Source organism: Thermobia domestica, chromosome 7 (assembly GCF_964235325.1).
Source record: "Thermobia domestica chromosome 7, izTheDome1.hap1.1, whole genome shotgun sequence".
Taxonomy (NCBI): Eukaryota; Metazoa; Arthropoda; class Insecta; order Zygentoma; family Lepismatidae; genus Thermobia; species Thermobia domestica.
In genome coordinates this window covers 144,265,732-144,337,820 of record NC_137460.1, presented here as the reverse complement: position 1 = coordinate 144,337,820, position 72,089 = coordinate 144,265,732, and the positions used below count along the sequence as shown (strand labels likewise).

Genomic DNA, 72,089 nt, shown 5'->3' with positions numbered 1-72,089 from the left:
GACGATGTACATTCATACAACACGTGACAAAGAATAACACATTCACAGCATACCAAAACTATGCGTGCACCAAAAGAAGTGTTCTTCCTATGTCCGCTAAGTTGTTTAATAAGCTCCCAACTTATTTGAAGGATAGCAAAAACATACGAAATTTCAAAAATGAACTATTTAATTTTTTGTGTAACAAAATGTATTATCATATTAATGAATACTTGGGTGATAGTTTGTAAAATAATGTAATATCAATTATATTGAAATGTCTTATTATTTGACAAGTCCTATGTACTGGTCTCTGACCAATAATGTACATGGATGAATAAAAGAATGAGTGAATGAATGAAAAGTTTTAAAACTTACACGTAAATTACTTTTATTCCTTTTTATGGTTTATGTATGAGAAGGAATAAGACAGTTTAGACTATTGAAAAATATGGAATGATAATGTGAAAGGAACCAAGGGAACTTTGGGGAAAAATTAACTAATACACTTTAAGAGAAACTTGTTTCGATATAATAATAAAAAGATTAGTTGGTAATAAGGTACTTTTGTTGAAAAAATGGTGAGATGGGAATGTTGGGGGAAACGGGTAGCTTTGGGAAAATCCACGGGGCATACTTAAGAGAATTTTGTCTTGATATAATAATTATTTACGGTTCGCTTGTACAAGCTATACGTTTGTGTAATATCGTTTTTTATTCCGGTTATCGAAGTTCAGGTTCATAAGGACAGCCAGAAATATACCACGTTTATTACCCATAAGAGGCTGCACTTCATCAAAAAATCGTGTTACGGTTTGGCTGGAATGCCAGCTACCCTTCTGAAATTAATGCAAATGATCCTTAAAGAATTATATTTTATTAACGTGATTGTTTTTTATGACCTGGTGTTTTCGGGGGTAGCCCAGAAGAATTATTGGATGTTTTAGATTTGATCTTGGAACGTATTCGGGAGGCAGGCCTAACTTTAAGTCCGGAAAAGTGTAAATTTTTTAAGACAGAAATAAAATTCTTGGGATTCCGTACTAATGGGTACGTGAGATGTACTGAAGAGAAATTGAGAATGGCGAATCAATTTCAACCTCCCAAAAATATGAGGGGACTTCAAAAGCTTTTAGGGTTCTTTATTTTTTTCGATTTAGAATTAGAGACATGTCTTCTATCATTATCCCTCTCACTAACCGTTTGAAAAAAGGAGTTAAATTTAAATGGGGAGAGGAAGAGAATAAAGATCTGGAGACTTAAAACTGTTTTAGCAGTGGACCCCGACTTGTTAGTTCCAAATTTACACGATTACTTCCACATATATATAGATGGATCGTCGTTAAGCTCGGGCTACGCTGTCAGAAAAACGAGGTAGGAGAGATGAGGGTTTTTTCATATGGGAGTAGGAAACTGAATAACGTTCAAAGGAAATGCTCTTCAAGCTACCTTGAATTGCTGGCGATACTTACATCTCTTGAAAAGTTCGAAGTGTATTTAGCATACACGAAGAGAGTTCACGTTTATTCAAATCATAGGGCAATTATGTATTATCTGTCAGGAAAGTAAATGTACACCTATTCTTCGAGTTTGGTTTTCCTGCGCTCCATCCATGGAGAGTATGAGAATTGAATCAATTAAATGTTTACTCAGGAGCAACAAGAAAAGCCTAATCTGAATAAGACATTCCAGAGGGGCACAAGCTGTGAATACGAATAGTGCATAGTAAATAAAGGACGACACCGAAAGAGAAAGCCAGAAACAGCTGCTAAACGGAGAAAAAAGAGTAAACATTGTCGGTGGGAACATAAAACACAAATAGAAGAAATACACCAACTCAACGTTCACCAAACCATGATCTTAGTGTAGTGGTTAAGGTGCTGGATTACAAATGCAAAGGACGTCAGTTCAAATCCCCGGCAAGAACATTTTTAATTGTTTTGTTAATAATACATACAGCTTATGAGAGATGGTAAAAGGGGTCGTATTTATCCTTTCGTAGCAATTATTGGTAATGTTTAGTACTGGTAATACTTTTTGTCTTTGCGTATTGCTTTTATTCTTGTCTTCATTTCGAAAGAGAATATCCGAACAAATGCCACCAAAATTCCTCTTTTTTGGAATGTAAACATTATATGCAATTAGTAAAGAATAAAAATTGAACGTTCCGACGTGGCTGCAAAAAGTAAAAAAAAAACACAAAAAACATGGAAGTGGAGGGGTTCGAAACCCATACTCATGGTTATTAAAAATACAATCACTATATGCTTGAAACCTCTCGACCATGTTTCAACGTTAACTACTAAAAGAGTTGTGTTTAGGTTAGGCTGGTCAATACATCTTCCAAAGACGTCCGGTTTAGCTTGTAACAACCCGTTTTACCGGTTGTTTACATTGGTGCTGATGATAATAATGGCCCCCGTATGGTGCTACTGTACCAGTCATGTTCTATTATTCTTGTCATCTATCATATTCTTTAGTAATTCTAATTCGTTTTCTTTGTTACTGGTATGGAGGCATGTCCGTAATAATGGCACAGATGCGATATATCTACTCAAGGTAATTTATATGAAACACGAAACATACACCAAAATTCTTAATCAAAAATATCGAATGTTTCTTTAAAGCTAGTTACTATAGATTTAGTTCAAGTTACGGCATGATGCGTAAGAATTTTTATTCTTATCATATACGATATTCTTAAAAACAAGCTTAATATCTAACTAAACCTAATTATTTAGAATTTACATTACCTTGTTGATAAACACACTCACTCATAAAACGTTGGAAATGAATACAGCTTCTGCTTCATATGTTACATTCATTTGTTGATTATAGAGTCGTAGTTCTTGCTATTACCGCAAGTGGGCGTTTGAATCGCTATTTGATGCAGACGTAATGCTAGTTTCGAAACATGGCGACCAAGAAATTGAGGAAACGTTTTGTTACGTTGGCAACCAGTTAACACGGACACGGAGTAAATAAGTGAGTTCTAAATTTTATATTATATGTTATTTTCAGTAATTTAAAATTTTAATATATATAATTAAGGTTTAGGCTGCTAGGTTCCTGGACTGCGGTATAATTGTTATAAAATCGTCTTAGTTCATAGTCAAGTATATGATACTGAAAACGCATTTATCGAGGCCTGGTTCCGAGAGAGGGAAGGCGCAGTTAATTGTTATGTACTAGTGTAGTCAGACGGTGGCCGTGTCAGTGCTCCAAAAACTTTCAGAAATTTCGTAACGAAAACGTTTATTTGGCATTATAACCTTGTTGAAATTGTTCTTTAGACCCAACCTAGTTAATTGTTTTGGCAAGATGAGAGGAGTCTGACTCAAAATTTGTATGTAACCTTCTTTTGGCAAAAGGCCACCGAATATCACCTCCGTCATTACTACAATTATAAAGTAATGAGGCGGGAGGTGTAGTCGTCGAAGTCTGTCGCTTCTGACTACGGGATCTGCCTTCTATAAATCGTAGAACGTCGAGCTGGTGGCCTGAAGAAAGGGAATTCGGTGTTTTAGTAAGCAGGTTGGACGAAACATAGCTTCTCCTGCATAACCCAAGATTGAGTCTGCATGATCCAAGATTGAGGGGCCAGTCTGTCTAAACTTCTAGCGAAAAGCGTTGGAGAACTGGTAGAATTGAACGGGTTTTCCTTTTTCAATTCTAGAGAGTATGGTAATATATGGAATGAAAATCTTCGAAACCAATATGTGCAGATAAGGGTGCGTCACGCGTGTTCGTAACTCACCATATTTTTGTCCACTCATAAATATATTTGATAAAATTGAAATGTGATCTAATTATTAAATTTGTTACTTTTAATACGTCCATTTGAAAATCGTCTTGGGAAAGTGTGTGTTTCTATTGTCATAGATTAGGCTGACCGGGTAGAATTTTACTTTGACCGTGCTTATAAACATGTTTTATCGCACTATAGTTTAGGTATAATTTTTCTTCGATCATGTCCCTAAATATGTTGTTTGTTACACTTTAGGTATAGTTTTAATTTGACCATGTTCGGCATAAACAATTTCTTCTGTGCTGCGAAACGTGTTGAATAGGGTATAACAAACTCCTATGCGGTATTGATTTTGATTCTTTGGTTACTCACGTCGTAAAATTTATCTTGATTGTATTAAACGCATATCTGTCTTGTCGTAGGTGAAAGTAGATTAATCGAATGTCACTCAACTTGCCACTCTTCGACTAAACTAGATAAAATGTTATTTGTCATGTGTATCCATCACTGTTAAAGACGAATGGTGAATTTGAAATGATAACAGTTTTGATAATGACGTTCTAGTATTATTGATGATATGTAGACCCTGTCATATAGATGTAGATGTAGATTTTTTTCATTGATCATTTGTAAATATTTCACTTTTCCGTTCCATTAATAGTAGTGCTTGTCATAATAGATGTGTTATTTAACCGATGCATAAGCCAAAGTATTGTAGTATATGCTACTTACTCACCTTTAAGTTGAAATGAAAGTATAATAGTAGTAATACGGGCTTATGACGGAGTTATAAGTAACGAACGTCCATATAATAATACTTTTGTAAAAAAAAGTAGAGAGGATAGATCACTAACATTTTTTCTTTTCTCTTTTCTTCTTTTGATTGATCATGATTTAATGTGTATTAATGAAGAGTGCTGAACTTTTGAGAATCTTGACAATGATCTTGTATTATACTAATGTAACAACATAGTTACATAAGATATATTTGAAATACTGCGACGTAGGCAAATATTTGAAATAACAATTTTTTTTAATATTTGTTATTGTGTAATTATTTAATGATTGGCGAGAATAAATAGTCAAGATAATCCGGCTTTATAGTTTCGAATACTGCTCATAGATTTAAGTTCATACAACTCTAAATATACATATGTAATATATTTTTTTAACCTAGTGTGAAATTGCAGTTGTAACAGCGTCAAAATTTCTTTCACTCTTGGTTTGCTGTTGAAACAAGAACTTGAAATCTTTTGATATCTTCCGTTGCGCATACGAATAGTTTAGATTAGCCTTAGTAAATACAATTTCATTTCTGATAAATATAAATGTATGATACATTTTATAGGTTAAGGATAGTTCAACAAGGACGCTGCCTCTCGCCAACACTATTTAATGTCTATCTAGAAGAGATAGTGAGAAAGAGTTTACATGATGATGGTATTTCGGTAGGAGGTAGAATGATTAGATGCATAAGATTTGCAGATGATATGGCGCTTGTTGCAGAATCTGAAAAGAAAATCAATAAAATGTTAGAAAAATGAGAAAGGGCTTTGAAGAATACGGGATGAAAATAAATGTTAGAAAGACAAAAGCCATGGTGATTGGAACGAAGGGGTCTGTGTCAAATATAAAAGTAGGAGGGGAGAAAATAGAACAAGTGAATAGTTTTCGATATCTGGGTAGTATTCTTAGTAATAACGTGAAGTGCGAACGTGAAATAAAAGCAAGGATAGGAATGGCGAAAGAAGCCTTTAGGAAGAAGAAAAGTATTTTGTGGGACCTTGAAGAAAGAGTTGAGAAAAAGACTCATAAAATGCTTCGTGTGGAGTGTTGTACTGTATGGGGCGGAAACGTGGACACTACGTAAAGGTGATGAAAATCGACTGCAAGCCTTCGAAATGTGGGTGTGGAGAAGAATGGAAAGAATTAGTTGGGTCGAGCGCAAAACGAATGAGAGAGTATTAGAAATAGTGGGTGAGAAAAGAACACTTTTAGATATTATTAGGAAGAGGAAGAGAAACTGGTTGGGACATTGCCTAAGAAGAGATTGTATCATGAGGGACGTCCTAGAGGGTATGGTGTCGGGAAAGAGAGGGAGGGGGCGAAGGAGACTACAATTAATGGATGATATAAAAACAGAAAGATCATACGCGAAGACGAAGAAGTTATCGGAGGACCGTGGAGCATGGAAGCTTCTCAGCTGCGGCAAGTGACCTGCCAATAAAGGCAGAATACCTATGATGATGATGAGGAGGATAGTTAGGAAAATCTAAAGCTAATACAACCTGACATTTTTTTACTATACTCTGAAATGGTATAGTTATAAGCTCTGATGCAACACATGTGCGAGAAGGGTGCAAGACACACTTTTTCTCTGTCCCTTTATGTGTCTATCTATCTATCTGTATACATATAACGCTATTTGTGAATGCCATAACCACCGTAATTTTCAGTGGATTGAGACGAAACTTGCCACAAGATTAAATGTTGAAATATCTTGACTGAGTTCGTTAACCAGAATAATCAGATGAAAATGTTCAAAATGGCGGCCCTTCAAGCTCTTAAAAAGTTCCAAGGGAACCAAATTTCTCCCATAAATGGGTATTCACAAAGTTTGATTAACTTTTCCTCTTTTACTGAAATATTTGTGTGCATGAACTTATCCTCTTTTATTGAAATATTGGACCCTATTAATCACTTAAAGAAGATTCACGACCTTTCGCTACGGTCAGGAATTTTCTTTTGCAGGGGGGATACTTTCCTATCGGAACAAGATGATTGTTAGTTAGGATATGAACTTACACATTGAAAGTGAAGTAACTTGTGAAATGTGTTATTTGAAAGAATAATATAATAAATGTGCTTTCCCCTAACACAGAGAACTGTAAATCATGTATTTCGAGTTCGGGAGCGTGAATGGCGAGGAGTGTTATTTGATTTGCTTTTTAGTAACACATTGCATTGCAAATAGTGGTAGGCAACATTACAATACAAACGTACAATTAGTTGCTAAGTAAAACAACAACAATAATAATAATAATAATAATAATAATAATAATAATAATAATAATAATAATAATAATAGGTGTTGTTTGTGGCAAGGCAATATCTTCCTCAATTCTTCTTCAAACGTAATGATTGTAACGTCATATCTCCCTTACAAAAAATATCAGAAATTTATATCGAGAGAACGGTAAATGGTAGTGATGGGAGCAACGTTGGACAGTATGCACTCATAGCACTCAGAAAAATTAGCGATTTCAATGCAAAAAGAACGAAGAGTCACTGTCATGGGGAGTCATAGGGCCACGGCAGAGCCCTCTTTAGGCAAAATGTTGATAACTTATATCGAGAGAACAGATGATAGTGGGATGGGACCAAAGTTGGACTGTGGACCCATAAGGCGCATCGAAAAAATTTGGGAGGGGACCCAGCCAGCCTTACTTATTTCCACATAATATAAAATTATATGGTGCGAAATACACAAACGAGTTAGCTAGTAATATTTCATATTATTATTATTATTATTATTATTATTATTATTATTATTATTAGTAGTAGTAGTAGTAGTAGTAGTAGTAGTAGTAGTACTAGTAGTGGTAGTAGTAGTAGTAGTATCAACAGCGTCTCTTCATTACCTGTGCATGTTTGACATGAAACCAAAGACAAGATCCATCATTCGTAGAAAGAATAAGAATAGCCAGTTACTTTAATTGTGAAGGACGGTGAAAAATACCAAAAGAGTGACTACCTGTAGCGAAAAGAAACAATACTTTTTTAACTGACTCACCGAACGTGTTTCAGTAACTCACTTATTGCTAATTTTACTTGCTTCACTCGTTTAACTTGCTTTTTCTAATAACTTATAACGACAGGGACACGAACGCAGAAACAACGAGGACAGTTAAAAATCATAAAGACTCTCCTGCCAGGAATCGAACACGGGACACCGTACAACAAAGGCGCACGTGCTAGCCACTAGCCCAGCGGGGAGGGCATCACTCACCCTCTGTGTCGTTAGGGATTACGACCACTGTATTACCAGCTATAACTTCTGTGGGTTGTATAGTATGATCACATGTTCCTTCTTCGCTGAAAGAGTTAAACCTATACATGAGGTATTTAGACCTACATGCTCTTCATATAATGTAATAAAAGTGTCATGCTGGGAATAAGAAAAAGAACATTCCTTGGACAAAACGGAAACTATTGGCATCAGAAATATTTATCTACGAGGCATGCGCAGTAATACAATTCAGAATAGTTAATGCTTAGTTCAGTAAACGAAGAAAGGGGTATAGAAACCAAAGATGTCGCGTCAACGAGATCGACTAGAGTTGACAGAGGCGGAAGCAGATGTTTAGTAACACAACAACTTGATTAAATTGACAATTTGTTCTATATCCTGTAGTAGATCGTATCACAACTTTACGGGAGAGCAGAGAAAGTCTTATTAACCCTATCATATAGAAAGCTTTACTAACCCGATCATATAGACACGAATGGATGTAACTGTGAATACTACAACTTGGATTTAATGAAAGCCGTTTACACATTCAGTGGTTTGCAGGGTTGTATAAGACAGAATACAATTCTTCATACCTCAACTTCCAGCAGCTAGATGTATTCAATTTCTGATTAGATACTGAAACTGCTGTCGTATTTCAATATATGACGTATTGCAAAATAAAAAATGCATTGCATTACTTCTTTGTTTGTAGACAACTATTATTTTAGTGTTCTGAAAGGTTGTGTAAACCAGGGATAGCCAATTCCGGAATTTTTACTTTCCGGACTTCCGAAAGTAAAACCGGACAAATTTCGGAATTCGAAAAAACCTGATTTTGGAAAAATTCCGGAATTCGGAAAAATCCGGAATTTAGGAATTACTGATTTCGTAAACATTCCGAAATTCGGGAATTTCGGAATTTTTTAAATTCCGGAATCTTTCCGAGTTCCGGAACTTTTCTGAATTCAGGAATTTTACCGAATTCCATAATTTTCCGAAATCCGGAAAGTTAAACTTCCGCTTCCGGAAAATGAATTTCTGTTGGTTAATCTGTAACGTGGCGGACATAAGTCTTTGACCAGGTATTGGCTACTGCTTTGAAACAAATGAAAAGTATGAGAATTAAATCTGTATCTGTAGTTTCGTGTGGAGAAAAAACAAACTTGTGAACCAAAGGTTTAAGAACAACTCAAGTTATTAATATGAAGTTTGGTGAAGATTATTCACAAAAATACGAAAGACGTTTCAAATCGAAGAAATATAACATACAACTTTGCAAGCGGAGACAAAGAAACCTAACGTAACCTGACTAAAGACGAATCGTTTACCGCGTAGCGATCGCGGTTCAGTGGTCAAGGTGCTTGTTCAAATTAGGGATGGCCAGAACCGGTTCCTGGTGGAACCGGTTTTCGGGTCTGAACGGATCCGGTTCTAGAAGATCCGGTTCCGGAACCGGTTTTTCGGATCCAGGTCTGGAACCGGTTCTTCGGATCCAGGTCTGGAACCGGTTCTTCGGATCCAGGTCTGGAACCGGTTCTTCGGATCCAGGTCTAGAACCGGTTCTTCGGATCCAGGTCTAGAACCGGTTCCGCTGGAACCGAAACTTTGTGAGCATCCCTACGCTAAACCCGAGCTGCTGGCAAGCTGTGAACAGTATGCTAGATGAAATGGTGGAAGCGACAGGCAGGCGCCCAGACGGCGGCAGCTTGTCTCATTTGGCTAAATAAACAGGCAAACTGGCAAACACATTGGTTAAACAGGCAAACTGGCCAACTCATTTGGCTAAACACCCACTGGTGAACCAAAATTTTTTTCTGGGGGCACAAACGGGTCTGGGCGGGGAAGGCACAAGCGCATGGTCCTCTTTGCATTATTTTTGAAGGTGAACTTTATGCCTCCTTTACGGGTCTTTGGGGGCTTTCGGATCCAGGTCTGGAACCGGTTCCTAAGATCCGGTTCTGGAACCGGGTTTTCAGAACCAGATGTGGAACCGGTTCCTAAGATCCGGTTCTGGAACCGGGTTTTCAGATCCAGATCTGGAACCGGTTCCGCCGGAACCGGAACTTTGTGGCCATCCCTAGTTCAAATCCACGTCCCACATTTTTTTACTTTACGATTTTTGATAGCGATTGATCGGCGATGACATGCGTTTTATTATATTTAGATATTTGAATACTCGGATGTTTCAATACTTGGACTATCAAATCTTCAGAAATAATAATAATAATAATAATAATAATAATAATAATAATAATAGTAATAACAAACTAATAATAATAATTATTATTTCGGAGATTAAAAGCTAGGAGCTAATTCGCGCTCAGGACATACCATTACAAGCAGAAACGTGCCATTTGGAAAGAATATTTTCGTTTGGTTCAATGTTGCCCACGAGAAGAGGAATTTCTCATGTCGTTTCCAAAACAAACAAAATGACATAAGAATTAACATTTTACATTCGAGACGGGACAAGGCTAACTCAAAATTTTCGTCTCGCTTTGGAGGTGAGAATCGAAAAGTATCGTAAACATTTCTCATCTTGTCTCGATTCTCGAAATAGTGTATGTCCATTCTTTAAGTAACAATTGCTGTGTAGACTGAATCTCAAGTTATTTCGTTACATTGTATTTCAGAGCTCATTGAATTATGGTCTATTTTTGTAGCAAAGCTTTTATATTTACCTCTGCATATCCTAAAAATTAGTCTATTATATGCCTTACTGTTGCGTGATATTCAGTTTTTTCCCTTAAAACAAAGTAGAATACTTTCTACATGAAACTTCAGTGGAACGCTCTAGTTTAAAATTCTGGTAGTTGTAGAGGTGTGTCTTGAAGGTACCTTCCCCGAAATCTCTACTTTTAAGTAAGTTTTGCCAAGTTTTAGGGCAAGTTATTATATTATTATTATTATTATTATTATTATTATTATTATTATTATTATTATTATTACCAACACCGTGTATAACCTTTAAAAGATATGCGTTTTGTATGTGAACAGTAAAAGCTAATTGACTGTCGATCTCGGTCGTCGAGAAGTCTTCAGGAGGCAAGGACATCGGTTACGTTCTGGGTTTGAGTTCCGAAGGTCAAGTATTCGGGCTCGAGCCAAAAATTGTTAAAAGTTATAGGCTTCAGCCAAACATGTTCAAAACAGCTGGGACCGGATTTAGGCTTCTCAACAGCTCGAGCGGCTTGGCTTACAGCTCAATCACTACCGAACCGAACCGAGAAGTGAGCCGAGCCAACAGCTCACCCAACCGAGCCGATTTGAGCCATCGGCATACTTGAGCTGAGTCGAACCGTGCCGATGGACTAGTTTCAACTTATCTGGCTTGAACCGGTTCACATGAGCCAAGTAGGTGACCCATCGCAACCGAGAAAGCTCGGACCATCGGCTCACAATGCAGTCGATGGCTCGTTCCATCTGAGCCGGCTCAGGTCATCGGCTCAATTGGGCCGAGCCGACGGCTCATCCCAACCGAGCCGACTCGAGCTGATCCCTCAGTTGATACGAGCCGAGCCGGTTGATATCACTACCCGGGTTGGACTTCTGCTTGGGCTCAAGAATTCGACCGTGCAGGTCTCACCCTTGATTTTAAGAACTACAGTATATACTTGTATTGGTGATTACGACATTTGAGGCTGTCTCGTAATAATAAAAAAAACTTTTCCTCTCGTTATCTAGACGAGACGAGATACACTAAAATTGCCCCACGAGATGCGCTAAAATTACGAGACGAGATGCACCCTGGTCGTGAGCGAAACTAAAAGTATTCGACATTACTGTTTACATTTCTCATGGCTTTCGCTTTCCAGTCTAATCAGGCCATTATTTCAAAACGAGTTAAAACGAGCTTAACGACCGAGCGAGCCATTATCAAACTCGACTCAACTCGAAACTCGACCTCGAAAACAGTGACTTGGCCCGGAACTCAAGAAAATTACCTTTGACTCGAGTCGAGTCGAATTTGGCTCGACTCGTGCTCATCCCTATTCGTATTTGGATTTTATGTTTCCACTTCAATAACTTCTACTCTTTTTCTCCGTTTACGTGCTGCTTCTGGATTTCTCTTTCGGTGTCGTCCTTTATTTATACCATGCACTATTCTTATTCCCAGCTTGTGACCGCTTGAATGTCTTATTCAGTTTAGGCTTTTCTCCTTACCTTGACTACACATGTGATTGATTTAATTCTTACTTTCCGTGCAGGACCGATGAAAAATTATTATTATTATTATTATTATTACGCTCTCTTTTACTACCTCTCACGTGCTCTATGCATTATTAAAAATCATTCTACTTGTAGTGGATTCGAACTTACATCCTTTGTATCTAAAATCTAGCATCTTAGCCACAAGATTCCTGCGCTCTAACAACCTAGAATATGAGAATTAAATCAATATAGAAAAAGCGGAGAAAAAGAAAGAAATTGTCGATGAGGGAAGATAAAATACAAATGCGAAGATATATTCCAACAACTAAACGTTTACCAAGCAACGATCTTCATGTAGTGGTTAAGGCGCTAGATTACAAATCCAAAGGACGGCAGTTCGATTTGCTCCAAGGAGTATATTTTCTTGCTTTTTAAAAATAATGTATAGAGCACATAAGAGGGGGTGAAAAAGAGCGTATTATCCGTTTAATACGTTAAGTGAAAAAGAGTTTAAATTTTCGGTGAAATTTATTAGAGAAGTGAAACAATGAAAACGAGGAAGCAGGTATATTTAATCAAGGGAATGTATCAGAGGGTGGTAATCTCACAAACGGCAAATTTTTGTACATGTGAGTCTCTACGATAGGCAAATTTCTTTAGAAATTTGCCTATTGCAGAGACCATCTTGCCAGAAATGCTGTAAAATCTCTATGCAATTTTGCCCTTTTTGTCTATCATCACCTCTGAAACGAGAGAGAGAGAGAGATGTTCCCGGAAATGAGAGTGAGGTGCTTCCATTCAAATCAATGAGTTCACAAATAGACGCTTACATAATGAGAATGCAGAATACAAACAACTATAAAACATCAAAGTGATAATTACAAGCTATATCACCTAAGGTTCCGGAACCGTGACGGTCAATGAAACATGATCCGATATCGGACGTCGAGAAATAATTTGATAGTGAAGTGAAAACTTTAGAAAAAAATTACTATGATGCACTAGACACAACATGATTGCCTGTTTCTTCTCCTCATGTTAAATTGTTTCATTTTAGCGATGCGAGACGAAGCCTGTGTTTCATCTTGTGGCTATCCCAGTGTCATCTCCTATTTCTGAAACGAGGCAAATTGTTATCTCGTCTCCTTTCGTCTAATTTTCTTTCGTAAACCTCATAATAATAAACCTTAAAGCGTCTGTCTCGTCTTGTTTTCCTAGACGAGACGTGGCAAATCCTTGTCTGGACTCGTCGCGTTTTAAATATCTTGTAAGCATTCCATCGGTGTCTCTTCTCCGATTATCAATTCTAACTTGTAAACTTCGTTACATTTCGAAGTCGCATGGATTCATTTTTTATTTCTATTATTATGAGGTTTACGAAAGAAAATTAGACGAAAGCAGACTAGATAACAATTTGTCTGTTTCGGAAACACGAGATGACACTGGGATAGCCACGAAACCAGTGGCGGATCTAGAAGGTAAAAACTGGGGGCTGCCTGAATTTAGACGATAAGTATATCATGACCTTACTATAAATTTTCAAAACTATACATGTAATAGCTTAAATAATTTTCCTTAATCTGAAACTGGGGAGTCTAGGCACACTGAAATGGACCTAGCCATTTTCTCCACTGCACAAGACGAAACACAGGCTTTTTCTCGCCTCTCTAGAACGAGACATTTTTACATGACGAGACGAAACAAGTAACCATGTCGTGTCTAGCGCATAACCATTCCTTTTATAAAATTCTGTTTTCATCTCATTATCAAGCTATTTCTCGAAATCCGACCTCGGATTATCTTTTCATTGACCGTCATTGTTTCCTTCACTAACTTGTGTCCATAATTGTATTTTTTTAAACCATTCTATTTTCTACGGTTTTCATTCCACGGTCAGTCTACTGTTTTCATTCTACCACTTGTGAAGTGGAATTAACATATAATAGCTTATAATGGTATTGTGAATGTTATGTGTCTAATTTTTTGAAACCAGTGTATATTTAGACAATCGATATTATTTGGGGTTAATTGCATTCATCTATTACTACTTCACTATCTATGAATGATATGTCTATAAGTGTAATGTTCTACGTTTCCCTACGTAGAACAAAGTTGTTTGAAGGCTCTGGTCACCACCCTCTGATACAACCCCTGATTAAATATACTTGTTTCCTCATTTTCATTGTCTCACTTCTCTAATAAATTTCACCGAAATGTTTAACTCGTTTTCACTTAACATATTAAACAGATAATACGCTCTCTTTTACCACCTTTCATGTGCTGTATGCATTATTTAAAACAAATAAAAAGACACTACTTGGAGAAGATTCGATCCGCTGTTCTTTCGATTTGTAATCTAGCTCCTTAATCACTACACCAAGACCGTTGCTTGGTAAACGCTTAGTTGTTGGCATATTTGTTGTAATTTTATTTTGTTCCCACTTCGACAATTTTAACTCTTTTTTCTCCGTTTAGCAGCTGCTTCTGGCTTTCTCTTTCGGTGTCGTTTCTTACACTATGCACTATTCGTATTCACCGGTTGTGCCCCTCTGCAATGTCCTATTCAGATTAGAATTTTCTTTTTGTTCCTCAGTAAACATTTGATTGATTTAATTCTCATACTCTCCAAGGATGGAGCGCAGGAATGCCAGACTCAAAAAACAGGTGTACATTTACTTTCCTGACAATACCTGTTGAAGGCTAAGAACTTGCCTGCTATGATTCACCGATGTGTCACCAGAATATCACGTTTTCCGGTGATTATTCATTTTATTCAAGGGAAGAAGCAAGCGGTTGATCTACTAACTAGGATAGATTCGAATCATACCGAAGGGGAGGACTTTTTCGGTTTAATAGGCTGAAAAAGCCGTCCCAATAAATGCTCCGGATACAGGATTTATTAAGATTGAGATGGGAGAAGACGGGTTGGTGGAGCTAAGTGAGCTTTCAAGTCATGACCTCATGTTAATAGATACTGTTAGTTCCAAAAGAATCAAGGAAGAAAAAAGGATGAAATTGAAACAAGAAACTTCTCTTGCCTCGGAAACAAAGGAAATTAAGATAAGTAAGGAAGAAAAGAAGAAATTGTTATCAAATCTACTTTCTGGGAGGAAATAAAAGAAAAGGAAGATGAGGAAACCAATCTGGCGGTAGAGATATCAAATCTGAGAAACCCAGAATTTTGGTTAAAAAGACAATTGGAAGATAGCTTTCTTAAAAAATTAATAGAATTTAAGGGCCAAAGGAAAAGAATTCCAAAAAAGAAAAGGATGAAATTAAAAAAATTAGACATTAAATTTCTTTTCCTCAGTTGGAATTCTGATGCGTAGAACTCGAGTTCAAGGCCAAGAAGAAAATGCCATATGGGTCCCAGATTCCAAGAAGGCAACCTTATGCTGCGCAGCTCATATCCCAGAACCGGGACATCCTTTCTTCGAAGAAACGTATGGGAAACTTCGTAGGGAGTACTATTGGCGCAACATGAGGAATGATACATATATGTTCACTAAGGCGTGTACTCCTTTTAGTATTTTTAAGGTGAACCTTAACTCAAAGATGGGACAAATGCAAAGTACAGTGTCCAGCCGGCCTAACGCAAAACTATATTGACAATTTAGGGCCTATTGCGACCAGTAAAACAGGAGGACAGATTTTGTTTGGTTATGGTATTTGGTCTAGGAATTAATTCGTGCGGGTGGACAAGAGATGGCGCAACGAACGGAGCGTCCCACAGTTCCGTGTATCCACACATGTGTTGCAAACCCCTGTCATCGCGTATCGTTCGTAGTATAGGGCAGTGGATTAAAGCGTCAACAACACCAGTTTGTAGTTAAGTGAACATGGCGCAATTTGTGCCTGATAAAGTGTTTTTGCGGGGTGTCCTGCTGCATTACTTTAACATGCAGAAAAGTGCGACTGAAAGTCATCGTATTTTGGTGGAAGTGTATGGTGACCATGCTCTAGCTGAGCGAACGTGTCAGAAGTGGTTTGCACGGTTTAGAAGTGGTGATTTCGGCTTGGCAGACCAAGAGCGAGCTGGACAGCCAAAAAAATTTCAAGACGAAGAATTGACAGCATTGCTCGAGCAGGATTCGTGTTAAACGCAGGAACAACTTGCAGCAGCATTAGGCGTTGATCAAACAACAGTCTCCAAACGCTTGAAAGCCATGGGAATGATTCAAAAGATGTCACATTGGGTTCCACATGAATTGAAAGACAGAGACGTTGAAAGACGAAAAACCATTTGCGAATTGCTGCTTCAACGACAGAGCAGAAAGGGGTTTCTGCATCGAATTATTACGGGTGATGAGAAGTGGATCCATTACGAGAACCCTAAACGAAAAAAGGCCTGGGTGAAACCAGGTGAACCAGGTCCATCACAACCAAAACGAGATATTCACTGTGCAAAGGTTATGCTGTGCATATGGTGGGATATGAAAGGTGTGTTGTACTATGAGCTGCTGCAACCGGGTGAAACTATGAATGGAGAACGTTATCGACGACAATTAATGCGTTTGAAGCAAGCTCTGGCCAGAACACGACCAGAATGGAAGAACAGACATGATAAACTTATTGTTCAACGTGATAACGCTCGCCCACATGTCGCAAAACCGGTCAAAAGCTATTTAGAAAATGTCGGATGGGAAGTTTTACCCCACCCGCCGTATTCACCAGACGTTGCTCCTTCGGACTACTACTTGTTCGATTGCATGAACAACGATTTGATTGGACAGCGGTTTACTTCTTCCGAAGATATCGAAACATGGGTCTCTGACTGGATCGCTTCCAAGGATGAGGACTTCTTTCGCCACGGAATCCGTACATTGCCTGACAGATGGGCGAAAGTGGTGGCTAGCGATGGACAATATTTTTCTTAAGGTATTTATGTATTTTGTGTTTGTACTACAGCTTCAATGTGTGCGTACCAACCGCACGAATTAATTCCTAGACCAAATAGATTCGTTCACTAGATATGTGAAACTATTTTGTCAGGAAACTAACCACAAATATCATGATTAAATGTTTACTTAGTTTTTTCTTTGAGTACGGTTTTTACTCGTATATTCTGAGTGATAATAATCGAATATTAACAAGCAAAATGTGGAAGGAAACGATGGAATTCCCTAAAGATCAAGTACGGTTACATTAGCGCTTACAGAGCGAAGGCAAATAAGAGCGAAAATGTCATAGAACATGTCAAACAATTGCGTGGAATGTATTCGAAGAGGCCTGAGGACTGGGCGGATAATGTAAAAATGATAGAATATGCCTTAAGCACCAGAAGATGTAATATGACGGGATATTCCGCGTATCACCTTTAATTCGGAAGACCGGAGGAGCATCCATTTTTGAAAAAATCGAGGAAGAGGAAGAAAGAGAAGAGGATGAGAAATTGTATTCCAATTACGTCGCAAAACTGGAGACAGAAATTGAGACGGTTTACAAAAGGGCGACGTCTCTTCAAGAGAAGAAACACATGGAATACAAGAAGCAATACGAGAGGGGAAGGAAGAGGAACCCGTTCTCAGAGAGAGATATGGTTTGGGTGCGAGCAGCTAGGATATCAACCCATCCCAGAGAATTTCGGCCTCTTTATTACCCAGATACCAGGGACCTTTTATTTTGGAGAGGAAATTGGCGGTAAACTCCTATCTGGACTGGGAAGATATTGAGGACAAATGCGGACATGTGGGTAGGTTCATGATCCTCTGGAATTCGCGAAGCACGTTCCTGAGCTCCGCTGAGTTCATTCAGGAAATAACAAGTAGAGAAAAGGGGGGAGATGAAAATAGACCCTTTGGAAAGAAAAATTTAAAACTAAGTTTTTGCATCAATTAGTTTGATTCTTGTGTTTTCATGCACTTATTTGAATTTATAAGTAAAACTTGAAGGTAACAAATATACCATTCCTTTATATATTATTTAACTGCTTTTGAAAATAACTTATCGGTTTCATTGTCACAGAATTTTAACCAGTATTGTTGATCAGAGAGAGACTTTTTTAACCTGTAGTCAATCTTCTGCAAACATAAAGTAAGTTAACTGATGTCTTTCTGTTTTACTTATATGATTAATATATAACTGAATTTTGAAAATAAGTAATTGAGCCTTTCTATATACATTTAACTGTAGTTTGAAAAATTTGACTGGTTTTGTTGTTACACTTAATATTTAACTGGTGCTTGAAAATAAGCGATTAGTTTTTTACATTAATAAAGTGTGCTTGATAACTCAAAAGCACTCTTCTCTGTTTTAGATAGATTTCTTCTACCCCACTGAAGAACTCAATATGATTGATGAGATATATCTTCAGGAAGTTGTTAGCGGTCTCAACGAGTATCCGAGTTTTTAGTGCCTGGAAAGCCATAATGGAACTTCAGCGTCTTGTGCATCGGGGTTTGGAGATGTGATGCACTACTACGCGCCCTTCGTGTCTTTGGACGTAATATTTTACTCTTGCAGCACTGTGTATGCAGTGCTAATGTATGGAGTTCCTTTTGGCCCACGAAGTACTCTTCCGGTTCCAACTGGCCCACAGCATGCATGGCCAAGCAAGAAATGCAGCAAGACTCGTTGAAAAATAGTGAAAGCATCAGGATTATTTGGAAAAGCGTTTAATACGCATAGAAAATATGATCTATTGCCTCCCCATGGCAATAGTTAATATTGGATTACCAAGCATACAGCAAGTAGGCAAAGTTTGTGTCAGTTAAAAATAAACAACGTATCATGGATTGTTAGAGCAGATCTCTGCGAGAAGACAGGAGTTAACATTAAAACGAAGGGAGGTTGTGGTTTTAAAGATGTGGATACTTTCCAATCATATTTGAAAGGGGAGTATCAAATTGTAATTTACGAGAAGCATGAAAAAATAACCGGGAATATATTCGCCTGGAGAAAATAACTTTTATCTATTATTACACAGTTAACACTGTTGGTCATTTTGAACCGATTCCTATCATTGAAGCTTTTCTTGGTAAACTGAAATATTTCTATTATTGTTTGGAAGCGTATAATGGGTTGTCATATAAACACAAGTGTGAAACTCGGTGTTCTCTTTGAACACAAACACGAACGAGATTATACCAATAACAAAATTAAATGTGATGCATGCAATAGAGAATTTGCTAAGGGTGTGATGCGTAATAAAGCGGCTAAAGCTGTGATAACGTTAAGGTCTGCATTGATTGTTGTTGTCATGTTTGATAACGCGTCGAAAATGTGTGTGCTGAACATTGTTGTTCATGTCGCATGCATGTTGATATAAACCACACATCTTTCGTACGGAGACATCAGCCTGTCCATACTAATAGGTTTATATACATTGCTTATGACGTAGAAACAATGTTAAAGGCAGCAAATGCACGCGGTGAATGGGAACACGAGGTAGTGCCCGTGTGTTGTAAGCATGTCACACCTGTATAACTAAAGGCATCGATGAACCCTGTAAGACGTGGTGATAATAATGGAAATCGCTCGTTTTCTTTTAAGACGATGACGGCTTTTATTATTCATGTATTAGTAGAGCGTCCCGTCTTTAGTGGTATAATTTGCATCAGTCACAACGCTACTACATACGGTGGTCTCTCAGAAATCTAATAGACGAGCAGCACATTATTCCTAGTCCTTATTCTCGGTCTGAAAATTTTTATTAACATTGGAAGTCGTAATTTTTTTATTCTCTTTTGTTTATCGGCTGCAAATTATCAAAACTACCCAAAACTTTAGGCTTTAGTGAAAATTTATAGAAGGAAGATTTCCCATATTTGCTCAATACAAAAGAAAATCAAAATTATATTGGTCCCTACCCCCCACTTGAATTCTATGATCCTGAGGGGCGAAGTACAGAAGAAAAAGTACAATTAACAGCTTGGCACCTAGAACGTGCGTGAAGTGGCGAGGAGTTTAACCTGCAAATGGAAACTCTCTCTTATCGTGAGAATGACGTTGCAATTTTAGCAGAAGCGATCATCAAATTAAGCGACATTATTGAGGAGAAAATGAATGACTTGCGATGTTTCATTACCTCATCCACATTGCAAGTCTTGCGATGTGTACTTATCGTACTTTGCACTTACCTGAAAATGCTATCCGTAATTCCCGCGTTGCGTTTCCATCATAAGACCAAGTATAGTACTAAAGCTATACAATGGCTTATGTATATGGAACAACAATTAGAGACAAAAATCCAGCATGTTAGGAGAGGTGGGGAAAAGTATATTGGTAGGTAACAAGTCGCTGGATGGCAGGAAGGACTCAACGCTGCGTTCGAGTTCATGGGCTACTTCTGGCACAGTTGCCACCGTTGTTACCCTTTTAATCGCGACGCAATTTTGCATGACGCTCATGACTTACAATACGATGGAAAAAAGATACGATCAAACAATGCTCCGCCGGAAGTACCTGAAAAGTTTAAGTTTAAACCTATACGAAATCTGGGAATGTTCTTGGGATGAAAAAGTAAAGACGGATAAGGATGTACAAAGGTTTATTAAAGAACGTTGTAGTAACCTGCCTGATATCCTTATTCCCGAGAATTGTTACAACAGTGGTCGCACTGAAGTGTTCCGATCTTACGTCGAGTGTGGGGGTGATGACGTCATAAATTACGCCGATATTACAAGTCTTTATAGATTTGTGATGTCACGTAAACCTATGTCTGTTAAATCAAGATATATACTGGGAAGGACTTTCCAGATGTGGGAAGTATTCATAGTGTAGTAAAATGCACTAAAAGACCTCTATTTTCTAATCCTCCCGTATGTTGCGGGAGGTCGACTACTTTTCGGTCTTTGCCGTACATGTATGGAGGAGGAAAACACTAGCGATTGTATTCACAGTGACGCTGAGTGTGCTCTTACATGAATATTTTGTACTCCAAAGTTACACCTTGCAGTTCAAAAAAGTTACAAAATACTCGATATACACGAAATATGGGAATTCGAACTCATGGATCCTAAAGAGGGGAATTCAGGTGGTTTGTTCGGAACTTAGGTGAATTGCTACCTTCAGATGAAGCAGGAAGTCTCTGGTTTTCCTGCTTATTGTAAATCAGAAGACAAGCAGATATATAGAGAAATATTATGCCCATGAAGGCATAGAGTTGAATTATGATAACATTAGGATGAACCTGAGAATGAGGCAATGTGCAAAACTTTACCTCAACTCACTATATGGTAAATGGGGACAGCGCGCTGGTATGTCTTATAGTGTAATTGATGAAGTCACGTTTCTTAGGTATATAACAACGGCACGGTAGGAAATTCAAACTATGGCCCCAATGATGATCATTCAATTATCACTTACAGAAATTAAAAACTGAGAATGTTACTCTCGAGTTTTCCAAAGTAATTTCACCTGCCTATATTACTTCGTGGGCTAGACTTGAACTGTAAAAACTACTGACAACTGTAGGACCAGACAGGAATTTACTGCGACACCGAGAGTATTATGTATATACAGAAAAAGATGAGGAACCTTTGTTACCGCTAGGGGACTATTTGGGTGATCTAACAGATGAAATTCCAGAAGGCTGGAAATTTCCATTTTTAAGAATAAACGCAAAGAACTACAGTTATAGGTTAATAATGCCCAAGGGGATGGTCGGGATATAGTCAAAATTAGGTGTGTAACACTAAACGATAGGACCTCTCAGAAAATTAACTTTGAGAGTTTGTATAAATTAGTGTCTGGACAGTTACGAGTCCACAGTAATAGAAAATCCAAATAGTATCGTGCGTAGACCAGGGTTCCGTATCTTTATCTGTACACAGACACAATGTGAGGTCAACAAAAAACGTAAACGTATTGATGAACATGACGTGACTGACGACAAACCCATACGAAAACGTGCAAGCGTACCTTACGGTTATAGGCCCACCGAGTAAATGTAAGCTGTATGAATGTCTATTTTGACGAATCCTTTCCCGTGGAAGCTCCGAACTTTCGTAGATTGTGAAAATATTTAAAATTCCTATGAAGGCTCTGACCAAACTTTGAAGTGAAAAATTTAAATTTTAATTTATTGTTAATTTATTTATATTTTGTGGCTCGTTTCTTATAGAAAAACGTTAATTATTTATTGGATCGGTTTCTGCGAAACTTCGAGTTTTGGTTTTTTTAACTCTAGAGCTTTATTTTTTAACTCGAAAGGTTTAATATTCCCAGTGATTTTTTCTGTGTGTATATAAAGCAAATATTCTATTGTATGCATTAATTTGAGTACATGATATTAAAGTTTCAACATCCCTCTATTTTAATCGCCGGTCCGTCAAGGGCGGGGAAAATGTTTTGTAAATCGATTACTTGATAAAGGGGATCAAATGCTTAGTATAAAATTTAATATTGTGTAGTGTTATGGGGCAGTAATACTAATACTTAGATGCACATGCAAAAATGTTTTGTGGAGGGGATACCCGACATGAATAATTTTTATATTAAAGAAAATTCATTATTAATACTTGATGATTTATTGTCAGAAACCAATGGTGATGTTGCTAATTTATTTACAAAGTATGCACATCATAAGTTGACTAATGTTTATTATTCAAAATTTATTTCCAAAAGGAAAACATGCACGTGATATTAGTTTAAATGCACATTATATTATAGTATTTAAATATCCTCGTGATAAATTACAAATGCAGTATTTAGCAAGGCAAATAATGCCCCGATATAGTAAGGAAATCATGAATGTTTTCGAAGTAACACGTGAGACACACACTAATGTATTATTTGACTTAACACAGAAAACTGAGGATGCATTGCTAATACGTACAAATATTTTTCCTAATGAAATCATGCATGTGTACGCTAACGTAAAAGACATGCATACACAATTTTTTGTTTAGTCTGAATCAAGATGAAAAAAAACTACAACACGCTCCGTGCTCTGTGCAAATGAAGAATAGAAAACGAAAACAAATTTTACAAAATGCTTCAGGGGATTTAATAACAATTTCTCAGGTAGCTAAATACACAATAAAAGGAAACATTTCTTTAAATTCTCGTCAGTAGCAACGTATACGTAGACAGAAAGACCTCAACAACGTACAACATTAAAGAAGAAAAAGAAGTTGTTAATACAAGAAGGTGATGCGCTTCTAACATTAATCTTAGAACCACTTCCTGTATCAGTAGGAAATAGTATTTTAGTCAGGATTACGTAAAATGATTTTAGTTTCTGAAAATGCTGTACATGAAATTCGATCTAATCTTAAATCCACAGATTCACATCAATCACGTTTAGATGAAGAAATTAATAATATTTTAAAACGTAATGATCTTAGTGTACAGAAAAGTGGAACTTATATCAACAAGCTTTGCATCGTTATTTACAGCATACTTCATCTTCACATGAACCTATTACATTACCTGTTATTCAGGAAAAAGAATAAAAAGAAAAATCATCAACTTTCCAACATGATAACAATACTTCTATTTTCCCATTTGTATCAGACATTTTACAATCAGTACCAAAAACACTACGTAGGAAAACAGATCTATTATTAAAGAAGTTGACAAGTTCTGATAAAATTCACTGGGATAAGTCTAGTATAGTACGTATCGAAGGAAAAACAATACCCGGTTCAAATATTATAGATTTAATAAATGATGTTCGAACAATAATAAAGAAATCCTATAGGTATTCATCAATTTAAAAATTTATTAGATCTTAATGTTCCTAAAGAATTTATTGGCACACCAGCATCAAAACTGAATAGTAGTAGTAGCAGTAAAAGACAACGTAGTCGTCAGGTAAGAAAATCATCTACTCCAACAGCAGTATCTAATTTAAACATTGTAAAGAATATAGTATGTAAAAATGACAAAATTATCAAAAATATACTGATTAATCAAATCCTGATTCTTTATCAAGTATACAAACATTACAACGTAAAAGAAACTTGTCTAAAAGAAAATTAAAAATTGATTAGCTTCTCAAGATGCATGTACAATACATGCAGCAGCTCGTAAACATTTTGAACGTAAAAATATAATTAGTGCACAAATCAAACATTACAAATGCATTTAGCAGATATGCAAAATAATACAAAGTATAATAAAAATTATAAATATATATTATGTTCTATTGATATTTTTCACGTTTTGCATATTGTTCCCTTAAAAACAAAGGTCCTGAAATGGTAAAAGCGATAAGAATTTTAAAAAAAATCAAGTTGCCCGTGTTTAATGTACAGATTTAGGTACAGAATTTTATAGTCATGTAAAAAATTATTTAAAGAATATTAAATTAATCATTATAGTGTTCATTGCGAAATTAAATCGGCTTTAGCAGAACGATTTACAAGAACATTAAGAGAAAAACTGTATCGTTACTGCTAAGAATACTTATCGATATATTAACGTCTTGGACCAAATTGTAAATAATTATAATCATTCATATCATTCAAGTATTAAAATCGCCCCCGCACAAGTAAATGATTCGAGTGTGAATCAAGTGTGGGAAACATGGAAATACAGTAAATAAAAAGAAAACAAGTTGTATATTTAGTCCTGGTGATTATGTTCGTGTTAGGAAGTATAAACATATATTAAAAAAAGGGTATTTACCTAAATGGTCACAAGAAATATGTATTATGATAAATATATTAAATCAAATCTTATCACTTATAAATTAAAAGATTGGAATGGTGAAGAAATTAAAGGGGTATTTTATGCACAAGAATTACAAAAGCTAATTATAAATTTAAAGAAAACTTGTCATTGTATAAGTATTAAAACGTAATAATGGGTGGATGCATGTAAAATGGTTGGGATATCAGTCAAGTATGAATTCGTGCATTAGATCAGATTCTATTCAGTCTACAAGATTAATTTCAACTTTACGCGACTTTTACGTTACTCTACTTTCAAATGGGAGTAGTAATCTTTTCGATAATAATACTACAACTTGATTTCGAATTAAATTAGCACAACCTATTGATTTAAATGATGGGGAATGGGGCGTTGCATTAACACAAATTAATATTTCGAGGAGTTTTTATAATGTTGAAAATGATGAAATTACGATTACTACCGTTATTGATGATAAAGTTGAACATTATGTTGCTATAACACCAGGATATTATTCATCTATTGAATCGATTCTTCAGTTGATTCCTGAAAATGTTCGTACATTACAATATTTACAAAATAAAAATCAAATTATAATCATTCTTTAAAATTAGAATATCAATGTATTATTGGTATTACACCAGGATTACAACATATTTTTGGATTTATTAATGAAAATACACTTGATATTAAAATGTTGTATACACAAAAGTTAGAAATATTGATTTGATATTAACACGTGGAAAATTTCCATATAATATAGATTATAATATTCCCAATACTATTAATGTTTGCGTTGATATTGTAAAACAATAAGAAAGCTACTTCGAAAACTTAGTGTATATAATGTACAACACGACCATGTAAAATCTTTTGTTTCAAACACCGCATTATGTTAAAGTTGAAAAGGAATATTTTGATACGCTAGAAGTAATCAAAAGATGAACACGGATTAAAATTGCCATTTCGTTTCGGGACTTCAAACTTGACACTTCACTTTAAACGAATTTGATTTCTTAAAGTATTGATGATAGTTTTAAAATTGCATTAGGTTCAAAGGCTAATACAAATGTATATCCAGCAAATAGTCCAACACATTTTATTAATCAATTAAAAAATAATATACGATTATGAGAATCCGATTGGTACGTGGGGTTAAGTGAGTTACACATTCCATTAACATGTTATAATGTTACCGAAGGTGAAAATGTTATATTGTATAAATTTAAAAATGCCGAGCCTGCGAAAAGTAAAGTTATTGTTGGATATTATCCAACTATTCATCATTTAATAGATGAATTAAACACCGTATCAAGATTTATGATTCAGTTTTTCAGCTTTGTGCATGTTGACTGTTTAGAACCTGTCACATTGTCACCTACATTAGCATTACAATTAGGCTTTTCTGAAAAATCGGATCTTGTGAAAGGACGTCGAGACTCAAACAACCATACATAGATATTGGATATCCACATCGAACTTTTATTTATACAGATATTATAGAATATCAATTTTTGGTGACACAAAAGCACCATTATTACGTATACCTAAAATCTCTGATATTAAATACGGAAAAGGACAAACAATTACCTTTGAAGATATTCATTATATGCCACTTGCAAAATTTTGTTTTAACAATCGAAATAATATTAAAAGTTCACGCAGGGCGAAACCTGTCATTTCTATCTGGGACACTGACCGTAACACTACATTTTAAACGCTCTTCTGCATCTGTTAAATAATAATAATAATAATAGTAATAATGAGATCAGGACGTGTCTCTTATCACCGTGACGTGCAATACCATATTTTTCAGTACCTGTATATCAAAGGGCACATGGTATAGGTGGTTTCTTTAAAGGGTTATTTCGTTTTGCTTTACCATTTCTTAAACTAGTTCCAAAAACTGAAGGACGTCAAGCATTACAAACGGGTATCCAAGTTGCAGGTGATGTATTGGAAAATCGTCCATTTAAAGAATCTGTTCGCACAGGAGAAAGATGATGATAGTTTAAAGACAAAAGCCATTAATAAAGTCGAACAGTTGCTAACTGGTAGCGGTAAGAGACGGTCACGCAAAAGGAAGGCTCCTGGAATTGTAAAGTTTGGATCACCAACAAAACGTAAACAAACGATATCGTTTCATAATGTCGCTCCTAAATCCAGATAGTTCTGAATGTTGTACCAATGAATTTGATTTTTTTCTATACCTATGACACAAACAGCTATTGAAGCAACTACAAATGCTGAATATCGTCCTATTTCTACATTAACCTCGGAAAGACCTATTCAATTTGTTGTTCCTGCAGAAACAGGGGAATTTATTCATCCTGTATATCTATCTTTATGTACGTTCTAAAATTACAGAAGCTGCTGGTACAAATTTAGCTGAAGATGATACTGTTACACCAGTAAATAATTTCTTACATTCATTATTTGGTCAAATTGATATTTCGTTAAATGATAAATTAATTCATCAGGATCTTATCCTTATGATGCATATATTGAAACATTATTATTCTTATAATGCTTCCGAAACACATTTAGCATGTGCCATGTGGCATAAAGATACTGCGAAACGTTTTAATAAATTGGATAATACAAATGCTGGTTTTAAAAACGTGCTAATAAGGTGAAAAATAGTAAATCTTTTGAAATGTACGGACGCCTTCATAGTGATATTGTAAGTTTAGATCTAAGCTTCCCAATAAAAGTAGTTTACGTGTAAAATTACACCGTAGTAAAGATAACTTTTGCTTAGTGTCTCCTGAAAATACAAATTACAAGGTTGCGCTTGAGAAAGTTATTCTTCATATACGGTGCATTGATGTAGCTGCAGACTTAGCTATGCAATTAAATACGCGAATGGTTTCTAAAACGGTCAAATTACCTCTCACAAGAGTAGAAACAAGATCTTATACAATTCGTGCACAAGTCTTACAACCTTGATAATCTCTTCCTGGGTAAGGTTCCTAAAGGCCTGGTTATTGGTTTCATCTCCAACACAGCCTTCAATGGGAAATCACACCTTAATCCCTGGGTTACGAAACTTGAACGTTAACAAACTGCAATTATACGTCGGCTCAAAATCTTTTCCTCCCTATCCCCTCACCCCTGATTTTAATAATGATTTATACCTTCGAAGTTACTATACTCTGATATCAGGTACTGGTATATATTATCAAAATTTACATATTGTTACTTTAGATGAATTTCCTAATGGAAATGCCCTGTATGCATTTATTCTGTCTCCAAGAGGAACTTCAGATGACCATACATGGGATGTAATTCATGATTCCCCTGTAAATTTAAAAGTATCATCTTCAGAAACTTTTACTGAACCTGTCACATGTATTGTGTATGCACAATTGGATTCCTTAGCACAAGTAGATAAAGATAGAAATATTTATACTAATAACACCTTTTAATTTATTCAGTTGATTATAATGAGGGTGGCTGTGCACTTCTCTGCATTCCACTATAACGATGATGGATTTATTGTAAAGGAGCTAGCAATTGTAAATCCTGACGTTACCTTTTTTCAAAATTGGATATTTAAACCACCATATCCAGTAAATAAGTTATCTGAGCCAATCATAAGTACAAACAAATATGTACCTGGACGATGGCGATGTAGAGAATTCTCAAGGAGAAACTTCAATCATATTGTTCAAATACTACAATTATTTACACATATGGAATAAATAGAAGTGTTTTCTTCAAGAAATTCTTTAAAGAAATGTTACAAATTTGGATGAAAGAGACTGTCCAAAGTATACTGCTTTAAGGTTTCACGTTCACAAATGTGTAGATAATAAGCATCGTTTCGGACAATAACGTGTGGTCAAAAAACAGAGACAAAGTTTAATGGGTGGCAACACTGGTATATGGAACAGGGTGGTGGGCGTAGCCACGCCTACGTGTACAGTGATATCTTGACAAGTAAACAGGGAATACTCAGAAGGAAACAGACACGTGCAGAGTCATGGCTGCGTCGGAAAAGAGGAAAGGTGAAAAGAAGTTGAATTGTTCCTTGAACTGCACCCTGATGTTCCAGTTGCAGAAGTGGTGAAGAAGTTCGTAGGGCTTGGATATGCCAGGTCGTGGCTTTATAAAACAATAGGAAGGGTCAAGAGTGGACAAGGGTCAAAAAGGAATGCGGGAAGTGGAAGCCCAAGGATTACTTTGAATAAAAACCAAAGGCGGTCCCTTGCACGCAGAATGTCATCAAGGCCTGATGTATCGTACAGGTGGATGGGACGGAAGTATGGTCATCACCATGCAACGATGAAAAGAGTAGCGCAGAGCATGGGGTACATACAAAGGAAGCAGCGAAATGCTCCCAAAGTCAACGAGGGTCAAGCAAAGAGACAACGACAAAGGCTCGCCACTCTTTTCAAAGGAACCAGAGAACGTCCTCTTGTACTTGATGTCATCGTCGATGATGAGAGTTGCTATCCGTTCAAATGCAACAGGCCGTTGAAGTACTTCACGAAGAAGGGAAAGGATACAAATCCGGACGTCAAATATAACAGGAAGGCAAAATTTGGCCCAGAACTGATGGCATAGCTCGCTGCTGGACCCAAAGGGGCTTCGGAGCAATTTTTCATGACCTCTGGGGGTGCCATCAACGCGAATACATACATAACGGAGTGTATCGAGGCCCAACTGGTACCATACATACAGGAACATTACCCAAATAATGAGGGATACGTGATTTGGCATCAACTCATTATGCGAGGGCAACTGTCGCAAAACTTGACGAGTTTGGAATTCGGTACGTTCGCAAAGAAGACAACCCCCCAAGTGTCCCTATTGAGGATTTCTGGGCAACTCACAAGGCTTTGGTCTACGCCAATGGACGGGAAGCAAACTCCAAGGAAACCCTGATCAAGAGGTGGAAGAAAACATTCTCCGAACTTACTTCCCAGTATTGGCAAAACTCTTTCTCAGGCATACATAGGAAGGTGCGCTCAGCTGCTAAACATGGACCGGATAGTGCAGTCCATTGATGTCTATGTCTGCAGTACATGTCCAGCATTTACATGCTTTCACTGACACATTATTGTAAGTGTATAGTAAAGAGTTACTTGCTGAAACCTTTGTCTCTGTTTTTTTTGACCACACGTTATAACTGCAGTGTTCATGAAGCATTACTGTATAGTGAATATGTAAAAGTGTATGATTATGTTTTACATGTGAATAACTGATAAAATTCCATTCCTACTACAATTAAGAAAAATAATAATCTTCATCATGTACAGTGACGAATTGTCAAGTCTTGCTAATTGATAAAGTGACTGGAGCAAGTGTTACTGGAATTTACCCCAATGACAAACTTCCTGTAATGTGGAACCACCTGCTGCACTTGTGATTAATTCTGATACATGATTCAAATGGTACACACTGGATTGCAGTGTACATTAATGACAAAAAACAAAGCTAGATAGTCTTGCAATGGACATTCCCAAGGAAATAAAATTTCCATCAAAAAATACTAAAATATATTTTACGAATACTCACCAATATTAGGACGACGATTCGGTGTTGTGCGGATATTTTATTTTATTCTTTTTGCAGCATATTATTCGCACTCAATCATTTCAAAAGTGTTTTAAAAAGTTTAACAAAAAAAATTTGAAAAAGAATGATTATATTGTTTATAAACATGTAAACAAAATTTTAAAAAGAAAACATTTTTTTATTGTTTTATTTTATATATTACATTTAAATTTTTATTATATAAATATAATTTTTTCTTACATTTTTTAAAGATTTTACAATAAATTGTTTTAAAAATTACATTCCTGCATTTACAATTTCTCGTTACCATCTTGATAACGTATTAGTTAATGCTGTTGATTTTTCATATTTCCACGAATAATTCAACTGTTGTGCATTACGATAATCACATCTTGATTTCTTTACATTTGTGTGAAAAGGACAATAATCATTAAATGTTTCCACACAATTCATTTAATGAAGGATAATGTTTTTTTTCTAAATCAATAACATTATCTAATGCAAATATTCTCTTAATCGAAAGAGATTTTTCATACTTTTACAAGAAAAGTTTGAATTCTTTGCACATAATTGATATACAAGATTGGGTATGAATGATATAGTATATCGTATTTCTATCCCATTTCAAACCGTGTAAATTTAATGTTAACCAATCAATTTGTTTTAGGCAACCTAATGACAATAAATTATATGGCATTGGAGATTTTACCAAGCAATGAAAATTTACTGTCATCGCAGGCGCTTAGACAAAACTCACGAGTGATAAATTCGTTATCAGACATTTTAAAACCTTGAATATCAATAATGTACTGCTTTACGCATGGTGAAATTTCATTTGCGTGCTGAATAAAAAATGGTATAATTTCACCAACAAATTCTGTATTTCTTAAAAGATCACAAGTTTTATGCATGAATCCTAAAAATGGTATTTCATTATGTTCTTGTTCAAACACTTCAAAAGTTCACTAAGAGTTTTATCAAGAGATAAGTACTTCGCTGCAAATGTTCCAACATTATGATGATGAGTACAATCATGAAGAATATTGAATTTGCATTTCATGCATTCAATTGGATTACTAATACGTAAGTATACATTTATTGTTTTTTATACAAAATTCACATTAATATTTTCAGCGGTTCATAACACACATAAAACACTACCACGATTTGAATACATTTTTACCCTGGAATGTCCGATTTCCGTCAGTCTTTTCTTAATAAAACGTCCAGTAACTCCGGGTGATAGTCTTTATCAGTTAATAATTATTGATATGATTCATAAAATTTAATATTCCAATAATGTATGTATTTGCATACAGGTAAAACATTTCCTTCAACACTACCACTTGCTATAATACTCCATGCACGGGTTTCCAATGACTGCGTGTACATCCATACAACCATGAGGCATGATAGGAACCTTCTCTACATCCGTCGCATATTAATGTATCGTTAAAATCCCATTTTTTCAATAGCCTTCTTTATACATTCACAGTCCACTTTTTGACTATTACAACAGTTTAAACTCCAAAATCTTGATGTTGTTGATAAAATAAGTGATGATGGTGGGGTTTCTGAAACTGTTAGCGCTGGTGATTCTATTGCATCAATGTCAAATTCTTCATCTAATGATGATTCGTATATTTCTGTTGCAGCATCAGATGATGATGCTTCAATATTACTTTTGCAATAATCCTTTTTCTCATACTACTGCATGATATATCGTTATATAGTTTGTCTGTTATATCTTCTATTTAAAGTATTTTCATACCCAGAAGGTAATCACGTGTTCAACACACGCGGCGCCAAAGTTCTTTTCTATTAGTCGGCTGTTTTTTATGTCTACTCGCCGAGACGCCAAAGTTGTTTTTTACTGCGTCAGCAACTTTCTCTAATGTCACGTAGTAATAAGGTCCAGCTTAAACGACCAGCGTTCACTTTAGGCTTTCCGTCCGGGTTCCAAAACGCGCGAAAACCTCAGTATCCAGACCTCCGCCAGAAAGGACATACGAAGAGCATTCTCTCTATATGCACCAGTATACGTACACGGCGTCTTTTAGACGGAAAATTCACAATTTGGCCCGCATAAATAAAGTTTATTCCCTCACATCTTTTAAGTACTTCGAACTTTTAGTATGATCACACAGAGTTCAAGTAAATTACGAGAAAATAAAACACACAGAGTTCAAGTAAATTACGAGAAAATAAAAAATACGAATCAATACATACATCGGGTTTGTATAACAAACGAACTATACGGCATATAATTTAATTGGATCTCAATCGAAGATTGTTCCTCGTATCACAGTAAAAACTTTACTCTGCTCATACATAGTGTTCGAGGGGACCATTGGACGGGTCCTGCACAGGGGCCATTCTTTACAGGGTTTAGAGGCTTCATGGAGTATGCTTTAATCATGAACTTTTAACATAATTACAATCATTTTTTTAACAACGAGCTTTTTTTAATTTTATTACATCATTATCAGAGATTCTTCATCGACCATATAGTGTTCTGAATTTGCAAAAAGCAAATGATCCAATTTAAAATAAATAATACGAGCCAATTAAAATTAACAACGATTTTTGTTTGAAAAACGAGCCAATAATTAATTAACATCGAGTTTCAAAGGAAACGATGCAATGTAAAAAGAATCATTAGCTGAAGAAGTGTTGTTGAATCACCCGTTGTTGGATCATGATTTTTGTTTAGTAACGGATAGTTCCTTAGTAGCGGTTGGAAATATACTGTTTCAGGAAGTAAATGGTGCGGAACACATACTTGGCTTTTATATTGAAACTTTGAACAGTGCACAACGAAATTTCACTATAACTGAATTAAGAACGTATGCTATTGTGATTGCTATACGAAAATGGGGACATTTATTATATGGTCATCTTGTGAAGGTTTATACGGATCATAACTCTTTAGTGTTTCTAAATAAAATCCGTCATTGGAATTCCCGTTCGGCCCGGTGGAATCTTGAACTGCAGGGATTTGACATGGAAATAAAACATATTTCAGGAAGAAAAAACGTGGCTAGCAACGCGCTTTCTAGAATAGTTTTAAACTGACACACAATCATAGTCATACGTCTTGCAAAGAAAATCAGAGAAATAAACACACTGCTGAACAAGACTGCACTTATTTAATATAAAGAAACATTTGCACGTCCGATCTTCAAGCCAAGATCCTCATCAAACGTACATTCGCAGAATAGTTTTGGACAAACAATTTGGAAATTCTCCCTTCATTTTCCAGAACACTCGCATCAGGAGAGTTAGTGGAGAAACAAAAGGAACATCCTGAATATGATAAAATTATAAGGTACTTAGAGAAACCGGATAATCCTTACAGTAAAGTTAAAACTCGAAATGTGGAAAAAATTTATAAATTAGAGAACGGAATTTTGTTTTACAAGAACTTTTATTTTCCCAACAATTGGAGAATTTGTATTCCACCTTCTTTAGTTAATTTAGTTATTGAAAATATGCATAACAATCGTGGACATTTTGGGTGTGAAAGAACAGTAGGTTTTATTAGTGAAACGTGTTATTGGAAGTCAATGCGGCGAGATGTAATGAGTTACATAAACGACTGTCTCCATTGCAAAAGAACTAAAGCTGATACCACACTTCCAGCCAGACCTTTAGAATTTATAGAGGTAAAGGCCCCGAGAATGTTGGTTTCGATCGATATAATTGGACCTTTTGTGCCATCTCCTTCAAAATGTAAATTTATACTTTCTGCTCTGGAAGTTTTTACACGATATCTTGTTCTTTATCCTATTCGAAAAGCCACTACGAAGTGTGTAATTAAATGTTTAGAATCATTGTACTTTGTGCATCAAGGAATACCTTCTGCAATTCTAGCAGACAATGGTAGTTGTTTCGTTTCGAAAAATTTTAAGCAAAAGATGGAAGAATACGGTGTTAAAATTTTCTATGTGAGTCCTTACCACCCTTCTTCGAACACAGTTGAGAAAATTCATCGGGAAACGAACAAATTATTTAAGTTGTTTTATAAAGACAATAATTCGTCATGGGAAAAATTCATACCACAAGTTGTTGTCTTGTTGAACTACTCAATTTCAAGTAGTCTTGGCGTTTGTCCCGCACGTTTGCATTTAAATACCAAGGCTGAAAAACAAATTTTTGAACATTTTGGCATATTTTTAAATGAAACAAGTGATGACGATAGTGAAAGTTGGAACAATAAACTGGTAATGACAGATTTTAAAAGAAAGGAGGTAATACGAAAGCGAAACGAAAAGTATAAATCACAACAGGAGAGTAAGTACAAGGTAAAAGTAAATGATTTGGTTTTCTTAAAACAAACAAATTTAAGTTCGGCCACTGATAAGAAAATTTCGAAATTCTTTAATGTTTTCAAGAGACCTTATCTCTGTGTGAATAAGCTATCGAATTCAGAAAAAGTCAACCAAGAAAATCGGGCTTGATTTAGCAGTTAAACATAGCTCACAGAAGCATCATAATGTAATTTCCAATGAGTTCAGATTTGGAAGATAGTATTGAAATTATTACTTGTAATGCATTAACTGCAATACCTGTATGTTTATCCCAAAATGTAAAGTCGCGCATTAATGACAAAAGGATAATCGAAATTTTGGAAAGTTTGCTCGACATTGATAAGTACTTAGATTTCTGTACTGTAAAAATTTATTTTCATTCGATGTTTTGGAATTTGCATTGATTAATCTACAAAACCCTTACATGTTGTTGAATAAGCGTGTTCAGATCAAATAACATCATAAAAAAACTTATCAACTTTCAATAGCCCATTTCGCGTTTTTCGAATTCGTGTTTCACGTTTCGACGATTCCAGTTATTTTCGTCAAACTGTAGATGTAACTAAAGATGTAACATTCAAGAACATTGAAGAAGATTACAATTTATAAATTTCCAGGCTTCTGAGGATTCTTAGGGAAGAATCATTATCCTGTTGGCCCCATATGTAAGTGTGCAAGCCTATTATAATATATATATATATATATATATATATATATATATATACAAAAAAATGTTTTAAATCTTAAACCTATATGGAGTGAGGATATCTTCTGGTGAACTACAAGACATTGTTTCGTATAATCTGTGGTTGAACTTGTGTGAACATGTGTATTAGTGTGAGTAGATCTTCCGGTGCAAAATGATACTCTAATATGAGGAAGGTATGCGTCAAGAAACCGTGAGTGAACTTGTGGAGGATAAAGACTTTTTATTTATTTTTATTTATTTATTTATTTTTGTAAAAAATAGTTCCTATAAATCATTATTTATCGTGCTGCAATTATAAAAATATTGAAATTAATCACCCATTTCTTACATACTGATTCATCAAGTTTCAGGCACAAGGTATAACTAGTAAATTAGTGATATCACGTGTACAGGATGCATGAGTTAGCGATTTAGCAGTGGCGAAAGAATACAACTTGTCAAGTTATGCATTCACTCTGACTAATGGTGTGAAAACGAAAGGAACGATTACCACACCCCAGTGGAAAAATAGCATAATGTAAAATTCATGTGAGTATAATAAGGGCAGTGAAAAGAAATGTCATCATGATAGCCTGAGAAATATATATGTTAAACGAAATTAGAGTTGTTTAATGAAAAGTCTGGAATGGCGAAAGAAACCTTTAAAAGAAAGAAAAGTCTGTTTTGTGGGACCTTGAACAAAGAGTTGAAGTGTAAGAAATGGTGGGTGAGAAAAGAAATTATTAGGAACTTTTAGATATTATTAGGAAGAGGAAGAGAAACTGGTTGGGACATTGCCTAAGAAGAGATTGTATCATGAGGGACGTCCTAGAGGGTATGATGGCGGGAAAGAGAGGGAGGGGGTGAAGGAGACTACAATTAATGGATGATATTAAAACAGAAAGATCATACGCGAAGACGAAAAGGTTAGCGGAGGACCGTAGAGCATGGAAGCTTCTCAGCTGCGGCAAGTGACCTGCCAATAAAGGCAGAATACCTATGATGATGATGATAATGAAAAGTGTTCTTCTCTCATTGCATGATTAGTTATAAGTTGCATAAGTGCTAATTTTGTAATGTTTGTGCTTTAAGATGAACAGCTGAACAAAAATCACACCGGTATTTCGTACAATTATTCACATGCTGATTCACAGTATGTTCGCACAATTGAAGGATCTGGTCACTGAATGATTCATGGTCTTGGTTCGAATCCCAATGTGGTAATATAGAATAACATTCCGAACAGTTTGTGAGACGAAATGGAATTGAACGCGGATAATAGGATTTACGTTCACTAGGAACGGGAACCGGATTACTGATTCCGAACTAGCAGTTCGATAGACATATTAGAAATACTAATTATTACTGTAAAAAGATTGCCCGAGCAAGACAGAACCCAGTACCGTTACACTTATAAGATCTTCTCAGAGGTCATACCTGGAACTTTCTGTGATCACATCCGGATTTTTTTCTAATATTTTAAAAGAAAAATGTAACAATGCTTCCTCGAAAATATATATATATATCATACCAAAGCTTGAAATGTCCTCATTGTTCTAAAGTGTTTGATTGCTTTGTAGTCTCAATATTCACAGATTTTTGCGATTAAAGAATAATATCCGTGGTTTGATGCCCATGTGCATCACATCCAGAACGCACTTTTTATTTATACAAAATTAAATTTGATTTGAAAACCGATCTTTAAAGATAGCAGAAGCAGAATACAACTATTTTGCCATTGTCCAATAACCATTACATGGTATGCCTGAGTTGTAGAGTCACAAACTACTTTGGCCAAATGGCTTATATGATCAGTGTCATTAACCACTGGAATCATCTTACAATTAAAAAAAAAATGAAATTTTTAAGTTTTACGTACCACGATTATGCCGGTTAGGCTAAAGGAGACGGTGATGATGAGATGACTAAAATGGTGAAATGAAGAAAGTGGGAGGAAACAGGAGAACCCCGAGAAAACCCACGAGCACAGTGTTTGTCCACCACAAAGTACACACGGCACGAGCTGGGATCGAACCAGGGACCCCAAGCACCGGAGGTGAACGCTCTACCACTGAGCCACCGCGCTCCCATCTTACATTTCGAATTGGAAGAATATAAATCCTCTTCCACTTCAGCAGCAACACGATCTGCCTCTTTCTTTGGATATGTTGGTTCATACGCATGCAGAGATTGATCAGTTGCACTTATCGAAGACTTCAGTCACTCCTCTTTTGCGATTCTGAGCTGCTGCAGTCTTTGTGTGATTTTGTCACGTGAGCCACTAATTTATTGCGGTCCACAAAACCCTTAAGACAACTGTCACAATTGTAAGGATACTTTCCTGTGTGCTGTGTAAGATGCTTCTTGAGGGACGTACTGGTTATGAACTTCCTCTGACAGTGTGAACACGTGTAAGGCATCTCCCCTGTGTGTCTTCTTTCATGAGCTGCTCGATGATGCGCGTAACGAAACTTCTTTTCACAGTACTCGCACTTGTATGGGTATGGGTCATCATGCCAACGGCGGTGAGACCAATAGGTACTCCTATAATAAAATTTTTCCCCGCAAATATCACAGGTGAACCTAGTTTCTTTCGTGTGAGTCGCACTGTGTTCCACTAGTCGTTCTTTGAATGGAAATCCCTTTCCACAATGGGAACAATGATATTTATAGTTGCCCATGTGATGAGTCATGTGATACACAAATCCATTCCTTGTTGTAAAAGTTTGACCACAAATCTCACATATCTTCGGATCTTCTGTTTTTCGATGTCTGGTTTCGTGCTCTTTCAGTCGAATTGGATTCCTTATTTCTTTGCCACAGACGCGACAAAAGGGTTCCCGATGAAAAGTGTCTATGTGTTTCTTCAGTTGGTCCCTTCTCCAAAATGTTTTCTCGCATTCACCACCATTTCCACCACATGTCAACCGACCTCGCTTTTGTGTACTATGCGCGTTCTGTTCCGTTACGGCAGATGGAAAAGTTTCATGATGTGAATCACAGTTTACCTTATGCGCTCGAAAATGAGACGTCAATTTGGTTTTGGTTGCAGTTCTGAAAGAACAAAGACCACATTCATACATTGTTCCCTTTTGCGCTTCCATTTGAGTGTGTTGTTTTGGGATAAGCATCGATAACTCGCTACGGGCAACATCTTTCTGCTTATGAAACTGTAACATATGGATTAAAAGAGACTTTCTGAAAGGAAACTTTTTATTACAATGTCGGCACCAATGCTGTTTATTTGGTAAATGACTCTGTTCATGCTTTAACAACGACAATTTGGTATTTGTCTTATACGAACATTTTTTACACTGTAAAGGTTGAAATTGAATCTCTGGTACTGACAACAGGTCTTCATTTTCTGTTACAACTCCATAACTAACTGAATCGCCTAATTGACATGGCTTTGTTTCACCAACTACTCTGAAGTCACTATCAGTTATAGTTACAAGTTCCGATTTACTATCACATGAAATAGACACATTTTCTACAACATACAATGAATCACTGGCACTGTCATCACTTGGATTATTGGAGTTCTTGTTAGAAATCTCAACGCTGGAAAACTTATGCTCTTGTCGATGATTAATCAAATCACAATCTTCAGAAAATACATTATAACAAACTTCACACTTAAAACCCTTACTGTTTTTATGAGTTTTCATGTGGTTGTTTAAGGAAAATTTCTTATCGAAACTTTTGTTGCACACTGTACACACAAAACTTCTGAAAACCACATGCTCTCGACAATGATCCCCAAACAAAACTCTATCGGTGGTACGAAACTTGCAAATATTGCACTCTAATGTTCCTTTATCTTCCAAACTATACTGATGATCACTGATTACTGAAACGAGATTATTTGCATCTGCTCCATGTTTATCGGCCATCACGAGATGTTTATCCTGTTGTGGTGTTAACGGTAGATTGCTCGCAATTTTTCGGTGCATAAACGACTTTACTTCGCCAAAGGAGTGTATGTGTTGTTTTAGATCAGTTAAATATTCACTTTGGAAAGTACAATGTACACATTTATATGAAAACGCACCACTTTTGTTTGAAATTGATTTCCTGTAAACTATCTCCTTACCAGCTGTTTCAGGAGGAACACTTGGAAGAGTCTGGGCTTCAACTGGCAGATTTATAGATTTGTGTGCTATGCCGGCGTTCTGCAAAGAAAAAGACGTCAGAAAATGATAAGTCATTATCTCTTTACACTATTATATATATATATATATATATATATATATATATATATATATATATATACACAACTCTTGCGAGGTGACTCTTGCCACTGAGACAAGAAAAAAAAAGTTCTCTTGAACTTTCGGCTATCGGACATAGTTTCGGATCTACAAGGTACCGAAAGCGTGGGAAAATGGCTAGGGGTAAAATTCACTGAAGAAGTCATACCTGCTGTATTGAATTTTGCATGTTTCACAATCCTGCCATGCACGCGCAAGGGATTTCCCAAAGAAACGCAGGGAGTTCCGGATAATCTGCCAAATGAAAATTGGTCTAAATGGATATGAATTGATAGGGTTTCTACCAGGTAACAATAATTCGTTTGTATTAAGTCGATATCTGGAACAAATACAAAATGGCGGACACCTTCATGGCCGTAGTGTGTGGCTGCATAACCGCCAGGTACGGATGCTGGTCAACAGTGACGTTCTGATTATTAAGTGTAATGAATTTGTTCTCAAATGCTCTAGAAAGACATCTGGAGTGTCGGTAGAGAACAACAGATGAAGCAGGGTGATTCACGTGTGTGGAAACACGTAACGAAACATGCTCAGAAGTGCACGCATACTAAGTAAAAGCCATTGCCGATTCACCAATATTATTCCATCAAACCGATACAATATGATGTGCACGGTTGCATACCAATAAGGATGCAACAACTTAGGCCAAGTTGAAATTGTGCAAGGGGACTCTCAAAGAAACTGGGTAAACTAAATGAAAGTCACTATAGCGGGATCGCATGACCGATATTGAAATGTGGCCAATGTGTGTGTTGATATCAACATGTAGCTAATGGACAAATGTCAACATGTCCCACTACTGCTGGGACACCGTCCCAAGTGCGAAAACTAGGAAAATAACGTTGTACATTCCTCTATTACATCTGGTGCATTTTTTTGGTAGAACGTAACTAGAACACGATTGTATCAATGTCCCTTTTTGTTTGGGACATTGTTCCACAGTCGACACATGAAAAGAAATCTCTTAATCCATGGTTCAAATTCTGATAGAGCGTGAAAATAACAAACTTGTATCATGTCCCACATCTTGTCGGACATATGACGTACTCGAAATATAGGAAAATATCTCCAGAAATTCGTATATTACACACAGTGCACATGCCAAGACAAAGACGAAAATAAACCAATTTGGCATATGCAACACTAATGCTGGAACACCATAAATATGGAAAATAAAGCGACATGAGAAATAGGAAGAAGCGTTTTAAAGCTCTGATTGTTTACAACTGTACAGTAGAAGTAAATAATGAAACACACAAGCATGTTGGGAGGCTGTACAAGACCGCTTGCCAAACGAAGTGGGTACTCCTCAAAGAAATGAATACAGAGAAAGTGAGGCTCCCTCGAAGCCTCAGGGTTAGAGCGCTCGCTTTCGCTCGCATGGTAGCAGTTTCCAAACCTACTGGGAGCCCACGGCCTTAGATTCAAGACCCGAGTAGTTATTTTCCTATTTTTCGCACGAGGGACGATGTCCCAGCAGTAGTAGGACATGTTGACATTTGTCCATTAGCTACATGTTGATATCAACACACACATTGGCCACATTTCAATATCGATCATGCGATCCTACTAGTGACATTCCTTTAGATTATTCAGTTTTTTTGTGAGTCCCCTTGCTCAATTTCAACTTGGCCTCAGTTGTTGCATCCTTATTGGTATGCAACCGTGCACATCATATTGCATCGATTTGAGGGAATATTACTGGTGAATTGATTATGGCTTTCATGTTCTTGACGCTAATCCTTACATTTCCGACGCTTTGAACTCACGTTTACTGAGTATGAGTGCATTTCTGGGCATTTTTCGTTAATTGTTTCCACACATGTGAATCACCCTGCTTCATCTGTTATTCTCTACCGACACTCCAGATGTCTTTCTAGAGCATTTGAGAACAAATTCATTACACTTAATACTCAGAACGTTACTGTTGGCCAGCATCCGTACCTTTTACACCGATTTTCATTTGGCAGATTATCCGAGACTCCCTACGTTCCTTTGGAGAATCCCTTGCGCGTGCATGGTAGGATTGTGAAACATGCAAAATTCAATACAGCAGGTATAACTTCTTCAGTGAATTTTTACCCGACCTCTTTACGTTGGATAGTTTCCCAACTATTAGCGTCTGAAAGTAATTTTCCCAACCTTACGGCACCTTGTAGATCCGAAACTATGTCCGATAGCCGAAAGTTCAAGAGAACTTTTTTTCTTGTCTCAGTGACAGGAGTCACCTCGCAAGAGTTGTAACATTTATTTTGCAATACCCGATATATATACACAGTAGGACGTCGATAATCCGAACGTCAAAAATTCGATCGTGGTCCCTAGAACCTTTTTGCATTTTGTGTTAGCGCTAGCGAAAAACAAACAATAGGGCTGTCCGTCGGCGTTGTGTGAAGTTATGTTTTTACAAAAGCTCATTCATATGTAATTGTTTGTCATACATATTTTTATTTTCCTTTAGGCTTACACAAGTTAAGTATTAAGTATGAGTTTCAAGAACAGTGTAATTTACTGTATGAGTAAATGTAAGTAGCCTTACGTACGGTATTGTAATTAATGCATGTACTGTAAAACCACTGTATCGATAAGAGCATACCATACAATATATTTAAGCCTAAATGTCATTTTCTTGGTCCTTTTCGAAAATCCGAACTACCTGTGGTTTCAATTAGTTCGGATTTTCGACTTCCTACTATATATATAGGGTGTTCCAAAATACATGTTACAACGCCTGGGAATTTGATTCTGCAAGTAAGAACAAGGAGAAAATGTCAAGTGAAAAAATGTCGAAAGCGGTGAAAGGCGCCCAAAAATCGCTGCACACTACCTTTAAAGCACAATAACCCAAGAAAAAATAAGATAGTGGTGTCAGATTAAAAGAAGACAAAGGAAGACTTACCTGACGAGTACAAAGGTGAAGCAATTGAGGGCCAGTTTAAAGTATGCAAAGAGATTTTCAAAAGAAGTGGGGAATGCCTTGTAGAAAATACAAACAATAGAAGACTATGTTCCACATAATGTTGAGATCGAAATGTAGCCAGTGAAAAACAGATGACGAACGTCCACATGTCCCACTACTGCTGGGAACCGCCACATACTCCAAAAATAGAAAAATACCACTGCAAAATTTGTTATTGCACAGGGTGACGTTGTGATAGGAAAAGTAAAAGTAGCACAATTGTATGGATGGCCCACTATTGGTGGGATATCGTCTACACTGGCAAAGTAGAAAAATAACACTGCAAAATTTGCTATTACATACGGGTCACATTGGGCACAAAAGTAAAAATAACCAACAAATTAAGTAAATAAAATAAACAATAAATAACATTTGGACCAGATAAGCTGCCGTGATGGATTGCACCAGAGCTCTCTCGAGCTACGTATGTAGATGGTATACGCGCTTTGGAGTGCGAGGCAAAGGTTTGATTCCCGGAAGGGGTTCATGTGGTTTAGATCCCATGTTAAGCTGCAAATCAACGTCTCATATAAGGCCTCGCTGCTAAAAGGGACGCTAAACTCAGAATTAACCAAGCCAAATCAATTCTTTCCCATATCTTGACCAATTTCAACCCAACATTTCAAGAATAATTCAAAGGTTAAAGGGATAGCTTACACACCAAGATGCATATACCAGGATTTTGTCAAGTGAAGCGTACAACTTTCAAATTAGAGCTAAATTTATTTCTCACTTTTAACCAATTTCAACTCCTTGCAATAGGAATGAATCTAAACTCTAAACCTTTAACGAAATGCACGACAATTTCATAAAATCCGGGCGGTTTTTATTACTATTTTTTAAAGGAAAAATACGATGAAACATACATACAAAAAATTTTTGTGTAGTAATTAAGTTCACTTGTTTTGTCACTACATGCTAGAAGTGAGTGAAACTGACAGACAGTCTTTCTTTAAAGTGCATTTTTTTTTCTTAAGAGTTTAAGTCAGACATCACTAAAGGGAATGTTAATGTATTTTGTACTTAAACGGTTTAAAGTAATTCCGAACTGCTCTCCACAGTTTCTTTCACTAGAGAAACTTACTCGACTTCGTGCATGTGTCATCTTCCCCGTTTATCTTGTGCTTGTTTGCTCGCTCACATGAATGTTTTCCAAATGAACAGAAAGTGACAGACTCTTATGTTGAGATAGTCATTATGATTGTTATTATTTTAAATTAACGTCCACTAGGTTTGATGAAAAATTGAAAGGTAGAATGGGCAGACCAGATCTCAGTAGAAGCATGTAAAAGCTTGTGTAATGAGGGAGTTGATATTTTCTGGGATCTTATGAAAAAAGTATGAAGGCAGAAGAGGAGTAGAGGGAAAATGTATTGATGCCAATGCATAATGGAAAGGGGGATGTTTTGGAATGTGCAAACTATAAAGGGATAAAGTTAACGTCTCTTATAGTAAGGTATGGGGAAGGCTTGTTGAAAACCGAATACAGAAAGAGAAATGAAGTTTGGGATTATGCCGGGAAGGGGAAAAAAAAAAAAAACCTAAGACAGCTGATCGAAAGACATAGAAAGTGGTAAAAAGAACTACATGTAGTGTTTTAGACCTAGAGAAGCTATATGACAGTCTGCTCATCCAGGAAGTATGGAGGTGCATAAAAGAGAAGAGAGTTGCTAAAATATGGGTCGATGGTGAAGGAAATATGTTGAGGAGTAGTGACTCAGACCAAGTGTAGCATTAGTATATCAGAAGGATTCTCTATAGGGGTTGGAAGGATCAGCTCTCAGCTCATAACTTTTCACTTTGTAATGGACGTCATTGTAGAAGGAGTGAGATGTCATGGAACATGCTGTCTGTAGATGACATTATACTGGTTGAAACTTACAGAGCGAGCGAGCGAGCGAGCGAGAAAGAAAGAGAGAGAGAAAGGCTAAAAGCGAAACTGGAGGAATGCAGAAAGGCATTGGAGGATAAGACAATGAGGATTAGTGGCGCAAATGCAGCATGTATGACACGGTGGAGAGAGTGGTAGTTTTGTAAAACCCTACGGAGAAAGGTTAACATCGACGCCAAACTTTAAATATCTTACGTAGGGATGAGCAGATTCCGATTCTCGATTCTTCGATACCGGCAGTATCGAGGAATCGTCGATTCTCGATTCTTTGCGCTACCGGGTTCGATACAGATTCCGATGGAAAAATAGTGAAAACTCTCAAAACCATGTATTTTCTGATGGTTTGTTACGAAAACACTAAGAAATGTACAGAAAGTTTTAACAAACCATAAATTACTACCTTCTGCAATGAAAAGCTACGTAAATTATTTCGGACAGACGACAAAAATCACCGACTGATCGGTTCAAACCACTTAACCTAAATCGAACGTTCAGCATTGTTTTATTTGGACGACAAATATTCATAATTGGTTATTTAGATAGAAGGTTATTCTTTTTTAATATTAAAAATTGTTAATACATTGTTAGTAAAATTTTAAATTATGTATCCTTTATAAAAACCACAGCCTAAATTAAGTCAACTGGAAATTGGTATTGGTTGTCAGTAGTCAGTATATCGTCTGTCTACAGTACAGTTTTAATCCACTATTGCTAAAGTGTGGCCTTTGCTACACGAACGCCATTTGCAAGTACAACTGAAACTGAAACGTATTGCCTTATTGCAGACAATTTGTAATTATCCAACTCGGAAAAAGAATCGGAAATAAAATCAATTTCTTCAGTTTAAATGTTATTTACAATTGTACGATTAGTTTCACCTGGAAACGGGAATTTTTAACTGCTCATACATACAATAATTAATTCTGGCCAATGTACTGGCAACACTGGTTTTGCATGCCACGTCGTCTGTCGCCATTTCGCTCTTGCGTATTTGCGTCTATGTTTGTTTGGTCTATGTTGGTGTTTGGTTTTAAAACAATAATTATTTCTGAAAGTGTATGAAATGACGACCAAAAGGAAAATTAGTGAAGTTTGGCACTTTTTTACCAAAGAATGTGAAGAGAGTGTTTTTGCTGTTTGCAAGTTATGCAACAAGAAAATATCAAGAGGTGGTAAGTCCCATACAATTTCAACCCGCAACAAACATTTGCAGACCTTTCACAAAACAGAGTTCATGGAAATTAAACTTCAAAAATGTGAGACTAATGTAGGCCTATACGATCCACCAATAACACTAAATGTGACAGGTCCAAGCTCTGCAAAAGTAAGTAGGCCTGCTACCCCCCTTGCATATTGATATTACTAGCCCAGGTTCAAGCAGCTTTGGGATTTCACCTGAAGCTCTCCCAAGCACATCTCCCAGCCTGATCCAACCAACTCTTAGTAATTTTATAAAAAGGAAATCCAAATTGAGAAATGATGACCCTAAGGCTAGGGCAATAACCAGAAAAATCAGCGAGATGATTTGTCAAGACAATCAGCCATTCAATGTTGTTGAAGACAAAGGCATTATGAAGTTCATAAATCATCAAGAACCAAGATATGAGATCCTTAAAAGGAAATATTTTACCACAGTTGAAATACCCAAGTTGTATGATCAAACCACACTTGAGGTGTATGAATTAATTCAGGGTGCCGAGAATATTAGTATAACGACTGATCTTTGGACTTTTACAGCTAATGATGACTATATGAGCATAACTGCACACTTCTTCATAGATTCAGAATGGAAACATATATGCTTAGAGTGTATTCTTTTTCCTGAAATAAATCATTCGGCTTAGGCCATCGTCGATTTTCTGAAAGAAGTTTTCAAGAAATGAAATATTGCTGAAAAGATTCATGTAATCGTAAGAGACAATGGAAGAAATGTTATGGCAGCAATGGCCTCAAGCAACTTTGTAGCCATTCCTTGTCTGCACCCCCTGCAGTTGGTGATTAAACACGGTTTGCTAAACCAAAAAAATGTCCTCAATTTAAGTTCAAAATGTCGAAGAACTGTTGGGCATTTTAAACACTCAGCCCAGGCAACGAAAATAAATCAGCTCAACAAGTCGTATGGGTGAAACAATATAAGCTGATACAAGGTGAACCTACGAGATGGAACTCCACCAAACACATGATGGACCGTTTGCTGGAACAACGAAGAGCCATATCCTACGTAGCCCCAGAGCTAAGCAAACCTATTGAGTTAACTGGCAATGACTGGGAACTAATATCTAATATTGTGAAACTCTTAACAATTTTTGATGATGCGACATTCCAATGCAGTTCTGCTCAAACGGCCATATTCGAGGTCATACCGATAGTGAACAGCGGAAAGAAGGAGCTAGAAACCTTAAAATCAACTTCTGGATTGGAAACATTTACCAGAGAATTCCTTGAATCCCTCAACAGAAGATATGTCACCTTAGAAGAAGCGAAAGAATATGCTTTAGCCACTCTCCTTGATCCACGGTTGAAAGGAAGTGTTTTTTTGAGTGAAGAAAGTCTGCATAGAGCTAAAGAAATACTGCTGAGAGAAACTCAGATGTTGAATGGGACAGAAACCTCCATCAAATTACAGAAACCCAACATTCCTCAAGTGTCTTAGCTTCAACTTCAAACCATGTAAGTCAGCAATTTTAAATTTTAATTAGGCCTTTAATGTCAAATTCTTAAAATAATAATAATAATAATAATTTTTATTTGAATAAACTAAGAAAATAAGCTATGTGTCCCACGCTATAATTACAAGGCTAGGCTACATTTATTTAATGTGTTTTATTTAAGTAGGCTATTTATTTATTAATTGTGTTTAAAATTTAATCACATTTAAAAGTAATATGGCATAGCTAATAAATAAAGCTTGGGAAACATAGCCTATTTTCATAGTTTTATTCAAATTAAAATAAACTTAAATTAACAAAATACAAAATCTTACTCATATTAAATTTTTTAATGAACATTATGAAAAACAAGTCATTCCTTGCCGACCTATGAAAAAGAAATTCTATGTTAACTTACTACTAGCTATTTACTTTCAGTTGCAATTTCAGTTTGAAATTGAGTTAATTTTTTAATTGAACTAGTTGTTTTGCTATGTACTTCACAAAATATTTGAGCGTAATTGTTACTGTATGTTCAATAACATTTTCTTAGGTACTAAAGCTTACCTGAGCAATATATATATATATTTTAAATTTGAAAGAACAAGTATTCAGACATTCTCTTACTCAAATTTTAAGATGAAGAGATCTAAACTTATCCGTAATTGTTAATTTTCTCTTGAAATTTTTAAAACGGTACACTTGAAATGATTCGGGCTTGTTAAGTGTTTAATCATTTTTTTTTTTTTTTTTTATGCAGGTCGATTTTAAAAAGTTAAAATTATGTTGCTAGTAGAAATAAATTAGTTGGTCTCTGTGCTTATTCAGGTTGGATTTGCTTCAGTCATCAATTGACAGACTAAAGACCAAAATGTGGAAAAGATACTCAGTACTGATGGATGATCCTGATAAGACTTCGACTACTATAGTGTCAATAGCAGAAAAAGAAGTCATTCAGTACTTCGCTGAACCTCTGTCAAGTCCTCACACCAATGCTGGAAACTTCTGGAAGAGGGAGAGGATTGCATTTTCTCGACTCAGTAAATTGTCAAGATAATATCTCTCTGTTTCACCAGCAACAGTGCTTTGAGAGAGACTGTTTTCCATGTCAGGGCAAATTTGTGACAAAAAAAAGAAACAGATTGGACCCAGAGAGGGTTCAAATGCTTGTTTTTCTTAACAGAAATTTGAAATACAATCCAAACTTTTAGTCGGTACTTTTCTTTTCATTCTAATTCCATATTTGCACGTTTTGAACATTTCAGTTTCAATTTTTCATTGTTTTAAAAGAGTTTTTATTCATTTGCAATAGGCTAATAAAATGTTTTTGGATTCAAATGTGTTTTTATTACTTGTTTTACCCAGAATCGGTATCGAGCCCGGAATCGAGAATCGTGAGTAAAATTTCAAAATCGGAATCGGAATCGAGAAATTTTGGAATCGGCCCATCCCTAATCTTAAATCATGTGTTGAGGGAGCTCTCTGCTGAACCAACACAGATTACAAAGTGGATGGCTGACCTGGAAAAAGATCAGGTATGATAGGAGGGTAAATTGCAAGACGAAGGGTAGGTGGTACAGAAGGGTAATGAGGCCAGCAGTGATATACAAATCAAAAACCTGAGCAATTACATCCGCACAGGATGGAAAGATAAATATAACAGGAATGAAAATGTTAACATGAATGACAATGAAAGAATCCGGAACAATTTTATTAGAGGAACAGATAAAGTGGAGCCCATCAACAAGATGATACAAGAAAATAGGCTCAGAGAGTTCGGACGCGTGATAGAAAAAAATCAATGAGTTTCGGTTTTATTATTCCTGTTTTGGACCTTACCTCATCTTCAATAAGCTTTCTCGAAATTGTTTTGTCTTTAAAATCTTTTGATTCAATTCTAAAGCTATTAAGAGAAAGCTGGGTGAGAATAGGAGCTTTTCATACAGTACAAACATTTATATTCTCTCAAAAAACATTTATACTTACATCTGCTGCTACAGCGATTCCTTCTCTAACTGCAGCCAACGTTTCCTCTGCTGGCACTGTTACGATATTTGCAACTTGTCCTTCGTTCCTCTTTTCATCGGCGGTTGTAATATTGTCTAAAAAAGAAATTAATAAACGAATAACGATGATAAGTCACATGATTAAAAAATATAAAATAAATGCAAACTAAATTTACAATAATCCCAGAGAAGCAGCTCTTCATTGGCATTTCAACACATCAATCTTTTATTATTTTATTAAACAAGGTAGTAATCTTAATTTCAGGAATACTAATGTACATAGTTCTTGCTATTGTTACTTTCCTCTTGATCGTCAAACTGTAACTAGACAAATCTACGTGGCAGGTTGTTACGTTTGATTTGATTTTGTGTTTAGTGTCACTTTCAGCAGCTAGGCTATGTAAGACGTGGACCTACAGATTAACTATATGAGCTCCTGGCGGAAATCTAAGACAGGATTCCCACACCAGAGGCGCGTATGCTAACCGCTTAGCCACGAGGGAACTCAGGATTTGTCACGTGAATTCGATAGGAATAATATTAGGTTGATGTGATGTCCACCTCAGATGAAAAAAAAAAAAAAACTATAATGTCTGGTTAATCAAATTAGTCGCTGTCTGTAACCATACACATTTGCCATCGCTCAACCAAAGACTAGATTCCTTGGCGAAAGAAATCTGACATCAACGATGCGAAGGAGTCCTTAATCACATGTTGTACAGTTCACGGCACACAAAATGCTGCAGAAACGTTACGTCCAATTACTAACAAGCTCTTGCACCATGAGCTTAAGCATTCAGAAACATACGTCATGATCGACTAAGTCCTCTTGTATCCAATCCAACCTCTCCCCTTCCTTCTCTTTTCCTTGTCTAAAGCAGTCTGTGTGACGTAATATACTCTTTCCATTCAGACGAAAAAAACAGGAATCTGTCCACAAGCTTTATAGCTCTTTAAAAAAACGTCTCTTTCATTCGTTTCTTGTGAAATGCACTTTTACAGCCTAGATAAAAAATATCACAAAATGTTCCCATAGCTTCACAAACGCCTTTATTTACATTTTTCCCTTTTTCAAAGAGTACATATCAAGCTAGGAAGATGTACCTTGTGAAATCTGTAGAAATTGTCAATTCTGGCAGTAGGTTTTCTGCTTACCAAAGTCCGTAATACAAAGCTCTAAAAGCTACTGACAGAAATGAGTGTTTTTCAAAATTTCTAATAAAACTCCAAATGACCAAAGCAGTATGCATATATTAAGATTATATATTTGTGTTACAGTTTCGGCTACGTAACATAGCCTACGTTATGTAGCCGAAACTGTAGCACAAATATATAATCTTAGTATATGTATACTGCTTTGGTCAGTTGAGTTTTATTAGCAATTTTGAATTTTCCAAAGCTGCAATGAATAATTTACAAGTGTTTTTCAAAGTTTAATTTCATTTTGTTTCCCTGTAATTGCATGCAAATGTTCCAGAAGCGTCATTTGGGCAGGACAGAATGGTGTAATTCCTCCCTCCATTGAGTGTAATAAACACATATTGTTTGATCAAATATATACAGGGTGATTCTTTATGGGGTTTACAACTTCAATCAGTTATAATTCTTTATTGGAATCACACAGACTTGGTTTATGACATTATACCGCAAAACACTTTGTGACATCCATTATGGCTCAATGTGTGCACCTGCCATCATCTTGGACACATTCCAACGAAAGTCGATTTCCTGCCAAACAATAACCAGCATTTCGGGGTAACGTCCACAATGGCTGTTGTGATGCGATGTTTCAGTTCATTAACATTATCAAGTAGGGGAAAGTTGCACACCTTATCTTTTACAAACCCGCACAGAAAGAAGTCAAGTGGCGTGTGATCTGGAGACCGTGGCGGCCAGGCAATTGGTCCACCACGACCTTTCCACTTATCTGGGAAACGCTGATCAAGAAATTCTCTTACGTCTATCAGGTAGTGCGGCGGCCATCTTGTTGCCACGATAAGCAGCCATCGTGGTCATCTTCGTCTAACTGTGGATCAATGAAGTTCTCGAGCATATCAAGATAGGCGATGCCGGTGATGGTGCTCTCAGCAAAGAATGGTCCATGCACCTTTGCTCTGGAAACAGAGCAAAACACGTTCACACGAACCAGCTCCACATGCGCATTTCGATTTTCCGTGCCCTAAATACGACAATTGTGTGTGTTGACTCGGGCGGAAAGGTAAAAAGTTGATTCGTTACTGAATATCACATTGTTTAAGAATGACTCATCACCACTAATGCGATCCAACATGGTAACACAGAATTCACGTAGGGTATGTTTATCCGCTTCATTCAGTTCTTAAAGCAAGGACAGTCTGTATGACTTCCTGGACAAACGTCTACGTAATACACGCCAAACAAGTGGTCTGAGGGATACCAGTTTCTTGTGATGCATATCCCGTAGATTTTCGAGGGCTGCGGACAAAACTCTCCCTAACTGCTTCTACTACATCGTCAGTCACGGATGAGCGTCCTGAAGCCTTTGTGTGTTGCACAGAACAACTTGTTTCAACAAATGTCTGGTGCCATTTGTACACTGTTGGTCTGCTGGGTGGTTCCTTACCGTATTATGTGCGAAACTTGCTGACTTCGTTTCTTCAAATCAAAACACACATTTAGCTCTTTCCGCACCAGTGAAAGTCTATTTCCAACGACTGACCAGTGGCGCCGCGTGTGGTCAACTTCGCAACTACTCATTACGTGAGTCAAATTAGAAGTGTTTTGCAGTATAATGACATATAAACCAAGTCTGTATGTGGTTCCAATAAAGAATTATAACTGATTGAAGTTGTAAACCCTATAAAGAATCACCCTAAAGTGAAACTCATATGTCGGCCGAGAATCCCCCTTCCCCAAACAAAATCTAAAATGACGCTCCTTTTACCAACAAACCTATAGAGTTACTACAGCACATTGCTAGAACACTTACATTTGGAATCAAGAGTCGAAGATTTGACCCAAGCTATGTGCGTTCATAGTAGACGCCATTGAAAGAAAAACATTGAAATAGGGAGACAGAGAGATGATTTACATAAGCAAGTTTAGAATTAAAGAAAAAATGATTGGACAGCATCCATATTATTGACCTGTACGGGATTTCCCAACCTGCCTTCCAAATTTCGCAAAAATGACTCTTCTATCCCAATGGGGGATTTTTCTCATCATCTTCATCCGACTATGATCCCACATTAGGACTAAGATTTGCCACTTGATTGGTCTTATAAACAATATACCCTATATATATATATATATATATATATATATATATATATATATATATATATATATATATATATATATATATATATAAACATACATACCTTTATCAACTGTCGCAGAAATATCAGGTAACTGGGTCATCTGTTTTGTGGGTTCATCCAACTCCTCTAATTTGTATTTTTTCCTAAGAAAATCCACCAATATTTTTCTTACGACTTCCATGTCATATTGCAGTTTGTCCAAATGGTTTATTAGAGCCACACATCGAAGACACAGCAAATCGTTTTCAGACACTATCAGCATATATCCATCTCCTAGTAGCTGCCACACCTTTGACATCATTTGAACTTTGGAATAGGATGTCGTTCCCTTGGTAAGAGGCAGAGCTTTATCACATAACAGTTCTTCACAGACGAAACATTTTGGAACTGCTTTGGTGTCCTATGGATATATAAATATCAACTTGAGCGACTCTTAATATTTCCGATTACAATTTGCATTTAACAAAGGTTAGAGCTCATCTGCTATTACATAACAACTATACGAAATCAACTCGAATTAATTTATATCACTTTTACATTTTAAATCCTATGACAGTGAGAGAGAGAGTGAGTGAGTGTGAGTGTGTGTGTGTGTGTGTGTGTGTGTGTGTCTGTCTGTGTGTGTGTGTGTGTGTGTGTGTGTGTCTGTCTGTGTGTGTGTGTGTGTGTGTGTGTGTGTGTGTGTCTGTCTGTCTGTCCCTCTCTCTCTCTCTTTTGTCAAGCATTTTCAGATAAGGTAACATTCTTCATCAGATATCTAGCAAAAAATTGATTCAAAAAGGTTGCAAATAGAGAAGTTTACCAGAAATATTTTCTACTTCTTGCAAACAGTGACTCCTATCTTGAGAAATAAGGGGGGGGGGGATATTTACCGATGTCCTACGCATATTCCCAGAATATTGTACATGTCTGCTCATAAAGGGTCTCAGATAAAAATTTCCTGAGACATCCTTAATTACCCTAGCTCGTTCTCTTCAGAATGGAACACTCTTTCACATTGTATTTTTTAAATTTCCCCATCATGTACCATAGGCGGGAAATGTGAGGGAAAAGGGAAATTTCCCTGAAAAAAATCGCATTTGCCCCTTGTCGCCCCTCTGGACTCCGCCCATGTTATGATATAGAGCTGAAAAAGATATGGTAAATACTAGGGTAAACACTGAATGTTTGTACAAGATTTCAACTTCTAGCTGCAAAAGTAAGCCCGCCAAAAAATAATGAACTTAGGTGTAACAAAAAAATATATATATATATTTTCCCCTTATGACGTCATGACCCCAAGATGCAAAAACCCTCACGAAACATATTCTACAATGCTTCTATGCTTGAGAAAACACAAAAGACCCGAGGTCAAAAGATTTATTGGTTCATTTTTAAGCCCAAAAAGAAGACAGTGCTCCATGGGAACTATAATTCCCATCAAATTTAAAAGGGATAGAGAGATTTAAGATTTTTGGGGAAAAGCATAGATTTTGTTCTAAGACCGTCAGTGTCTTAGAGATTTAATAGCTTTGCGGTAAACTTTAAGCAAACAACTGACTTATCTGCGTCTATATGTCTTAAAATACCGATTATAATATTGATTTGGTAGTAATAAAAAAAAGAAATAATGACGAAAATTCAAATACATCCATGATTTTAGCGTAATGCTCCAAGGAGTTCAGATCATTGGGTTAATCATAAGAGCCAACTGTATAAGATAGACTGCATTAAGGTGGATCACTAGGTGTTCTCGGTGCTATGCTAAACACTGCTTGAATAGTGCGGCGTTGCCAGATAGTGTCGAGTGTTTACTGATGCCAGATAATAAAGGAACTAATCATGGAATTCTGCGTGGATACTTACTGGAGAAATTATTTTTCGACCGTTACTGCAATTCACAGCTAAGTTCCGCTTCTCGAACTGCAACGCTAGAATCCAGGAATTAAACGTACAAAGTCTGCAACAACGCATTATGGCGTTCTGTGCAAATTTCTTCTCAAAATCTATTTCCTTAAATATAAATTAACATTTAAATAAAATGTGAGACAAACACGAAAAACGGTCAAATAATATGTCTATTTCGTAATAAGATCGTTACTTTTAAAGTACTTTACATATTCAAATAAACATCTCTTAAAATTGAGCACTTCTAGTAAGTTCTAACAGCAAGTGCCATCTTGTGTGCTCATTGTAAAACGAATTAAATAATTTCTTCTATTTGTTACATTTTTCAATATCAGAAGACACAACCAAATGGATCAGTGTCTTATGTTGTAGCTGAAACATAACTTTATCTTATAGTACAATATTTATAATACGTAACGTTTCATTGCGCAGTAGTTAAGGGAAGGAGCTAAAATATGTACTGACTTCCGGGTGGTGATCCACCTTAATTTCCAGTGTGGGAAAAAGAAAATATGCAGCATTACTATACAGTTTTTTCAACGTTATAACTCAATCTGAAAATATTATTTAAATATCATAGGTCTCACAAACAATCGAATTTTAATCCTAACTCGATTAATATATAACAAAAGGCAAAATGAGATTTTGATGTCATCTCTTGTCATTTAAATTGAATTGTCTCCCCATTATCTGAGTTAGATAAAATTCACCTAGTAAATTTTATACATATGGATATTTTAGTTTTGGGTCTGAATCTAAGGCCTAAAATATTCAAAACAGGAGTCCGAATCCGAACTTCGAAATTTCGGATCTGGATCCGGATACGTCTGGCCATCCCTACTGCAAATGTTTTGTTCCAGTTCGATGCTTCTTGTGGCCAGAGCTAAAAACTTTCAGCGTGACCCTCGTATTTGGTCAAAATATTGAAGTTTGCATTCAATACTATTAATACTAATTAAGACAGTTTTCTGCTGAAGATCGAAAAAATGACTGTGAATGTGTGCTTGTTAAAAGCTTCATTATTTTACTTATATTCTCATTTTAAATAATATTATATTGATAATATCCAGGTCTCTCGCATTAATAATATGAGGTAAACGTACGAAGTAGCATCTTCATGCTTCTTTAGAGCAGACTTACTCCCAAGCAAACGGAATGTAAGTTTCAGAATAGATAGCAAAATTATATTTATTCAGACACAGTAAAGACTACAATTATTTCATTCTGGTTGAGTTGAAAATGTTATCACTTTCCTTAGAGCTTAAGATACGAATTTTCAAGTACATAACCACACTGAGTGTTTAAAAGAGACACGATGATGTAATTTGCACTTGCATATCTTCGGATTTATATTGCATTCGGCTTCACTGGAGGCATAGTTTCAAATTGATGGATCACATCAATTCTAAGAATAGGAGTGAAAAAAGTATGAACAATATCATGTAATTATTAAGGTGAGGTAAGTCGTTTTTTAACGCGATCTTCTAATGTATTATTAGATTTTGATATATATTCTATTTTCCAATCAAACCAGAATTCATTTAAAGACAATTTCGTCTCGTTTTGTCTAAGTATATACCGGTACACTTACCGTATATGGAATGGCACCTAATATTTTCACGGCAGGTTTATTACAGCTTCCAGGTAATGTCGAAATTCCACTACTCATTTTCTGAAAAATTAAATACAGTAATTACTAATATTAATGAACAATTCTAGCCTTCATACAATATTTAAAAATTGTAACGCATAATAACCGTGTTAATAATTTATAAGTTTTATAATGTTTACTTTTCTGTACATATGTCAAGAAGTATAAGTATCTATTATGACCATAAGTACCTGTTATGACCATTATTACTTCTTTATTGTTGTCGACTTTTTCGGAACTTGAAATTTTAAAATATCATCCAATCCTTTCGACAAATCATTCAATCATGCACACAAATTACCTTTATTTGTAAATTACTTTTAAAGTACAAGATATTTGTTTGTTCGTTCGTTATTTAGTGATCTTCTTTCCTAGTGAAAAGTTAGATCCAGTTTTCGAAAAAGAAAGTGTATTTTCAAAGAAAACGTTAGTCCCATATTTCATTGCAATTGTTTTGTATTTTTAAATTAGAATGAAAAATAAGCATAATGATTTACCACGGGGAAAACAAGTGACTGAGCTTTCTTCTCTATGAGAAGGTTGGTAATCACAAAAAAAAAATATAAAAAAATAAATAAATAAATAAAAAATAAAAAAATACGACGCTACTTTGTATTTACAAATACTACTAGTACTTATACTACGGGTCCGTACGTAAAATACTCCGTATAAAAAGGTTTTCACAAGTGAATTCACCGATAACTTAATATGTTACGTTAAGACTGGAGCAATCAGTCCAATAATTGTCGTACAGAACACTACTGTTCTGGTTACTAATCTAATAAACTTTTGTTGTAATATCCTATAACAGTAACCTATCGCATTCCCCTCATCATTCCTATTGGGCCATCTAGCACAAGTTGGTTGATATTTTATGCACTGTAGTTTTTATGCCGTACGTCCACACTGTATTTGTACTGGGGTTAAGTTTAGAGTTGCCCCTCCGACTTTTATAAAAATCAGGAAAATTTACAGGAGAAATTAGGTAAGAAATGATTATTGGAAGTGCTCATGTGATGTTTAGGTGTGTTAGTTTGGCAGTAAAGTTATGTTTAATACGAGAAAAGACATCTAGAATGGGTAGTATTTGCAAGACTCGGAAGGTTTCAATGATTCAGCAGCATGGTAGTCGTATAGGATGGCGAACCGGTTTACAGACTTAGTCAAATTTTTACTTTGACTCGGACAGTGACTGCAACCGATTCATCTGACCCTGCTCCCGAAGCACTTTAGGAATCACATTGAAGCTGCTCCACCCAATTGTGACGTAACGTGACGTGGTATTACATGTTGGAAAATGTGGAATAAAACGAGCACTGCAGGGCTTCTAACCCCTTTCGCTCGCTAAGCTATATTCCGTAACATAAGTAAATCACTTTTTTTATCAATAAAGTTGTGTGAAAAGTGGACTATATACCACGTGACAGCACCAAAGTCATGAACAGTTCCAGGAAGTGACTGAACCCATGAGAACCAATTGAAGTCACTGACCGTGTCAAAATAAAATCTTGCCCAGAACTATATAAGAATAATGAAGAGAATTTATTACATTTGGTAATTGTTTAGAAACGGAGGGCCAAAATTAGTGAAAAACAGGATAATTTACAGGAGAAATGGGTTGATAGTGTTGAAAAAATATTTTACATAATTTTTTAAAGGCAGTAGATAAAGGTAAGTGGAAGTGATTGCCATTTTATGCCGAGAGCAGAACCCAACGAACCCCTGCGGGGCTTCTAACCCATTGTTCCTTCTCCTCTTCCTCCTCCTCCTACTATTTCTTCTTCTTATATTATGGATGCTAGTTTAACGTATAAAACCATAAAACTACCCAATCGGAATAGAATATCGCAAAAACTTGGTGAAAAAGCTGGCCCCCAAAGTTAAACAATAGCCTTAAATTTTTATGAGAACCACGGATTACTAAATTTAAGGGTCCATGTTCCGTTAAGGGGGTCCAAAACTACACTGGACCTCCTTAAGCTAAGCTAAGCTAAGCTAACCTAACCTAACCTGACATAACGTAACCTAACCTTAGCTAATAGAACCTAATATAACGTTATATTATGAAATCAAACGAAAATCAATAGAAAGAAGCGGTGCCAAAGACACTGGACTTCCTTAACGGAATATTGACCAATTTAAGTGATAATTGAAGTTTCTATGAAAACTGGTTCCAGTCACTGGTCCAGGCATTTATCCTGAAGTTGGGCGTAAGCTTTCGCCACCTTTCATCGCTGTTATCTCTTTTCCACATTTTCTGCAATTTGTTATTCGGTTCATTAATCCGTGCTCTTCACAAACTTTTAAAAGATTTTGCTCGTTATCAACGTATTGCTTCACAAATGTTAAAACTGTTACTTCATTGCCCTTGTACATTCGCCATGTTGATAACATAAATGCTCATTACTTTACCACAATGCAACTGTTCGGTTACCTTGCACCAAGTAGTTCCCTCCGCTCGCCGTATAGTCCCATGTTTATAACCGCTTATATATAAATAAACAGATTTTTCGAGACCCTTATATATTATCGAGCACACAAACGATTAAATTATCCATATCTTTCCTGTAAATTTTAAAAATTTTCATGGAAACGGACGCCCAACTTTAGAACTTAACCCTGGTCTAGTCTAACAAGTCCTATGCGGTGACCAAACCTAACAATTTTTAATGTTTTAAATGCTTTTTTGTAGGTTTCAAACTGGAGAGGCGAACTCTAAATTTAAGCCTTATACTGAGCCCTCCTGAAGTCAATCTAAAAGCGGAAATCTAGCTCTTGGGTTAAGTTTAGAGTTACCCCTCCGCTTTTTATATAAACCAGGAAAATTTACAGGAGAAATGAGGTAAGAAATGATAATTTGAAGTTTTTATTTGATGTTTAGGAATGCAAGTTCGGCAGAAGAGTTATGTTTAATACGAGAAAAGATATGTGCAAGTTAGTACTATTTGCCGGATGCGGAAGCATTGCGGAAGGTTTCAGCAGCATGGTAGTTGTAAAATATGGCGAACAGGTGTAACGGATGCGCAAAAATAATGAAGAAAACCTTTAAAATTTTTGTGAAGCCCACGGAGTACTAAAGTAAATGAAATGCAACAATTTTTAATGCTTTAAGCACTGTTTTTTGTATGTTGCAAAGTCCAAGGGCACCTTCAGACTGGAGGGGCAACTCTAAACTTAAGCCGAGCTCTTCATTTACTGCATGCACTCATAAAAGAAATACTAGACTCTAACCTAACCTGATACTGTAAAAAAAAAATTGTCGAAATTTGGTAGCCGTTAAAATTATTTGGGTAAGCGCCAAGTAAATAAGGGAGTCGAATTTCTTTGGAAATCGTTTAGAGCAAAAACGTGAAACATTTTTCCTTTTAATTTGACGGTGTATTGTAATTTGCACGGAAAAATTGGTATGTAGCGAGCGATATCTACTCGAGCTTATCGCGTTCTGCATACTTGTATTATGGTTTGTTTTCAAATAAACTAGACCAACTTTGTGCTTTCGTTCGCAAACAACTTTTAAAATTAACTTACGAATCATGTACACATAAAACAACCCCATCGATATTCTCAATGCAAATAAAGTAAATATAAACAAATACCTGAGAACTTTCCTGTGCTAATTTTTTATTCATCTCAAACAAGAATTTAAATTCTCTCAATAAAGTTTCAGAAACATTTTCAGAGTACTTCTCTGTTTACAACTTTCTCTCTGTTTTGATGCTCTACCACTGTTGCCAGACGAGTCAGTTGGAAAAGCAGGAGATTTGAAGATAAAAAACAGGAGAAAGCAGTAGACACATACAGTTGGGGTGTTTGAATGTGAATCTGGGGGGGGGGGTAATAACATTTGCCATATTAAGGGAGAAGTAGTCAAAACAAGCAATCTAGAATTCATTTTCGATGAACTACGTTGAGCAAATAAAAGGGAAAAGTCCCGATTTATATTAATATTATTTGATACACACATGTGTGAAGTAAAACGTAGTGAAAGAGCAAAGTGGAGTGGGAAAATGTCTTTTCATGCACGTAGCGATAACGTAGCTACATGGTGCAGTCACACGTATCCGTGGCGTAAGACGATTTCTTCCTGACGATCGTGGAGAAACGATCTAAGCCACCCTTCAACCCAAGTCCCAATCTAAACAACACTTATTTGTAAATCTTACAGAAAGTCATAAAATCGCTAACCATAATGCATATAGAAGATGACGTACAGTTGTATTCTTTGGATTCATATTATATACAGTAAAGCTCTATAACTCTATAGAGCTATAGAGCTTTGTGTATTATAACATACAAATTTCGTCTTTTTTTGTGAGGAAACATTGAAAATTCAATATTATTAATAATATATTTTTTCAACTTCTCGAAGTAAGGAAAAAGCAGGAGATTGTTAACTTTTCATTTTCTTTCGCAGTAGATCAGTAGAACGTAGAAAAAGCAGGAGATCTCCTGCAAAATCAGTAGATCTGGCAACACTGTGCTCTACGAACATCCACTGAGCACCCCAAGCAAAGAAATAGGGATTTATACTTTGGAGATCACGGGCCGTTCTGATGTGTGATTAGCGACTTATTGAAGAGTTCAAAAATAATGTTACGTGCAGTAGTAAGGCCTTTAGTACTACACTAATCATATGTCAAAGCATTCTGCATAAGGCATGAATTCTCCGGAAACGAAATGAGAACACACAATACAATCAATCACTTCATGCTTAACACAAATTATGGTGGTGATACTATATACCACAGGCTTCTATGACTATATCGGACGGTAAACAACCGTTAAAGACCACGGAATGGTCATGTGTTCGATAGAACCACCGTCTTATCCACAATAACACAAACAGAACTGGCGCTGTTGTTTATATTGCTACGTAGAAGTCTTAGCAGTGAGGGACCTCCCACTTTCTCGTGGTAGGAAGAGTAGGCCTATCTATTTGCCAGTAATAAATCCCCGGTCCTGATCGTTGTTGTTATTGGTAGGTGCGACATTCGGTTTGTCGTTTCTTCAGCAACAGCTCAGAAATGGAGGATGCTGGATGACGGAGATCAATAGGCGTGCGATGTTGAGTTGCATATGTGCTAACGATATCACTGACTTCGTTCCCTGGGAAGGCGTATGAATTAGCGTAACCACTTGATCATTACTGTCTAGTATTTGAAGCTGATGACTAATATTAATGTATAGCCATATATTTGCAGATATCCATGGGGTTCCACATATTCCTTGTAGAGCACTAAGGGCATTACTTCAGATGCCAACTATGGGTAGTTTTCCTTCGAATTGCCCAGATTTCTGCAGTCTAAATTGAAGTGTTCGGGGAAGTCTGTAAATCTGCGTAGTTGTACGCTGGTATGCTCCAACAACAGATCCAAGCTCAGTAGGACTATACTGTTTGGAAACATTCGTGTAGATCAAAATGGTGTTTGAGTGATAAGATTGAATGCGATGTTCCCAAAGATGACGCACTATTTGAGTCTGATTGGACCGGAGACGTTTGAAGGAGACCACCGGTTGCTCAAGTGTGGGGTATGAAGAAGGGTTGCATATTGCGCGTTATAACATGGTAGTTTTGGTTCTCAATATAGATGGTTGAGCCAATTATGAATAGTAACAAATGCTCGATAAACCAAGGTAACTGTTTATGATATGGGCTGTGGTATGGATATTAGCCTTCTATTGTATAAGCATTGACGGATCCAGGGAAAGCGGAGGGGGCTACCGCCCCCCAAATCTGGTTTTTACTTCCAGCGTTTATCGTTCGGTAAAACCAAATATGGTCTTTACCCGACCAATTCAATCTGTGTGACAAGCTTATCAGAGTCTAATGGAAATGTGTGGTACTTAATATTATTCAATACACATACAGTGATGTAGTGCTAATTTTTTAGGTGGGTATACGCTCCATACATTCTTTGTTACACGTACACACAAACATGATATATATATATATATATATATATATATATATATATATATATATATATATGGGGGTTGAAAGTGGACAGGAAAACATAAAAAACAAGTTTATTACACCGAAGTCGAAATCGGCGTCCTTTCCGAGTTATGAACGCGGAGTTATTGAAAATGTTCAGAAAATTACGCAAGATTTTATTAAACTTCCCAATTCAATCCATCTGTGAGACCTTCACTTAATTTGTGAAATTCTGTATCTGTTGAGGCCGTTCACACAGATGTAAATTTCAATAATAATAATAATAATAATAATAATAATAATAATAATAATAATAATAATAATAATAATAATACTAATAGTGAAAAAGATGTGAAAAAACCTTTACAGATCAGTTATCATGAGAGAAGTTTTTCTTCATTCGCACCAGGCAAATGTCGGAATGGTACCTAGCTTGTAGGCCCTAAGTTATCTCCTTTCCAATGCCTTTAAAGTAGGATGTTATTCCTCTGACATCTTCATCAAGCCGGAGATGTCATAACACTATTGCAATGTCCTTTTTATATGCAATACGTATTGAGAATATTTTTTGACATTGTAAGTAATTAATTGAAATTAATATTTGTAATGCATTTATTATATATATACAAGTTGCAGGAAAATGTTTTTACTTACATTTATTTTATTTTTTACTTTATCGTATTTCGTATTTTTTTATCTTTTCTCTTTCAGTCTTTGAAGCTTGCTTATTTTCCTTTCCTGCCTATTTTCCTATAGAATAATGGTGTTGTATTAAAAATATTATGCTAATAAGGCAACTGTAGGATTGTGATCCTGTATGCCTTTTAGAAATAAATAAATAAATTTAGTAAGCCACCTATCAGCCAGGTGAAGGTATTGACATCCGACATTGCGAATGCAGTCATTACATTCATTTTCAAGGATTGTGATGAAGAGACTGAAGTCAAGTCAAGTGAAGTCTGTTTTCCCCTCGAAAGGGGGCGGGACGTCTAGATGTTAAATGGCTACTTTGTCCAATGTGTATATTTTATGTTCATGTGTTTATTGCGGACAAAATGTTCTGGGAGTTAGGGTATATTATATTTTGTGTAAATAGGATTTTATATTGAAGGCAGGCTTAATCATCTTAGGTAGTTCTGAATCATATTCTTTAAGATCATCCAGATTGAACGCCCATACACGCGATGGACACACAAAGCCCACAACATGGAATTCAATTGAAAAACTTTATTATTATTATTATTATTATTATTATTATTATTATTATTATTATTATTATTATTATTATTATTATTATTATTATTATTATGTTTTGCCAGGTTGGTTATAGTTTCGATTATTGTTCCCGAGTTTTCTGTGATCTTTGCTTCATCGAAATTCTCCTTGTAAAAATTTAATTTTACTAATCTGTTTGCGAACTTTTAGTTAAGGTGTCTTATGAAGTCTTCTAGTTCTGTAATGTTACATATACGATACGCTTCCTCCATTTCTGTATCTTCTCTGGTCATTCTGACCCAGAATCTTTCTGTGCGTTGTTGTTGTTGTTGTATACCCTGAAGTTTAAAGATTGATGAGCCATATGTTAAATTTGCTCCTATTACTTTCTGGTATATCCTGCTACTTATGTTGGCTGAAACATTTTTGTTGATATTGATATAATATCAACAAACAATATTGATTTTTTTTTTGAAGACGACCTCCGTGGTTCTTCTTAAGATATTTATTAGGCCCTGTGGTTCGTCTTTGTGCAGTAGCATGAGAGTGCTACTCATCAATGTTAGGATGTTGTCCTATAATACTTGTAATTCAGTTGTAAACTGTTCGAATAGGTCATTCAGCAGACTGGGTTTGAGTAATTCATCATCTTTAGGTTTCTCACTACTGGTTCCTGTGTTCTTCATCTTTTTTATATTGCAGCGTTGAGGCTGGTTTTAGGTGGTGAGATGATCTTTTTGATCTGATTGTCGGCGTTCTGGAATGGCCTGTCTGGGCATCGGCTACTTCCGGTTCTGTAATTATTAGCTTTAAAGGTCCTCAGTGAGGTCCTTTTTGATTCCAGCAGTCTCTTCATATACATGCACGCCCCTAACAACGCACGTAAAGGTTCCTTGTGGCTGTTTGTCGGAGTTGTTGATTTTCACATAGTCATTTGTGAGCCATTGTGCATGTGCTTTTGCTTGGAAGCCGTCTAGAAATCCTCTCTTGTCCGTCTTGTTTCCAAAGATTATTTTCACTCCATTATTGCGGTTTAGTTGATATATTGTCACTTTTCTGTTGGGAAGTCATTGTGTAATCACTCTTTTCAAGACCAGTGGCCCTGTCTTCTGGGTCTGCGTAAAATGGCCACTGAAAAACTTTTTGTTATTTTTCTTTGTGACCAATATTGTCTGTTGATTGTTGAGTTTCCTTCTGATTATGATGTGTAGTTGTTTCCCTGGACAGCACTCCCTTTCTCTCTACAGCATGGTTTTCTTTTCCTTTCTCTCTGTCTTCTTCCTGTTCATCTTTACATCTCCCCTTTTCTTGTATCTTGTATGGTTATGCGATCTTCGTGAGTGTGGCTTTATGGGCACATCTGTGTAGCAGCAGCTATTCTCAGCCATTTTTGAGTATTTCTTCGTCTACTAGTAAGTAAGCAGTTGTTTCGATCCCGTAGTGTAGATGACTTCGCAGCATCAGAATAGCTATAGACGGAGTTAGGTGATCCCGTAGCTGGAGAGAAGGTAGCTTCTGGGGGGCAAGTCTTCTTCAGAAGGTGGCTCCCTTGCAGGAATGTTTTGCACCGACTTCTCTGGCGATAGCAGGAAAGGTTTCCTTTGCTTTCCTCTTTTTGTTGGTTGGTCTTCTACAAGTAACATCTCTTGTCTGTTTCTGCTTAGAAGGCGTCTACTCCTTGTGTTCCGTGGCGTTTCCATATTTCCTTTTTTTTTAAGTTCCTGCGTGAACCTAAAAAGGCCCTTAACACGCTTCCAGTAATTTACAAGATGAGTAGATATTTGTTTTCCTGGTGTAACCAGCCCCTTGGTATAACACCGCAAGGTATCCAGAGGTACGGTGTTGTAGGTGTGTGTAGGTGTAACTAGAGTGTCGTCCTGTTGAGATAAATTTAGCCTACTTGCTCTCCGACTGTTGGCAAGGTCCGTACATGCAAGACTGCCTACTGTAAGCTCGGTCACTCAGGAGGGACAGGGGAGCATATAGTTAAACCTCTCCGTTCGGTTTGTTTAACGTCAGTACTGTTCAGAAGGGAAAACTCGCTTGTAAGATGTCTCCAATAAGAGCCGGATGATACTACTCTTATAAGAGCGGCACGATCCCTTAGCCTTATCTTGGTCAATCGTATCAATCAATTTTCTTTGAGATTTAACAGTCTTATGCAGACATAGTGCTGTCATTTACCCTGCTTCCATAGACTTGCACTGCTCCTGTACGCTGTAGACGATAATTCTTGCGCGGTCGCGTGGACTGCAGCTTGCCCTCTCGGCCCGTGGAGCACTTGTATTATGATGACACCGGAGATGTGGGCATGTAAACATGGTGACTATTTAGGGGCGGAGCTATGAATGGGACTTTCGATTGACTGAGGGCAATGCTGGCTTCTGGTTGGCTGAGAGATGCTAGCTCCTTATTGTCTATTCTTGTGACTACGAGAAATGGGTTTGTTGAATGTCCTTTTTGTTCCTGAAAAGGGCCAACCAGATAGGACTGAGTTGAACCCCATTGTCTATTGAGACTTAAGATAGCTGGCTTTCTTTATTATTTTGCCCTAAAAATTGCTGCACTTGACTACTATGGTGGTATATATAAAATCAATTTGTTTTTTTCATCGTTGTTCAATTGTACGTCCAGTTTATCCTAAGTATGATCTGCCACATTGACATGGTATACGATATACATCAGGAGTGTGCAAGTGAAAGTCGTCTTTCACTGATTTGAGTAATCATCTGATGTTGGTTGGAGGTTTATGAATAACTCTTATATCATGTCTGACAAGGCAAGTATTCTGTTGAATATGCCAGACGTGCGCCCTTTGGGTGGGGATTGCGTTTGATTTTGTTGAATTTCAGTCGGCCAGTAAATGAAAGGTAATATGGTAGTAAGAAATAATCCTCACTCTTAACTTTTTTGATCACTTTGTGTTGGGAAGTAACGGCCCTTTTTATGGACATGTTGATATATGTAAGACTGTAGTCGTCCTTTTGAAGTCTCGAACGAAGATGGTTGGATTCCTCTTGTAACCTTTCCTGGTCATTTACAAAGACTGCTCTCTAGATCAAGGTGTTTAGCACTGTAAGACGTTGTGGCTTGTGATGAAAGCTGCTTGCGTTGAGATTAAGATTCGTATGTGTCGCCTTCCTATGTACGTTATATGAAATAAATAAATATATTTACGTTTTTCTCTGAAGTAGTAGCTGGCAAATTAACATGTTCTTTGGATTTTTCTTCACTATTTCTCGGTCTTTTATATTTTCATCAACGGAATTTACAATGGTATTATCTCTTTTCCTTTTTAACCAATTTTCTAGAACCTTTTTGAACATCTTGCAAATTGCGAAGCAACTCTTAATTCGTCAACAACCCACAAAGAAAGCTTAAACACTACTAAGGAAATATTTTCAAAGTGACGGTTATACTGAAATGGTCAAAGATTGCTGTGACATGCTCATACACAAACCTTTCCTGACCTTTGTATTCTACCCCCTCGTGGTAACAATTTTTTCAAATATTTCTTATCTGAATGAAACCGGAACATGAAGAAATATGTTTATTTTTACCCCTCCTTTTTTTCCTGCCCAGTAGGCTGCGGGAAAACTACTACTACAGTACTAGCTACTGAGCATTTATAGAAATAAATTGCCGCTTTGTTTGATGTTAATTGTGGCTACAAATCCGAGGTTCACTGTTGTAGTTGATGGTATTGGGAAAGACGGTGAATGCTTCAAACTAGACCGACGATAGGGCACACGTTTTGCTATTTTTGTGGAGGTCAACGATTTCTTGGCGCAAATGTATTCATTCAATTTCCTCTCAACCCTTGAACTAAAGTAAAGTCCACTTTTTTCATAACCTCCTTCGGCGATTAGAAACGAGCTGGTTCCATCCCATATTGCCTCGCTCAAATTGTATCCCATTGGCAGACTTTGAATTTGGATCAAAGAGGGTATGAAAACTGTGGTCATTCCTATGTCAAAAGATAAAATTTTCAACGTTACCACATCAATATAGGCCCTACTCCTCACTCTCAACTCTCTATCTCCCACTGATATTTAGAAACAAGAGAGTTTTCAAGAAAAACGTTTGGAAACAGCTTAGCTTTATATAATTAATACCAGAGGTCAGCTTTCAAAATGTAGAGACAGCGCATCTGACATCTTGAGGAAATAAACACTGCAGGTTCAGAATGCTGTTCTCCATTATAGAAGGGATTCTGGGAAAACTATTTCCACACTCCGAAAACACAAACATTTTAAAAGAATTTAGACATCATTCGCGGCAACAACCTGACAACCAGCTTTTTAGTGAGATTTTTTGTTTTGAAAGCAGTTGTTGTTTGTTCCAATGAAGTGAGTATACTGTGGATCGAATGTAGCGTATACCTGCGTACTTTCTAAATTTTAGGTGGTTATACGATAGTTTCCAAAAATTAGAGGTGGGTATACGCCGTATACCCGCGTATACCCTCCATTACATCCCTGTAACACATATATTTGAATTGTGAATACTTCTGTCCCTAGTTCCTTGAGGCGGACACCATAAGCCCCAAAGGAGCGAGAACATGATTAATTCGTTGGACGAACAGCAGTAGGAAAAAGGATAATCTCTTTGAACTAAACTTTGAACTAAAAAGGTACGGTATGTATTTACGTCATTTGTCAAATGGGATGCTTTACAGAGCGAGAACTAGAGTTTAAAGTTGTATTTGAACCAAGGGCGCCCATGTTGTGGTTTCCAAGGGGGGCAAGTATAAGCGACGTTTTAAATATAATTTCAAATTTTGCTGTAACTAGTGTAAAAATTCAATTGGGTTTTCGATATTCCCCAGTACAATTCCCTCTTGGGGGAAGGGGGCGAGCGCCCCACCTCGCCACCCCTAATAGGCGCCCTTGATCTGAACCACTGTAGTGCGTTCGATGCTCACTCAACGGGAATCAAACCACAGAACATCATGCATCAAAGATCAAAGATACGTGCGCTAGCTACTAGATAAACAAAGAGAGCCGTGACTTTTGGGGTTCAAACATGGAAACATTAGGAAGAGACCAGGGATTCATTGTGACTTTTAATGATATTTCATCTTTTCTTGGGAAATATTTCATCTTTTCTTTTCGTTATATAAAAGACGAGGTCCTGAGTGAATAACTGATCGCACAGACCAAACCGCTCAAGCTACAATCGGACAGTAGATGAGATTTGTGACAGGATATCACTAATGAAAGATTTCTTGGAAATTCGAACAAAGGAAGGGGTGGCCATCTCTTCGAATCCCTTAAGGATGATACTTGATATTTGGTATTTGGATTTCTCATTTTAAATAATTTGACACGCGTTTCAATAGTTTTCGATACTTTAGTGAAATGTGGAAAAAAGAGGTGTAAAGAATCGAGCGTGGGGATTGCAATAATAATAATACCATTATTATTATCATTATTATTATTATTATTATTATTATTATTATTATTATTATTATTATTATTATTATTATTATTATTATTATTATTATTATTATAGGTTCGAGACATGAAAGTTGGTAGTTTAATTTTTCGTTTAAAATAACTAAACATGTATTTGAGCGTTTTTTGTCATTTGACGTAGTTGGGGTGGTTCACTAAAATGCCATTCGAGGTGTTTGAATTTCGTGACAGAGTTTTAGCTCAATCCAATTCTATATGAAAGACACAGAAGGAAGAACGCGAAATATTGTGCCACAATAGTACGTAGAAGCATTTGCTATACTGTGCGAGGCCGTATGCAGAGCAAATTGGGGGTCTGGGGGCGAAGCCCTACTTAGGCGAAGGCTAGTATAATATAATTTTATTGTTGTTGTAAGGATAGCTATAATTATACTATGTTTCTAACAACTGCATTTAAGAAATTATCTAAAAAAAATGAAATCTTTAAGTTTTACGTCCCACGGTTATGCCGGTTAGACTAAAGGAGACGGTGATAATGAGAGATGAGTGAAAGGGTGGAATGAAGAAAGTGGGAGGAAACGGGAGAACCCCGAGAAAACCCACGAGCACGGTGTTTGTCCACCACAAAGTTCACTTGGCGGGGGCTGGGATCGAGCCCGGGACCCCAAGCACCAGAAGTGAACGCTCTACCACTGAGCCACCGCGCCCCCCAAGAAATTATCTAATAGAGCCAATTTCCAACATCATATTCCTAGTCTGGTCTAATGCTTTTTTCTTTACATACCCAATTATACCACTGCAAAAGAGGTGTATTCGGACAAAATACACTATACAGAGCATCAGCCGAAAGAACATTTCAACACTAAAAAGGTTGAAGACATGACCCACCCAACACAAGTACATACTGATCATGTGTAAAGAATGTTCCTCGAGGTACATTGGAATGTACATGATAGGTACGTGAATAGAGCAATCATGTGAAATACACATGTAAGGAATAAGGTTACTTCCGCCCAAAAGTACGTGCATGACACATACCGAGGAATGTATCTATTATGTGTATATCACGTACCGTGTATGTACTTGACACATTTACTTGGCATTGGCATGTGCCAGGAATGTACTAGGCATGTCAGTAATGTTCCTTAGGGCAGTGCTACGCAACTGGGAGTGCGAGTACTTAAATACTAAAACCTTAACGCTTCATTTTTACTTTCGAATTTAGAAGCTTGTACTTTTAAAAAAAGCCAAGCAACTAACTCTGAAAATATATGCCCTCCTCCGGCATCTGTGTGGCAATTTAACTATCTATTAAAGTACTACAGTAACATTTACGAGCGACCGAGCTCTAACCTATAATCTTAGCATTCAAACCTTTGATTTACGGTTATTTGTGATTTCACGTTTATAACAAAGACAAATATTTTTAAAAGAGTGTAGTTTAAATAAATTACTGAAATAAATATTTTTCACAAAGTTTATCCTTTTAAATTATTGTTCAAAGGCCTTTGCCTTTAGTAAGCCTTCTCCGAAATACATGCAAATGAATTGTGCTGCCATCTTTGGAGCTCTTTTAAAATACACATATATGTTTCTCGACAATGAGATCTCAGAAACTACAGGCTCTAGAAAGATGGCGTTTTCACTGATCGATTGCAAATTTCATGTAGATTGTCCAGTTCTAATTGCATATTTAAAAAACATGGGCACTATTTCTTTAGTACATTTTTACGGGTACATTGGAAGTGTTGAACTTTCAAAAACATAAAATAAAACATCACATCCTAATCATTACACATTCCAACACCACACTGTTGTATATAGCGGTTGTATATGTCTCCTGCATTTGTTTCATAGCCAAATAATAATGGAAAAGGAAGGATAACCATTTCCTGAAGGATGTCTATATTATCAGGCTGAATTTCTTTAAGGAGTTAGTTTATACTTAAACTTACGTCTTCCCGAAAATTTTATTTAACGTCTAGTTTTAACGTACAGGTTTTGAACTAATTCTCTGCTGTGTAACGTCACAATATAACCATCAATGCTAATTTTATGAGGACAATTCTGCCAGTGGGGTTTAGAATGTTACAACCTAGAGAACGCATCAAACGTCAGAAAATTGCAAAATGACACACACAATATATTACAATGTGGCTAAACTCAGAAAGTGGCTATAGAAGTGAAAAGCATATGGCTAAAAAGCCACTATTGGCTCTTTGGAAATTATGTGACTAAACACGTTCTCAAAATGGCCAGATCTCGTCACAAAGTGGCTAAATTGGCAACCCTAGTCGCAATACGAAGCAACTTACGCACAACCATGCCATGGTACATGGGGTATGTGCCATTCACATTCCTCACATTCCAGTGAAGCATGTAAAAGTACCTTTCAAGTGTCAGAAATTCCTCGAAAGGCACGTACCTAGCGACACGTGCTATGCATATGAAATGTACATTTTTCAAGTACCAGGTACGTAAACGGTACATATGGAACTTAAATGGCACGTTCCTAGAATGTACCTGGTTGGGTGGGGACTACGGTCCCGGATGGGTGCAGATCGATTTAGCGACTTGGCACTACTGTAGAAAATATACGCATCGAGACAAACGTAGATTACGATCGTGTCATCAACAGATTTGCATGGATAAGAAAGTATGTAGATTTGAGTTTGTGCTGTAACTTTCACAAAGATGAACTGCAAGGCCGTGGTATGGTTTCTGCCCTTCGCGGTTTTTGCCCGTAATTATTTTTAACTCGTGGGGATTACCCAAGAGTCATGAATCTGAGTCTAAAGTTGAACTCCTTGGATGTATCTGAATCGCAAACAAAATCAAGAAAAATGAACGAACTCGAAAAAGTTTTTGAAATCTTTAAATCTTTACTTTTTTTTAAAATCTTTAACTGAAACAAAAGGGCACAACTACAATCGTAAAAAATGTGTACCGGTATAAGCTATATTATATTTTTAATAAAGAGTTATATATTATACATATGATATTTGTTTGTTTAACGTCTCACCTTTGTGCCAGAATAGCTAAAGGAAACGTGAGTCTACTGATTATGGTGGGATCCGAACTACTTTTTTTCGTTCAACTGTACCCACACCGAAAACCGAACCCGGGATCACGCGCACCAAAGGCAAGCTTGTTAGACATTAGACCAAACGGGGTCCATATTATATTTGAGATGAAAGAAAAACAAGTTATACGTACTTTATTCTCCATTGGTTATTTCGCTTAAAGGAGAGAATTTTTCAAAATTAAATTTTAATTTTCATTCTTTAAAAAATATCTGATATTGTCAAATAATATCTCCAGTCGGTATGTTTTAGGAAATATTGAATGGATTATATGTATGATGTCAGGAAAGTAAATGTACACCTATTTTTCGAGTCTGGCATTCCTGCGCTCCATCCGTGGAGAGTATGAGAATTAAATCAATCAAATGTTTACTGAGGGGCAAAAAGAAAAGCTTAATCTGAATAAGACATTGTAGAGGGGCACAAGCTGTGAATACGAATAGTGCATAATGTAAATAAAGGACGACACCGAAAGAGAAAGCCAGAAACAGCTGTTAAACTTACAAAAAAGAGTAAAAATTGTCGAAGTGGGAACATAAAACACAAATACAACAAATTACGCCGACAACTAAATGATCACCATGCCATGATCTTGGTGTAGTGGTTAAGGTGCTGGCTTGCAAATGCAAAGGACGCAAGTTCGAATCCTCGGCAAGGACATTTTTAAAAATTTTTGTTAATAATACATACAACTTATGAGAGATGGTAAAAGAGGTCGTATTTAGTTTTTCGTAGCAATTATTATTGGTAATGTTTAGTACTGATAATACTTTTTGTCTTTGCGTATTGCTTCTGTTCTTGTCTTCATTTCGAAAGAGAAGAATATACGAACAAATGCC

General features: G+C 36.5%; 1 protein-coding gene across 1 annotated transcript; it reads right to left on the bottom strand.

The window, feature by feature from the left end:
• Positions 1-36,881: 36,881 nt before the first annotated feature.
• On the bottom strand, positions 36,882-59,353 carry LOC145690444 (uncharacterized). Its single transcript, XM_081765334.1, has 5 exons — positions 59,197-59,353; positions 55,541-55,621; positions 52,123-52,462; positions 48,744-48,859; positions 36,882-39,160 (listed from the first exon to the last, which is right to left on the bottom strand). The coding sequence occupies exons 1-5, from the start codon at positions 59,227-59,229 to the stop codon at positions 37,205-37,207; spliced, it is 2,526 nt and encodes an 841-aa protein (XP_081621460.1). The 5' UTR covers positions 59,230-59,353; the 3' UTR covers positions 36,882-37,204.
• Positions 59,354-72,089: the final 12,736 nt, after the last annotated feature.

What these genes read in the sequence shown, in the direction of transcription:
- LOC145690444 (XM_081765334.1), bottom strand. Translation starts at nt 59,229, where the DNA reads ATGAATAAAAAATTAGCACAGGAAAGTTCTCAG. An exon ending in TAGCACAGGAAAGTTCTCAG is followed by an intron (nt 55,622 to 59,196) that starts GTATTTGTTTAT and finishes TTAATTTTTCAG; the next exon opens with AAAATGAGTAGTGGAATTTC. An exon ending in TAGGTGCCATTCCATATACG is followed by an intron (nt 52,463 to 55,540) that starts GTAAGTGTACCG and finishes ATATATCCATAG; the next exon opens with GACACCAAAGCAGTTCCAAA.